The 72,089-nt window shown below is 42.5% G+C and overlaps 1 protein-coding gene and 1 long non-coding RNA gene across 2 annotated transcripts; both read right to left on the reverse strand.

The window, feature by feature from the left end:
* Positions 1–30,690: 30,690 nt before the first annotated feature.
* On the reverse strand, positions 30,691–38,940 carry LOC123070091 (uncharacterized). The gene is made up of 2 exons (XR_006433361.1): positions 38,409–38,940; positions 30,691–38,296 (listed from the first exon to the last, which is right to left on the reverse strand). It is a non-coding gene; the product is annotated as an uncharacterized lncRNA (long non-coding RNA).
* A 5,136-nt stretch (positions 38,941–44,076) lies between these two features.
* Positions 44,077–51,221, reverse strand: LOC123070092 (ABC transporter G family member 36). Its single transcript, XM_044493115.1, has 21 exons — positions 50,721–51,221; positions 50,505–50,625; positions 50,335–50,423; positions 49,903–50,147; positions 49,699–49,775; positions 49,528–49,581; positions 49,340–49,430; positions 48,938–49,239; positions 48,574–48,855; positions 48,162–48,478; positions 47,903–48,063; positions 47,552–47,818; positions 47,213–47,463; positions 46,795–47,127; positions 46,430–46,720; positions 46,176–46,259; positions 45,962–46,095; positions 45,187–45,414; positions 44,933–45,104; positions 44,569–44,823; positions 44,077–44,474 (listed from the first exon to the last, which is right to left on the reverse strand). Exons 1-21 carry the CDS (start codon positions 51,071–51,073, stop codon positions 44,217–44,219), a joined length of 4,365 nt encoding a protein of 1,454 aa, XP_044349050.1. The 5' UTR covers positions 51,074–51,221; the 3' UTR covers positions 44,077–44,216.
* Between the last annotated feature and the right edge of the window lie 20,868 nt (positions 51,222–72,089).

Genomic DNA, 72,089 nt, shown 5'->3' on the forward strand with positions numbered 1-72,089 from the left:
ACCACGGTTTTTTTCGTCATGGACGGCCCAAAGAATGTCATGCAGCTACGTCTCCGGCCCGCCCAGGACGAAAAGCCCATTTTCTGTCATGATTTTTTGTCATAGAAGTAGGAGCCCACCACATCTATGATGATACCGAGTTTTGTCACAATTATCGTCATAGAAGTGTCATAAGTATGACAGAAAAAAATTGTTATGCCCAAAATGTCACGGATGTGTCTTTTTTTGTAGTGGATGGAGGCACATTCCAGCGCCTCCCGCATAGTATCAGCGGCCTCCGGATTGACAGAGGTCACCGACGGAGCTCCTGCTCCTCCCCCCCTCTTTCGAAGGGGGATGTTGGTCCGAACCTGGAGTTGTACTATGCTCCGGGACAATGTTCGATGGAGGCCCGTACTGTTGAAGCCCCCCACCCTTGATGGTCATGGGGGTCACCGTGCCCCGCTCTACAACGTCTGAGGTGTTGTACTCGGGCGCCTTCTGGATGGTCTCGTCCGCCCCTCCCGAGCCAAGGGATGGTCTTTGGGATGACACCTCGGTGTCCTCCATGGCAGGGGGTGAAAGGGCGCGGCATGGGCCGTCACTCTTCGCCTCCCCAGGGGCTAGAGAGTTCCCCGTCGAAGAAGAGGGGGTCGGGATCTCGCGCGGAGGGCTAACAATCATAAAATAAGTTGAGCATGACAAAGGCAGATCAAAGCGATAATCGAATGAGTAAGTTTCTAATACTTACATTCCGGCCAGGGGCTTCTCCCTTTGGACCCGCCCCGGGCTGTGTTCGGACTCCGTGTCTGAACTGTCCAAGAGGATCACTCACCCTTTCTTCAGCGTCGGCCCCTCCAGGTTCTCAGAAGCTATCCTTTTTCCCCTCCTCGTCTCGAGGGGGGGTCGCTCTCTACCTCCTCATCATCATCATCCTCTTCTTCATCCTCGTCTTCCTCGCGGGAGGAGAGCTCGGCCTCTCCGGACACTGCTTCCGGAGGGCCTTTGCGGCGGGGCCCATTCTTGAGCCCCTTGCTCTTTTTCTTGGCCTTCTTCTCCGACGACTGATAAGGCACTGGGAACAACATCTCCTCCAGCTAAGGAGTGACTGGGTTTTCGGGCAGTGGAGTCGGACACTTAATCCGCTCCGACTTCTTGGTCCAGCCCTGTAACGAAAGATGAGTTGATGAGTTCGGCATAGATTGAATATATATATATATATATATATTGTTGGAAATATGCCCTAGAGGCAATAATAAATTAGTTATTATTATATTTCCTTGTTCATGATAATTGTTTATTATCCATGCTATGTATTGATAGGAAACTCAGATACATGTGTGGATACATAGACAACACCATGTCCCTAGCAAGCCTCTATTGACTAGCTCGTTGATCAATAGATGGTTACGGTTTCCTAACCATGGACATTGGATGTCGTTGATAACGGGATCACATCATTAGAAGAATGATGTGATGGACAAGACCCAACCCTTAGCCTAGCACAAAGATCGTAGTTCGTATGCTAAAGCTTTTCTAATGTCAGGTATCTTTTCCTTAGACCATGAAATTGTGCAACTCCCGGATACCGTAGGAATGCTTTGGGTGTACCAAACGTCACAACGTAACTGGGTGGCTATAAAGGTGCACTACAGGTATCTCCGAAAATGTCTGTTGGGTTGGCACGAATCGAGACTAGGATTTGTCACTCCGGTTGACGGAGAGGTATCTCTGGGCCCACTCGGTAGGACATCATCATAATGTGCACAATGTGACCAAGGGGTTGATCACGGGATGATGTGTTACGGAACAAGTAAAGAGACTTGCCGGTAACGAGATTGAACAAGGTATCGGGATACCGACGATCGAATCTAGGGCAAGTACAATACCGCTAGACAAAGGGAATTGTATACGGGATCGATTGAGTCCTTGACATCGTGGTTCATGCGATGAGATCATCGTGGAACATGTGGGAGCCAACATGGGTATCCAGATCCCGTTGTTTGTTATTGACCGGAGAACGTCTCGGTCATGTCTGCATGGTTCCCGAACCCGTAGGGTCTACACACTTAAGGTTCGATGACGCTAGGGTTATAAAGGAAGTTTGTATGTGGTTACCAAATGTTGTTCGGAGTCCCGGATGAGATCCTGGACGTCAGAGGAGTTCCGGAATGGTCTGGAGGTAAAGATTTATATATGGGAAGTCCTGTTTTGGTCACCGGAAAAGTTTCGGGTTTTTCCGGTAACGTACCAGGACCACCGGGAGGGTCCCGGGGGTCCACCGGGAGGGGCCACCAGCCCCGGAGGCTTGCATGGGCCTAGAGTGGAAAGGGACCAGCCCCAGAGTGGGCTGGTGCGCCTCCCACCCTTGCCCAAGGCGCATCTAGGAGGGGAGAGGGGAAACCCTAGGCGCAGATGGGCCTATAGGCCCACCCTAGGGCGCGCCCCCTCTCTCCCCCTCTTGGCCGCCCCCTCCAAGTCCCATCTAGGGCTGGCCGCCGCCCCCTAGGGGTGGAAACCTAGGTGGGGGCGCAGCCCCCTCTTCCCCTATATATAGTGGAGGCATTGGAGCAGCCCAACACACGAGAACCTCTCCCTCTTGGCGCAGCCCTACCTCTCTTACTCCTCCTCTCCCGCGGTGCTTGGCGAAGCCCTGCTGGACTACCACGCTCCTCCATCACCACCACGCCGTTGTGCTGCTGCTGGATGGAGTCTTCCTCAACCTCTCCCTCTCACCTTGCTGGATCAAGGCATGGGAGACGTCACCGGGTTGTACTTGTGTTGAACGCGGAGGTGCCGTCCGTTCGGCACTAGGATCTCCGGTGATTTGGATCACGACGAGTACGACTCCTTCAACCCCATTCTCTTGAACGCTTCCGCTTATCGATCTACAAGGGTACGTAGATGCACTCTCCTTCCCCTCGTTGCTGGTTTCTCCATAGATAGATCTTGGTGACACGTAGGAAAATTTTGAATTTCTGCTACGTTCCCCAACAGTGGTATCAGAGCTAGGTTTATTGCGTAGATTCTTTGCACGAGTAGAACACAAAGTAGTTGTGGGCGTTGATTTTGTACAATATGCTTACCGTTACTAGTCCAATCTTGTTTCGACGGTATTGTGGGATGAAGCGGCCCGGACCGACCTTACACGTACTCTTACGTGAGACAGGTTCCACCGACTGACATGCACTTGGTGCATAAGGTGGCTAGCGGGTGCCAGTCTCTCCCACTTTAGTCGGAACGGATTCGATGAAAAGGGTCCTTATGAAGGGTAAATAGCAATTGGCATATCACATTGTGGTTTTGCGTAGGTAAGAAACGTTCTTGCTAGAAACCCATAGCAGCCACGTAAAACATGCAAACAACAATTAGAGGACGTCTAACTTGTTTTTGCAGGGTATGCTATGTGATGTGATATGGCCAAGAAGAATGTGATGAATGATATGTGATGTATGAGATTGATCATGTTCTTGTAATAGGAATCACGACTTGCATGTCGATGAGTATGACAACCGGCAGGAGCCATAGGAGTTGTCTTTATTTATTGTATGACCTGCGTGTCATTGAACAATGCCATGTAATTACTTTACTTTATTGCTAACCGGTAGCCATAGTAGTAGAAGTAATAAGTTGGCGAGACAACTTCATGGAGACACGATGATGGAGATCATGATGATGGAGATCATGGTGTCATGCCGGTGACGATGATGATCATGGAGCCCCGAAGATGGAGATCAAAAGGAGCAAAATGATATTGGCCATATCATGTCACTATTTTATTGCATGTGATGTTTATCATGTTTATACATCTTATTTGCTTAGAACGATGGTAGTAAATAAGATGATCCCTCATTAAAATTTCAAGAAAGTGTTTCCCCTAACTGTGCACCGTTGCAAAAGTTCGTCGTTTCGAAGCACCACGTGATGATTGGGTGTGATAGATTCTTACGTTCACATACAACGGGTGTAAGCCAGATTTACACACGCGAAACACTTAGGTTAACTTGACGAGCCTAGCATGTACAGACATGGCCTCGAAACACAAGAGACCGAAAGGTCGAGCATGAGTCGTATAGTAGATACGATCAACATGAAGATGTTCACCGATGATGACTAGTCTGTCTCACGTGATGATCGGACACGGCCTAGTTGACTCGGATCATGTAATCACTTAGATGACTAGAGGGATGTCTATCTGAGTGGGAGTTCATAAGATGAACTTAATTATCCTAAACATAGTCAAAAGATCTTTGCAAATTATGTCGTAAGCTCGCGCTTTAGTTCCACTGTTTAGATATGTTCCTAGAGAAAAATATAGTTGAAAGTTGACAGTAGCGATTATGCGGACAGAAGAAAGCTTATGTCCTTATTGCACCGCTTAGTGTGCTGAACCCCAAACATCGTCTGTGGATGTTGCGAACATCGGACATACATGTTTTCATAACTACGTGATAGTTCAGTTAACCGGTTTAGAGTTGAGGCACCAAAGACTTTTTCGAAACGTCGCGAAACATATGAGGTGTTTCAAGGGCTGAAATTGGGATTTCAGTCCCGTGCCCACGTCAAGAGGTATAAGACCTCCGACGATTTTCTTAGCCTGCAAACTAAGAGAGAAAAGCTCAATCGTTGAGCTTGTGCTCAGATTGTCTGAGTGCAACAATCACTTGAATCGAAAGGGAGTTGATCTTCCAGATGAGATAGTGATGTTTCTCCAAAGTCATTGCCACCAAGCTGCTAGAGCTTCGTGATGAACTATAACATATCAGGGATAGATATGATGATCCTTGAGGTATTCGCGATGTTTGACACCGCGAAAGTAGAAATCAAGAAGGAGCATCAATTGTTGATGGTTGGTGAAACCACTAGTTTCAAGAAGGGCAAGGGCAAGAAGGGACACTTCATGAAACGGCAAATCAGTTGCTGCTCCAGTGAAGAAACCCAAGGTTGAACCCAAACCCGAGACTAAGTGCTTCTGTAATAAGGGGAACAGCCACTGGAGCAAAATTACCCTAGATACTTGGTAGATAAGAAGGCTGGCAAGGTCGATAGAAGTATATTGGATACACATTATGTTAATGTGTACTTTACTAGTACTCCTAGTAGCCCTAGGGTATTAGATACCGGTTCAGTTGCTAAGTGTTAGTAACTCGAAATAAAAGCTACGGAATAAACGGAGACTAGCTAAAGGTGAGCTGACGATATGTGTTGGAAGTGTTTCCAAGGTTGATGTGATCAAGCATCGCACGCTCCCTCTACCATCGAGATTGGTGTTAAACCTAAATAATTGTTATTTGGTGTTTGCGTTGAGCATAGACATGATTGGATTATGTCTATTGCAATACGGTTATTCATTTAAGGAGAATAATGGTTACTTTGTTTATTTGAATAATACCTTCAATGGTCTTGCACCTAAAGGAATGGTTTATTGATTCTCGATCGTAGTGATACACATTTTCATGCCAAAGATATAAGATAGTAATGATAGTACCACTTACTTGTGGCACTGCCATGTAAGTCATACTGGTATAAAACGCATGAAGAAGCTCCATGTTGATGGATCGTTTGGACTCACTTGATTTTGAATCACTTGAGATATACAAATCATACCACATAGGCAAGATGACTAAAAAGCCTCGTTTTCAGTAAGATGGAACAAGATAGCAACTTGTTGGAAGTAACACATTTTGATGTGAGCAGTCCAATGAGTGCTGAGGCATGCAGTGAATATCGTTATGTTCTTACTTCACAGATGATTCGAGTAGATGTTGAGTATATTTACTTGATGAAACACAAGTCTGAATTATTGAATGGTTCAAGTAATTTCAGAGTGAAGTTGAAGATCATTGTGACAAGAGGATAAAATATCTATGATATGATCATAGAGATAAGTATCTGAGTTACAAGATTTGGCACGCAATTAAGACATTGTGGAAATTGTTTCACAATTAATACCGCCTGGAACACCATAGTGTGATGGTGTGTCCGAACATCATAGTTGCACCCTATTGGATATGGTGCGTACCATGATGTCTCTTATCGAATTACCACTATCGTTCATGGGTTAGGCATTAGAGACAACCGCACTCACTTTAATAGGGTACCACGTAATTCCGTTGAGACGACACCGTTTGGAGAAACCCAAGTTGTCGTTTCTTAAAAGTTTGGGGATGCGACGCTTATGTGAAAAAGTTTCAGGTTGATAAGCTCGAACCCAAAGCGGATAAAATGCATCTTCATAGGACACCCAAAACAGTTGGGTATACCTCTTAATTCAGATCCGAAAACAATAGGGATTGTTTCTTGAATCGGGTCCTTTCTCGAGGAAAAGTTTGTCTCAAAAAGTTGAGTGGGAGGATGGTGGAGACTTGATATGGTTATTGAACCGTCACTACAACTAGTGTGTAGCAGGGCACAGGAAGTTGTTCCTGTGGCACCTACACCAATTGAAGTGGAAGCTTGTGATAGTGATCATGAAACTTCGGATCAAGTCACTACCGTACCTCATAGGGTGACAAGGATGCGTACTGCTTCAGAGTGGTATAGTAATCCTGTCTTGAAGGTCATGTTGCTAGACAACAATGAACCTACGAGCTATGGAGAAGCGATGGTGGGCCCAAATTCTGACAAATGGTTAGAAGCCATGAAATCTGAGATAGGATCCATGTATCAAAACAAAGCATGGACTTTGGTGGACTTGCCCGATGATCGGCAAGCATTGAGATAAATGGATCTTTAAGAAGAAGACGGACGTGGACGGTAATGTCACCGTCTATGAAGCTCGACTTGTGGCGAAGAGTTTTTCACAAGTTCAAGGAGTTGACTAGGATGAGATTTTCTCATCCGTAGCGATGCTTAAGTCCGTCGGAATCATGTTAGCATTAGCTGCATTTATGAAATCTGGCAGATGGATGTCAAAACGAGTTTCCTTACCACTTTTCGTAAGGAAAGGTTGTATGTAATACAATCAGAAAGGTTTTGTCGATCCTAAGGATGCTAAAAGGTATGCTAGCTCCAGTGATCCTTCCATGGACTGGAGTACGCATCTCGGAGTTGGAATGTACACTTTGATAAGATGATCAAAGATTTTGGGTTTATACAAAAGTTTATGAGAAACTTGTATTTCCAAAGAAGTGAGTGGGAGCACTATAGAATTTCTGATGAGTATATGTGGTTGACATATTGTTGATCAGAAATGATGTAGAATTTCTGGAATGCATATAGGGTTATTTGAAAAGTGTTTTTCAAGTGAAAACCTGGATTAAGCTACTTGAACATTGAGCATCAAGATCTATGAGGATGGATCAAAACGCTTAATGGTACTTTCAAATGAGCACATACCTTGACGTGATCTTGAAGGAGTTCAAGATGGATTAGTCAAAGAAGGAGTTCTTGCCTGAGTTTTAAGGTATGAAGTTAAGAGTTAAAGCTCGACCATGGCAGAAAAGAGAGAAAGGACGAAGGTCGTCCCCTATGCTTCAGACATAGGCTCTATAGTATGCTATGTTGTGTACCGCACTGGAAGTGTGCCTTGCCATGAGTCAGTCAAGGGGTACAAGAATGATCCAGGAATAGGATCATTGGACATCGGTCAAAATTGTCCTTGGAGTAAATAAAGACATGTTTCTCGATTATGGAGGTGATAAAGAGTTCGGCGTAAAGGGTTACGTTGATGCAAGCTTTAACACCTATCCGAGTGACTCTGAGTAGCAAACCGGATAGGTATAGTGGAGCAACCATTTGGAATAGCTTCAAGTGGAGCGTGGAAGCAACATTTACAATATGACATAGAGAATTGCGAAGTACATACGGATCTGAATGTTACAGACCCGTTGACTAAAACCTCTCTCACAAGCAAAACATGATCAAACCCCAGAACTCATTGAGTCCTAATCACATGATGATGTGAACTAGTTTAATGACACTAGTAAACTCTTTAGATATTGGTCACATGGCGATGTGACCTGTGAGTGTTAATCACATGGCGATGTGAACTAGATTATTGACTCTAGTGCAAGTGGGAGACTGTTGGAAATATGCCCTAGAGGCAATAATAAATTAGTTATTATTATATTTCCTTGTTCATGATAATCGTTTATTATCCATGCTATAACTGTATTGATAGGAAACTCAGATACATGTGTGGATACATAGACAACACCATGTCCCCAGCAAGCCTCTATTGACTAGCTCGTTGATCAATAGATGGTTACGGTTTCCTAACCATGGACATTGGATGTCGTTGATAACGGGATCACATCATTAGAAGAATGATGTGATGGACAAGACCCAATCCTTAGCCTAGCACAAAGATCGTAGTTCGTATGCTAAAGCTTTTCTAATGTCAAGTATCTTTTCCTTAGACCATGAGATTGTGCAACTCCCGGATACCGTAGGAATGCTTTGGGTGTACCAAACGTCACAACGTAACTGGGTGGCTATAAAGGTGCACTACAGGTATCTCCGAAAGTGTCTGTTGGGTTGGCACGAATCGAGACTGGGATTTGTCACTCCGGTTGATGGAGAGGTATCTCTGGGCCCACTCGGTAGGACATCATCATAATGTGCACAATGTGACCAAGGGGTTGATCACGGGATGATGTGTTACGGAATGAGTAAAGAGACTTGCCGGTAACGAGATTGAACAAGGTATCGGGATACCGACGATCGGATCTCGGGCAAGTACAATACCGCTAGACAAAGGGAATTGTATACGGGATCGATTGAGTCCTTGACATCATGGTTCATCCGATGAGATCATCGTGGAGCATGTGGGAGCCAACATGGGTATCCAGATCCCGCTGTTTGTTATTGACCGGAGAACGTCTCGGTCATGTCTGCATGGTTCCCGAACCCGTAGGGTCTACACACTTAAGGTTCGATGACGCTAGGGTTATAAAGGAAGTTTGTATGTGGTTACCGAATGTTGTTCGGAGTCTCGGATGAGATCCCGGACGTCACAAGGAGTTCCGGAATGGTCCGGAGGTAAAGATTTATATATGGGAAGTCCTGTTTTGGTCACCAGAAAAGTTTCGGGTTTTTCCGGTAACGTACCGGGACCACCGGGAGGGTCCCGGGGGTCCACCGGGAGGGGCCACCAGCCCCGGAGGCTTGCATGGGCCTAGAGTGGAAAGGGACCAGCCCCAGAGTGGGATGGTGCGCCTCCCACCCTTGCCCAAGGCGCATCTAGGAGGGGAGAGGGGAAACCCTAGGCGCAGATGGGCCTATAGGCCCACCCTAGGGCGCGCCCCCTCTCTCCCCCTCTTGGCCGCCCCCTCCAAGTCCCATCTAGGGCTGGCCACCACCCCCTAGGGGTGGAAACCTAGGTGGGGCGCAGCCCCCTCTTCCCCTATATATAGTGGAGGCATTGGAGCAGCCCAACACACGAGAACCTCTCCCTCTTGGCGCAGCCCTACCTCTCTTACTCCTCCTCTCCCGCGGTGCTTGGCGAAGCCCTGCTGGACTACCACGCTCCTCCATCACCACCACGCCGTTGTGCTGCTGCTGGATGGAGTCTTCCTCAACCTCTCCCTCTCACCTTGCTGGATCAAGGCATGGGAGACGTCACCGGGCTGTAAGTGTGTTGAACACGGAGGTGCCGTCCATTCGGCACTAGGATCTCCGGTGATTTGGATCACGACGAGTACGACTCCTTCAACCCCGTTCTCTTGAACGCTTACGCTTATCGATCTACAAGGGTACGTAGATGCACTCTCCTTCCCCTCGTTGCTGGTTTCTCCATAGATAGATCTTGGTGACACGTAGGAAAATTTTGAATTTCTGCTACGTTCCCCAACAGATATATATATATATATATATATACTAGGTATGTCTTCGGAGGTATCGAATACCTACTGGAGAGGCCGGATACGCGCCGTTGAGGCCGATGTCTTCGGTCTCCATAGGCCAGCTGCTCTTCTGCACCTTGAAAAGCACTTTCCACATTCCCTCGTGCGTGGTGCCGAGGAAGTGTTGTAGCATCTGTGGATCCTCCAGCTCGAATTCCCACATGGGGGAAGCCCCGCGCTGGCAAGGGAGAATGGGTCTGAAGAGCATGATTTGAACCATGTTGGTGAGACCAACGTTCTTCCCCAACACGTTGGTAATGCGCGTCTACAGCGCCAGCACCTCCGTTTGGGACCCCCAGTCGAGGCCCTTCGTGTTACAGGAGGTGAGCCTCATGGGGGGTCCGGATCTAAACTCCGGAATGCCCACCCAATTAGTATGGCGCGGCTCGGTGATATAGAACCACTCCTGTTACCAGATTTTCACGGTCTCCACAAAGGCCCCCTTTGGCCAAGTGGTGTTTGGCAGATTACTAATCATAGCACCGCCGCAATCCGCGTGTTGCCCATCGACCACCTTCGGCTTCACGTTGAAGACCTCAAGCCATAGGCTGAAGTGTGGGCAGACGCGGAGGAGAGCCTCACACATGACTATGAACGACGATATGTGGAGGAATGAGTTCGGTGCTAGATCATGGAAATCTATCCCGTAGTAGTACATGAGCCCGCGGATGAACGGGTGGAGTGGAAAATCTAAACCTCCAAGGAAGTGGGGAAGGAAGACGACCCGTTAGCCAGGCTCCGGAGTGGTAATGACTTGACCTTCAGGGGGAAGCCAGTGCTTGATGTCTGCGGTGAGGTATCCCGCACTCCGGAGATCTTTTATATCCTTCTTCGTCAAGGAGGAGGCCTCCCACTTGCCTTTGGAGCCAGCTCCGGCCATGGTCGGAGTAGGTGGTGCTGGTGGTGAGAAAGACGGAGACTTTGCGGGTGCAGAGAGCTTGGGAGATTGGGAGGCTGAGGAGATGTGAAGGCGTGGGGAGGAAAGTGGGGGTCCCTTTCCCTCTTATAAGCAGTAACAATACCAACCGCCCCCCACTCGTGCCTTGAATCTCGCCTATTCCCAATGAAGGCGTGCGCCACAAACGGTTGGATTACCCAGATATCGTTGATATGCAATCCCGTATTAAGTGAGCACGATCTCTGTTTTGACAGGACGTGCCAATGAGGCGTGGCCTCAAAATGCGGAACGTGCGGTGTGAAAACGGTTCAAAATGCTGAAGGGTCAAGTCTGACGCTTCGTCGTAAAAGTTGTCAGTAAAAGGCACTATTCTTATTTATATATATATCCTACCTTCGCGGCTAAGGGTTGTGTTTATTATGAAAAACTGGATACAATTCTTTTACAGAGGAAAGCCGATGTGTATTCTTTAAGGAACCTGCCTTGTAATGTCGAAGACAATCTGAGCGTCGAATATATCATCATTGAAGACTGGTCAAGGGGCTACTGTGGGAGTCGTGGACTAGGGGGTCCTCGGGCGTCCGGTCTATTGATGTGGGCCGGACTGATGGGCCGTCAAGATACAAGACAGAAGATTATCTGTTGTGTCTGGTGGGGACTCTCACATGCGTGGATGGCAAGTATACGTGTGCGGATATATTATTCCTTTCTGTAAAACCGACTTTGTACAACCCTAAGACCCTCCGATGTCTATATAAACCGAAGGGTTAGATTGGAGGCAGGATCACAACATTGCTAGGCTAGCTATCTAGGATTAGCCAAATCGATCTCGAGGTAGATCAACTCTTGTAACTTTTATACCCTCGAATATAATCAAGAGGGAGTAGGGTTTTACCTCCATTAAGAGGGCCCGAACCTGGGTAAACACTGTGTCCCTTCTCCATAGTTACCATTGATCCTCAGACGCATAGCTTGGGCCCCCCTACCCGAGATTTGCCAGTTTTGACACCAATAGCAACCCATAGAGAATAAATGGATCTTCAAGAGGAACACGGACGGTGATGGTAGTGTTACTATCTACAAAGCTTGAATTGTCGCAAAAGGTTTTCGACAAGTTCAAGGAGTTGACTACGATGAGACTTTCTCACCTGTAGCGATGCTTAAGTCTATCCGAATCATGTTAGCAATTGCCACATTTTATGAAATCTGGCAAATGGATGTCAAAATTGCATTCCTTAATGGATTTCTTAAAGAAGAGTTGTATATGATGTAACCAGAAGGTTTTGTCGATCCTAAAGGTGCTAACAAAGTGGGCAAGCTCCAGCGATCCATCTATGGACTGGTGTAAGCATCTCGGAGTTGGAATATACGCTTTGATGAGGTGATCAAAGAAGATGGTTGTATACAACTTTTGGTGAAGCATGTATTTACAAGAAAGTGAGTGGGAGCTCTGTAGCATTTCTAATACTATATGTAGATGACATATTGTTGATTGGAAATGATATAGAATTTCTGGATAGCATAAAAGGATACTTGAATAAGAGTTTTTTAATAAAACACGTCGGTAAAGCTGCTTATGTATTAGGCATCAAGATCTATAGAGATAGATTGATACGCTTAATAGGACTTTCACAAAGCACACACCCTGAAAAGATTTTGAAGGAGTTGAAAATGGATTAGTCAAAGAAGGAGTTCTAGCCTGTATTATAAAGTGTGAAGCTGAGTAAACTCAAAGCCCGACCACGGCAGAAGATAGAAAGAGAATGAAAGTCATTCCCTATGCCTCAGCCATAGGTTCTATAAAGTATGTCATGCTTTGTACCAGACATGTTGTGTGCCTTGCTATGAGTTTGGCAAGGGGGTACAATAGTGATCCAGGAGTAGATCACTGGGCAGCGTTCAAAATTATCCTTAGAGGACTAAGGAAATGTTTCTCGGTTATGGAGGTGATAAAGGGTTCGTCGTAAAGGGTTACAACGATGCAAGCTTCGACACTAATCTAGATGACTCTGAGTCTCAATCTGGATACATATTGAAAGTGGGAGCAATTAGCTAGAGTAGCAACTTGCAGAGCATTGTAGACATAGAAATTTGCAAATATACATATGGATCTGAATGTGTCAGACTCGTTGACTAAACTTCTCTCACAAGCAAAACATGATCACACCTTAGTACTATTTGGGTGTTAATCACATGGCAATGTGAAATAGATTATTGACTCTAGTAAACCCTTTGGTGTTGGTCACACGGTGATGTGAACTATGGGTGTTAATAACATGACGATGTGAACTATTGGTGTTAAATCACATGGCGATGTGAACTAGATTATTGACTCTAGTGCAAGTGCGAGACTGAAGTAAATATGCCCTAGCGACAATAATAAAGTTGTTATTTTATATTTCCTTATTCATGATAAAGGTTTATTATTCATGCTAGAATTGTATTGATCGGAAACATTAATACATGTGTGAATACATAAACAAACACCGTGTCCCTAGTAAGCCTCTACTAGAGTAGCTTGTTGATCAAACATGGTTAAGGTTTCCTAACCATTGACATGAGTTGTCATTTGATAACGGGATCACATCATTGGGAGAATGATGTGATGGAAAAGACCCATCCGTTAGCTTAGCATAATGATCGTTCAGTTTTATTGCTATTGCTTTCTTCATGTAATATACATATTCCTTTGACTATGAGATTATGCAACTCCCGGATACTGGAGGAATGCCTTATGTGCTATCAAACGTCGCAACATAACTGGGTGATTATAAAGATGCTCTACAAGTATCCCTGAAGGTGTTTGTTGAGTTGGCATAGATCGAGATTAAGATTTGTCAGTCCGGGTATCGAAGAGGTATCTCTGAGCCCTCTCGGTAATACACATCATAAGCTTGCAAGCAAATGACTAAGGAGTTAGTCATGAGGTGATGTATTACGGAACGAGTAAAGAGACTTGCCGGTAATGAGATTGAACTAGGTATGAAGATACCGGCGATCGAATCTCAGGCAAGTAACATACTGATGGACAAAGGGAATTACGTATGTTGTCATAATGGTTCGACCGATAAAGATCTTTGTAGAATATGTAGGAGCCGGTATGGGCATCCAGGTTCCGCTATTAGTTATTGACCGAAGAGGTGTCTCAGTCATGTCTACATAGTTGTCGAACCCGTAGGGTCCGCACGCTTAACGTTTGATGACGATATAGTATTATATGAGTTATGTGATTTGGTGACCGAATGTTGTTCGTAGTCCCGGATGAGATCACGGACATGACGAGGAGTCTCGAAATGGTCAAGAGGTAAAGATTGATATATAGGACGATGGTATTCGGACACTGGAAGTGTTTCGGGGGGTACCGGGTACTTATCGGGTCACCGGAAGGGGTTCCGGGCACCCCCGGCAAAAGATATGGGCCTTATGGGCCAAGAGGGGAAACGCACCAGCCACAAGGGGCTGGTGCGCCCCCCATATGGGTCGTCCTAAGAGGAGAAGGAAAGAGGGGAAGGGAAAGGAAAGAGTGGAATAGGATTTCCCCTTCCTTCCCTCTCCCCCCTCTTTCCTTCCCCTTCCGACAAATATGGCAGGGGGGTGCGCGGCTTGGGAGGAGCCTGATACGTCTCCAACGTATCTATAATTTTAGATTGTTCCATGCTATTATATTACCTGTTTTGGATGTTTATGGGCTTTACTTTACACTTTTATATCATTTTTGGGACTAACCTACTAACCAGAGGCCCAACCCGAATTGTTGTTTTTTGCCTATTTCAGTGTTTAGAAGAAAAGGAATATCAAAGGAGTCCAAACGGGATGAAACCTTCGGGAGCGATCTTTTTGGAACAAATGCAAACCAAGAGACTTGGAGTGGACGTCAAGCAACAAATAAGGCGGCCACGAGGGTGCCCGGCGCGCCCCCTGGGGGTGGGCGCGCCCCCCACCCTCGTGGGCCCATCGAGTGTCAACCGACATACTTCTTCCTCCTATATATACTCCCATACCCTAAAACCATCGAGGAGCACCACGAAAACCTAATTCCACCACCGCAACCTTCTGTATCCGTGAGGTCCCATCTTGGAGTCTTCGTCGGTGCTCCGCCGGAGGGGGAATCGACCATGGAGGGCCTCTACATCATCTCCAAGGCCTCTCCGATGAGTTGTGAGTAGTTTACCACAGACATTCGGGTCCATAGTTATTAGCTAGATGGCTTCTTCTCTCTCTTTGAATCTCAATACAAATTTCTCCTCGATCTTCTTGGAGATCTATTCGATGTAACTCTTTTTGCGGTGTGTTTGTCGAGATCCGATGAATTGTGGGTTTATGATCAAGTTTATCTATGAGAAATAATTGAATCTTCTCTGAATTCTTTTATGTGTGATTGGTTATCTTTGCAAGTCTCTTCGAATTATCAGTTCGGTTTGGCCTACTGAATTGATCTTTCTTACAATGGGAGAAGTGCTTAGCTTTGGGTTCAATCTTGCGGTGTCCTTTCCCAGTGATAGCAGGGGCAGCAAGGCATGTATTGTATTGTTGCCATCGAGGATAAAAAGATGGGGTTTATATCATATTGCTTGAGTTTATCCCTCTACATCATGTCATCTTTCTTAATGCATTACTATGTTCTTTATGAACTTAATACTCTAGATGCAGGTAGGAGTCAGTCGATGTGTGGAGTAATAGTAGTAGATGCAGGCAGGAGTCGGTCTACTTGTCACGGACGTGATGCCTATATAGATTACCATGCCTAGATATTCTCATAACTATGCACTTTTCTATCAATTGCTCGACAGTAATTTGTTCACCCACCGTAATACTTATGCTATCTTGAGAGAATCCACTAGTGAAACCTATGGCCCCCGGGTCTATCTTTTATCATATAAGTTTTCCATCTACTTTTATTTGCATCTTTTACTTTTCAATCTATATCATAAAAATACCAAAAGTATTTATCTTATCTTATTATCTCTATCATATCTCACTTTCGCAAGTTACCGTGAAGGGATTGACAACCCCTTTATCGCGTTGGTTGTGAGGTTCTTATTTGTTTGTGTAGGTGCGTGGGACTTTTGAGGAGCCTCCTACTGGATTGATACCTTGGTTCTCAAAAACTGAGGGAAATACTTACGCTACTTTGCTGCATCATCCTTTCCTCTTCAAGGGAAAACCAACGCAGTGCTGAAGAGGTAGCAAGAAGGATTTCTGGCGCCGTTGCCGGGGAGGTCTTCGCTCAAGTCAAGACATACCAAGTACCCATCACAAACTCATCTCCATCTCATTACATTATTTGCCATTTGCCTCTCGTTTTCCTCTCCCCCACTTCACCCTTGCCGTTTTATTCGCCCTCTCTTTTCCATTCGCCCTCTCTTTCCCAATATCCTCTCTCTTTTGCTTGCCTCTTGTGTGCTTGTGTGCCAGTTTATCTTTGTTGTCATGGCTAGTCCTCCTATCATTGTTAGTACTCCCGATCATGAAGTTCTTAATTTTAAACAAAGGGAGGGACAAAATCTAAAAGATGCTTGGCATAGAATTTGCAATGCTCAAAATAGATCTGCTAGGAAGCAATCTACTTCCGTTCTTCTTCGCAATTTTTATGTAGGCATTACTCCTTGGAATAGATATATTCTTGATACCATTACCGAAGGAAATTTCTTGGGTAGCCATACTTTTGATGCTTATAATGCCATGTTAGATTTGTTAGGTCCACCCCCTCTTTTGGTTAATGGAACTGTTTTAACTTTGGAACATGTGATGCAAAGGCTTGAAATTATTGAAAATAAAGTTGCCACTGTTGAGTTAATATAAAATTTGGATAAAAAGATCCACAATCAAATTACCCAATATGGATCTAGGGTTGGAGTTACTTTGATTTTTTTTAAAGAAAAAGAACCTATAGTTAATGAAAGAATAGATCTAGATTCTACAAGATTTGGTAAACTAGAGGACACTATTACCAACTTAGGGTCTGCATTTTCATATGTGAAAAATACCCCAACTCCTCCTACCAAAATTGCCAAGGTTATGTATGTTCCTTAAAATAAGGGTGAATCTTCTAGTAAGGAAAGTGTCGATCTCAAATCAATAAGTGTTCATCCCAATTTTCTCGTTATCATCAAGGAACCTTTTGCTACAAATGAACTTCTTGATTTCTTGCCTAGGAGCTTCATCATTGCTAAAAAGAAAGAAACTCCTAAGGATGATAAGTGCTCTATTGATGAATTGAATGCCAAAGATGGCACTACTTAGATCTATTCTCGCTTTTATGCCTATCTAGGGGCATTAAACAATAGCGCTTGTTGGGAGGCAACCCAATTTTATTTTAGTTCCTTGCTTTTTGCTTCTGTTTAGTAATAAATATTTCATCTACTCCCTCCGTCTAGGTGAGTAAGTCATCTTAGGTTGTGCACCGCGAACAAGGAGGAGGGGAAAACAAGAGACGTTAATGTTTATTTGCTAATTAATAGTATTACATGTAATGAACTAACCACTCCATGTCGTGTTTGATAGTCTCAAGTCATTAAAAGCATGCACACCCCTTATCTCTTATTGGTTGATATGTCAAGAAACAAGAAACGAGGTAGAAGTTAATGCACCATGCCTAAGTGTTTTGGGATTATTTGGTTTTCGTAAGATGACTTACACACCTAGAAGGAGGGAGTAGCTTCTGTTTAGATGTAGTTTCATGTTTTAATTAGTGTTTGTGCCAAATAGAACCTATAGGATAACCTACGGTGATAGTTAATTTGATTCTGCTGAAAACAGAAACTTTTGCGTGCACGAGAATAATTTTAGTAAATCACAGAAACATGTTTTGCGTTGATTATTTTTTATGTAGATAAATAGACAAATTTACCAGGACTCCCTATTTTGGTAGGATTTTTAGAGGTCCAGAAGTATTCGAAAGTTACAGATTGCTACAGACTGTTATGTTTTCGACAGATTCTGTTTTTCGTGTGTTGTTTGCTTATTTTGATGCATGTATGGCTAGTATCAGGGGGTATGAACCATCGAGAAGTTGGAATACAGTAGGTTTAACACCAATATAAATAAAGAATGAGTTCATTACAGTACCTTATGTGGTGGTTTTTCTTTCTTGCACTAACGGAGCTTATGAGATTTCCTGTTGAGTTTTGTGTTGTGAAGTTTTCAAGTTTTGGGTAAAGATTTGATGGACTATGGAATAAGGAGTGGGAAGATCCTAAGCTTTGGGATGCTCATGGAACCCCAAGATATTTAGGTATAACCAAAAGCCTAAGCTTGGGGATGCCCCGAAAGGCATCCCCTCTTTTGTATTCGTCTATCGGTAACTTTACTTGGAGCTATATTTTTATTCACCACATGATATGTGTTTTGCTTGGAGCATCTTGTACGATATGAGCCTTTGCTTTTTAGTTTACCACAATCATCTTTGCTGTACACACCTTTTGGGAGAGACCCACTTGATTTAGAATTTATTAGAATACTCTATGTGCTTCACTTATATCTTTTGAGCTAGATAGTTTTGCTCTAGTACTTCACTTATATATTTTAGAGCACGGCGGTGGCTTGATTTTGTAGAAATTGTTGATCTCTCATGCTTCACTTATATTATTTTGAGAGTCTTTTAGAACAGCATGGTATTTGCTATGGTTATAAAATTGGTCCTAGAATGGTGGGCATCCAAGTTGGGTATAATAAAAACTATCATAGGAAGTGAATTGGAGGCTATGATCAATTTGATGCTTGATAATTGTTTTGAGATATGAGGATGGTGATATTAGAGTCATGCTAGTGGGATTATTATGAATTTAAAGAATACTTGTCTTGAAGTTTGTGATTCCCGTAGCATGCACGTATGGTGAACCGCTTTTTGATGAAGTTGGAGCATAATTTATTTATTGATTGTCTTCCTTATGAGTGGCAGTCGGGGACGAGCGATGGTCTTTTCCTACCAATCTATCCCCCTAGGAGCATGCGTGTAGTACTTTGTTTTCAATGGCTTGTAGATTTTTGCAATAAGTGTATGAATTCTTTATGACTAATGTTGAGTCCATGGATTATACGCACTCTCACCCTTCCACCATTGCTAGCCTCTCTTGTGTCACGCAACTTTCGCCGGTAACATACACCCACCATATACCTTCCTCAAAACAGCCACCATACCTACCTATTATGGCATTTCCATATCCATTCCGAGATATATTGTCATGCAATTTTCCACCGTTCCGTTTATTATGACACGCATCATCATTGTCATATTGCTCTTTGCATGACCATGTAGTTGACATCGTATTTGTGGAAAAGCCACCTTCATAATTCCATACATGTCGCTCTTGATTCATTGCATATCCCGGTACACCACCGGAGGCATTCATATAGAGTCATATCTTGTTCTAAGTATCAAGTTGTAATCTTGAGTTGTAAGTAAATAAAAGCGTGATGATCTTCATTATTAGAGCATTGTCCCAAGTGAGGAAAGGATGATGGAGACTATGATTCCCCCACAAGTCGGGATGAGACTTCAGACTTTATAAAAAAAAGAGAAAGGCCAAATAAAAAAATGAGAGAAAAAGAGAGAAGGGACAATGCTACTATCCTTTTACCACACTTGTGCTTGAAAGTAGCACCATGATCTTCATGATAGAGAGTCTCCTATGTTGTCACTTTCATATACTAGTGGGAATTTTTCATTATAGAACTTGGCTTGTATATTCCAATGATGGGCTTCCTCAAAATGCCCTAGGTCTTCGTGAGCAAGCAAGTTGGATGCACACCCACTTAGTCTCCTCTATTGAGCTTTCATACATTTATAGCTCTAGTGCATCCGTTGCATGGCAATCCCTACTCACTCACATTGATATCTATTAATGGGCATCTCCATAGCCCGTTGATACGCCTAGTTGATGTGAGACTATCTTCTCCTTTTTTGTCCTCTCCACAACCACCATTCTATTCCACATATAGTGTTATGTCTGTGGCTCACGCTCATGTATTGCATGAAAGTTGAAAAAGTTTGAGAATACTAAAGTATGAAACAATTTCTTGGCTTGTCATCGGGGTTGTGCATGATTAAATACTTTGTGTGATGAAGAGAGAGCATAACCAGACTATATGATTTTGTAGGGATAACTTTTTTTAGCCATGTTATTTTGAGAAGACATGATTACTTTGTTAGTATGCTTGAAGTATTATTGTTTTCATGTCAATATGAACTTTTATTTTGAATCATTTGGATCTGAACATTCATGCCACAATAAAGAAAATTACATTGAGAAATATGCTAGGTAGCATTCGACATCAAAAATTCTGTTTTTATCATTTACCTACTCGAGGACGAGCAGGAATTAAGCTTGGGGGTGCTTGATACATCTCCAACGTATCTATAATTTTTGATTGTTCCATGCTATTATATTACCTGTTTTGGATGTTTATGGGCTTTACTTTACACTTTTATATCATTTTTGGGACTAACCTACTAACCGGAGGCCCAGCCCGAATTGTTGTTTTTTTGCCTATTTTAGTGTTTCGAAGAAAAGGAATATCAAACGGAGTCCAAACGGGATGAAACCTTCGGGAGCGAACTTTTTGGAACAAATGCAAACCACGAGACTTGGAGTGGACGTCAAGCAACAAACGAGGCGGCCACGAGGGTGCTCGACGCGCCCCCAGGGGGTGGGCGCGCCCCCACCCTTGTGGGCCCCTCGAGCGTCAACCAACATACTTCTTCCTCCTATATATACTCTCGTACCCTGAAACCATCGAGGAGCACCACAAAAACCTAATTCCACCACCGCAACCTTCTGTATCCGCGAGATCCCATCTTGGAGCCTTCGCCGGCGCTCCACCGAAGGGGGAATCGACCATGGAGGGCCTCTACATCATCTCCAAGGCCTCTCCGATGAGTTGTGAGTAGTTTACCACAAACCTTCGGGTCCCTAGTTATTAGCTAGATGGCTTCTGCTCTCTCTTTGAATCTCAATACAAAGTTCTCCTCGATCTTCTTGGAGATCTATTTGATGTGACTCTTTTTGCGGTGTGTTTGTCGAGATCCGATGAATTGTGGGTTTATGATTAAGTTTATCTATGAGAAATATTTGAATCTTCTCTGAATTCTTTTATGTGTGATTGGTTATCTTTGCAAGTCTCTTCGAATTATCAATTTGGTTTGGCCTACTAGATTGATCTTTCTTGCAATGGGAGAAGTGCTTAGCTTTGGGTTCAATCTTGCGGTGTCCTTTCCCAGTGACAGCAAGGGCAGCAAGGCACGTATTGTATTGTTGCCATCAAGGATAAAAATATGGTACTTATATCATATTGCTTGAGTTTATCCCTCTACGTCATGTCATCTTTCTTAATGCATTACTCTGTTCTTTATGAACTTAATACTCTAGATGCAGGCAGGAGTCAGTCGATGTGTGGAGTAATAGTAGTAGATGCAGGTAGGAGTCGGTCTACTTGTCACGGACGTGATGCCTATATAGATTACCATGCCTAGATATTCTCATAACTATGCACTTTTCTATCAATTGCTCGACAGTAATTTGTTCACCCATCGTAATACTTATGCTATCTTGAGAGAAGCCACCAGTGAAACCTATGGCCCCCGGGTCTATCTTTTATCATATAAGTTTTCCATCTACTTTTATTTGCATCTTTTGCTTTTCAATCTATATCATAAAAATACCAAAAATATTTATCATATCTTATTATCTCTATCAGATCTCACTTTCGCAAGTTACCGTGAAGGGATTGACAACCCCTTTATCGCGTTGGTTGCGAGGTTCTTGTTTGTTTGTGTAGGTGCGTGGGACTTTTGAGGAGCCTCCTACTGGATTGATACCTTGGTTCTCAAAAACTGAGGGAAATACATACGCTACTTTGCTGCATCACCCTTTCCTCTTCAAGGGAAAACCAACGCAGTGCTCAAGAGGTAGCAGAGCCCAAGTAGGATTTGGTCCTACTTGGGGCACCTCCTTGCCTCCCCCCTCCCCCTCCCACCTATATATATGTGGGGGCGCCTAGCACACCCAGATCAATTGTTACCCGTGTGCGGCGCCCCCTTCCACCGTTTACACCCCCGGTCATATTTTCGTATTGCTTAGGCGAAGCCCTGCGGAGATCACTTCACTATCACCGTCACCACGCCGTTGTGCTGACGGAACTCATCTACTACCTCGACATCTTGCTGGATCAAGAAGGTGAGGGACGTCACCGAGCTAAACGTGTGCAGAACGCGGAGGTGTCATGCGTTCGGTACTTGATCGGTTGAAGCACGAAGAAGTTTGACTACATCAACCGCGTTGTGAAACCCTTCCGCTCATGGTCTACGAGGGTACATAGACACACTCTCCCCCTTGTTGCTATGTATCTCCATGGATAGATCATTGCATGTGCATAGATTTTTTTTTCCATGCAACGTTTCCCAACAGTTTTCAAGGTGAGAAACCTTGGTTTGACCTTCGTCAGTCATACCTGGCAATGTCGGTGTTTTGACTTTGTTACCTTGTTGAAGGCATTACATGGAATTTTCTCAGTTTTTCTCTCAGGGTGAAAACTCGGGATCTAGTCTTTGACCGAAACTAATGATGGTGACACTTGTGTGTCTTTATCATCCTGAAGGTGTTGCTTTTGGAGTACCTTCTTGCAGCCCATGTGTTGTCACAGAAGTGTTTTTTACCCTGAAACCATAGATTAATCGTTATAAGAAAAATTTCTATTAATATGAGTAGTATTTACAAAAACAAATAATGGCAAAAATAAGGAAAGAGTATATAGCTCAACAGTTTCCTTTTCTAGGGCACATAAGGAATAATATATTATCTAACTGGATTTATCACATATATATTGATCATCAATTCTTGAGCTCGTCAACTTTCTGAGGTTTCATACGCAACAATGTGAACTTGAGCAATTCTTTGAGAGTGGCTCTAGGAGTTCGAGTTCAAGCATTCTTGAAGATTTTATCGTTTCGTTGAGTCCATATGCTCTAGCAGCCCATGATGACAATATCCAAACCAATAGCTATGGGAAGTTCCACAAGAGCAAGATGAACTTCCTCAAAGAATGAGATGCGTATGTGCTTATTGGGCATGCTCTTCTACTAGCAACTTTGAGGAAAAGTACAATCCAGAAGAAGACTTTGTGGCTGAGCATAGCACCACATTTCTAGAGTTTATCGAACATGCTATGAGCCTTATCTGGTCCCTTGAGATGTGTATACATTTTATTGATAAGAGTAAGTATGGCCCCAAGGGTAGATCCATTTGTCATTATGAGCCAAAACCTGTATTTCCTGAAGGAAGGTCTGAAGCAACAAGAATTGGGTGTATGCTTGAGTGGAAAGTGGTCTATTGAATAAATCTTCAAAGTGTTCATGTCCCATGACTTTATGAAGAAAGATCATGTCCTGATAACTGAAGGAGTGCAATTCTGGATATGAGAGTGTCAATTGTTGTTGCCTCCACTGGTATTCCAAAAAAAACAGTTTGCCATTACCAGCATCACAAGAGGCAATTTGTTTATAGAGAGGAGGATCTTAATAATAGATTTCCACCAAATGATCCAGTTTTTCTATCAGTTGGTGGTTCATGTGAGTAGTAAGACTCCCAAATAATACTAACCCAGGGCAGATCTTGTTGGTTCATGAATTTCTGAAGGTGCTTCATCATAAGTGCCTTGTTATGGGTAATCAATTCCGACACACCCAAACCTCCCTAACTTTTAGGTTTTAAACTTTATCCCATGCTACAAGTGCACAACCTTCCATCCCATATGTTCTCCAGAAACAGTGCTTTAGGTATGATCTACTCAATTATTGACATGGGCAATGCAAATCAACACATCATGAAGGTTGGTATACTAGCGAGCACAGCTTTCATAAGTACTCGTTTTTCTCCATAGGATAAAAGTGTGGAGCAGCTAGAGAGCCTTCTCTCAATCCTTTGCAGCATAGGGATTAGGTCTTCAGTGTTGGGCTTTTGGGTATTTAGAGGAAGCGGAAGGTATGTGAATTGAAGTTTTTACCCTTGGTACTCAAACAAAGCAGACAGAAATTGAGTCCTTTGTGTAGAGAGATTGGGCTTTTGGTATTTAGAGGAAGCCCAGGGCATGTGAATGGAAGTTTACTGATAGAGGCAAAGGTGTCCCGTCTTTCGATGAGATGGTGGCTATCGTTTTGGAAAAAGTCGGCTTTGACGATCCGACTATGAACGTGCGAGGACGTCACGCCTTAGCAATCGCTAAACCAACTCCAAGAGGTTATTGACCACGCCGGAGCACGATCAACCTGACCACGAAGGTCTGTTTCCTGCAGGCAAACAAAGAACAAGCAAGAAACTAAGATTGCAATCTGGATATTGCGAATATAAGAGGAAAGCTTTATTGATCAAGGTGGAGTTATGTGACGCCTTTGTCTGGTCGTTGAACACAAACAAAGTACGCGAAGTTGCAGCTATGGCGAACTTTAATCTAAACAAAACCCAAAGTCTAAACGATGCCCTAAGGGTTGTATATATGGAGGAAGAGGGGGGGAATTTTGTGGCCCTTGGTGGAGGGGTCCGGAATCAACCCAATCTCTTGTTTCCCCACACATACGGACTCTAAAAATAGCCTATACTTATGTATTTCGAAATTACATGGGCCTGGCCCAATAATAAGGTGGCACAGCACCTAGAATAGCCTGGGACGAAATTTATGAAGTGGCATCTTGTACATTTCGTCCAAGGCTTCATGCACCCATTATGGTGGCTTCAAAGTCCTGAAATCATCACTTGTAACTCTGTTCTTGTTCCCCTTGCACATGCCATCATATCCATGCTTGTTCTTGCTCCAATGTTCATCCTTCTCCAAGCTAGGCCCTTCATTTGTAAGCAAAACAAATGTATCCAATTTAGGCAGCATCATATTCTCATGAACATTAGAATCATTACCAAGAAACAAAAGTACCTGGTAATTTAGTTGGCGTGCGCGAGCTCTAGTAATTGGTCCAGTATGTATAGCAGCAGGGGTTGTGGGTATAACAATGGTATTGAATGCTCTGATACCACTTGATAGAGGCAAAGGTGTCCCGTCTTTCGATGAGATGGTGGCTATCGTTTTGGAGAAAGTCGACTTTGACGATCCGACTACGAACGTGCGAGGACGTCGCGCCTTAGCAATCGCTAAACCAACTCCAAGAGGTTATTGACCATGCCGGAGCACGATCAACCTAACCACGAAGGTCTATTTTCTGCAGGCAAACGAAGAACAAGCAAGAAACTAAGATTACAATCTGGATATTGCAAATATAAGAGGAAAGTTTTATTGATCAAGGTGGGGTTCTGTGACGCCTTTGTCTGGTCATTGAACACAAACGAAGTACGCGAAGTTGCAGCTATGGCGAACTTTAATCTAAACAAAACCCAAAGTCTAAACGATGCCCTAAGGGCTGTATATATGGAGGAAGAGGGGGGGATTTCATGGCCCTTGGTGGAGGGGTCCGAAATCAACCCAATCTCTTGTTTCCCCACACATACGGACTCTAAAAATAGCCTATACTTATGTATTTCGAAATTACATGGGCCTGGCCCAATAATAAGGTGACGCAGCACCTAGAATAGCCTCGGGACGAAATTTATGAAGTGGCATCTTGTATATTTCGTCCAAGGCTTCATGCACCCATTATGGTGGCTTCAAAGTCCTGAAATCATCATTTGTAACTCCGTTCTTGTTCCCCTTGCGCATGTCATCATCTCCATGCTTGTTCTTGCTCCAATGTTCATCCTTCTCCAAGCTAGGCCCTTCATTTGTAAGCAAAACAAATGTATTCAATTTAGGCAGCATCATATTCTCATGAACATTAGAATCATTACCAAGAAACGAAAGTACCTGGTAATTTAGTTGGCGTGCGCGAGCTCTAGTAATTGGTCCAGTATGTATAGCAGCAGGGGTTGTGGGTGTAACAATGGTATTGATGTCCTCATCATCCTCCCCTTCTTGAAATGAAGTCGTCCTCGACGGAAGTTCATCTTCCTCACCCAAATAAGGCTTCAAATCTGCAATGTTAAAAGTGGTACTAACCCCAAAATCTGCAGGCAGCTCAAGTTTATATGCATTATCATTTATTTTCGCCAACACCTTAAAGGGACCATCAGCACGTGGCATTAGCTTTGATTTGCGCAAATCAGGAAATTTATCCTTACGCAAATGTAACCAAACAAGATCTCCAGGTGCAAACACAACATGTTTTCTACCCTTATCTCCAGCAAGTTTATATTTAACATTCATACGCTCAATGTTTTCCTTAGTTAACTCATGCATTTTTAAAATCAATTCAGCATGTTGTTTAGCATCAAAATTAACCTTCTCCGGAGATGGAAGAGGCAACAAATCAATAGGTGCACGAGGTAGGAAACCATACACAATTTCAAAAGGGCACATCTTAGTAGTAGAATGCAACGAACGATTATAAGCAAATTTAATATGAGGCAAGCATTCTTCCCACATTTTCTTATTATTCTTCAAAACAGCCCTAAGCATAGTAGACAATGTTCTATTGACTACTTCAGTTTGACCATCAGTTTGGGGGTGATAAGTAGTACTAAAAAGTAGTTTAGTCCCCAACTTAGCCCATAAACATCTCCAAAAGTGGCTAAGAAATTTAGTATTACGATCTGAAACAATAGTATTTGGCACACCATGCAAGCGAATAATTTCACGAAAGAACAAATCAGCAACATTAACAGCATCATCGCTTTTATGACATGGTATAAAGTGTGCCATTTTCGAGAATCTATCCACGACAACAAATATGCTATCCCTCCCCTTCTTTGTTCGAGGTAAACCTAAAACAAAGTCCATAGATATATCCTCCCAAGGAACACTAGGAACTGGCAAAGGCATATATAAACCATGAGGATTGAGTCGTGACTTAGCTTTTTGACATGTAGTGCAGCGAGCAACAAAGCGCTCAACATCCCGTCTCATCTTTGGCCAAAAGAAATGTGTAGCAAGTACATCCTCTGTCTTCTTCATGCCAAAGTGTCCCATTAGTCCTCCTCCATGCGCCTCCTGCAACAACAAAAGACGAACGGAACTAGCTGGAATGCATAGCTTGTTAGCACGGAACACAAATCCATCATTAGCGACGAACTTGTTCCATGTTCTTCCTTCTTTACAATTCTGCAATACATCTTTAAAATCAGCATCATGCACATATTGATCTTTGATGGTCTCCAAACCAAATATTTTGAAGTCAAGTTGTGAAAGCATAGTATAGCGATGAGACAATGCATCAGCAATAACATTTTCTTTACCCTTCTTGTGTTTAATGACATAAGGGAAAGTCTCAATGAATTCAACCCATTTAGCATGTCTACGATTCAGTTTAGCTTGACTTTTAATATGTTTCAAAGATTCATGATCAGAATGTATAACAAATTCTTTGGGCCATAAATAATGTTGCCATGTTTCTAAAGTCCGAACAAGAGCATATAATTCTTTATCATAAGTAGAATAATTCAGACTAGGCCCACTCAATTTTTCAGAAAAATATGCAACAGATTTGCCATCTTGTAATAACACACCTCCTAATCCAATTTCACTAGCATCACATTCAAGCTCAAATGTCTTATTAAAATCAGGAAGTTGGAGTAAAGGAGCATGTGTCAACTTATCTTTCAACACCGTGAAGGCTTCTTCCTGTGCGGTACCCCAAACAAAAGGCACATCTGGAGCGATTACCAGGGAGAGTCAAACGCACGACGTAGATGTATGTGGAGCTGGGAAGGCTTATAATATGGTAGCAAAAAAGGGTCAGCAATAATCAATTCAGAGATGCAAAGTTGAATAAATGCTCAATAACGGTATTGTGATGTTCCTAGGCTAGACTGTGCTAGAGACGCGAGCCTAGAACACTAACAAAATCACGACGCTGCACGGAAACAAGGGAGAAGCACACTCTAAAAAAATTCACTCTTTTTTTTTGCGCTCTTTTTTTTTGCGCTAATTTTTTTTTGCGCTCCTTTTTTTGAAAATCACTATAATGGCGAGTGTCTCAAAACTCTTCCCAAGTCAAGATAACAGGATAGGCACGAAATTTTTTCGACCAAATTTTTTTTCGACTGCCCGGACCCAAAAACTGGAAACGGGTCAAAAAAAACTTTCTATAACGGCGACTGTCTCAATACGTTTAGAAACACCTAAAATAGGATAGCCAGAAATTTTTTTGTCAAGTGCATTTTTGGAAATTTTGGGCCTAAATGGAGGGTGGTTTCCAGACTCTTTTTTTTCAAAACCTACTCAGGCAAGGAAACACGAATCGGAAATTAGATGGAACTCGAAAACAAACCTAATATGCAAGGAACTCGGATTGGTGGTGGATATATGGTGGTGGTATATGGCAGCGGTGGTGGTAGCGGTGGTAGTATATGGATCTGGATCGGTGGTGGTATATGGATACGGATTGGTGGTGGTATATGGATACGGATTCGGAGCGGTGGTGGTAGGTGGCAGGGGCGATGATGATGGTGCGGTGGCGGCGTGACAACTTATGACCAGAACTCGAAACTCTAAAAGACTAGACGCTAAGACCAGCAACTTGACACGACGATGCAACCGCAAATTCAACAAAGCAAAACCCTAAAAAGATTATGCAAAGGCTCAGATTGGTTCGGATATGATGAACTAACCCTAATTTTTTTTGTGGATTTTTCGTGGACTGTAGGTATGAAGAACGGACTCGATCTAAACTACGATAAACTGTAAAATCTCACCGAGCAACCTGGAAATCTGATACCACTTGATAGAGGCAAATGTGTCCCGTCTTTCGATGAGATGGTGGCTATCATTTTGGAGAAAGTCGACTTTGACGATCCGACTACGAACGTGCGAGGACGTCGCGCCTTAGCAATCGGTAAACCAACTCCAAGAGGTTATTGACCACGGCGGAGCACGATCAACCTCACCACGAAGGTCTGTTTCCTGCAGGCAAACGAAGAACAAGCAAGAAACTAAGATTGCAATCTGGATATTGCGAATATAAGAGGAAAACTTTATTGATCAAGGTGGGGTTCTGTGACACCTTTGTCTGGTCGTTGAACACAAACGAAGTACGCGAAGTTGCAGCTATGGCGAACTTTAATCTAAACAAAACCCAAAGTCTAAACGATGCCCTAAGGGCTGTATATATGGAGGAAGAGGGGTGGGGGGATTTCGTGGCCCTTGGTGGAGGGGTCCGAAATCAACCCAATCTCTTGTTTCCCCACACATACAGACTCTAAAAATAGCCTATACTTATGTATTTCGAAATTACATGGGCCTGGCCCAATAATAAGGTCACGCATCACCTAGAATAGCCTCGGGACGAAATTTATGAAGTGGCATCTTGTATATTTCGTCCAAGACTTCATGCACCCGTTATGGTGGCTTCAAAGTCCTGAAATCATCACTTGTAACTCCGTTCTTGTTCCCCTTGCGCATGCCATCATCTCCATGCTTGTTCTTGCTCCAATGTTCATCCTTCTCCAAGCTAGGCCCTTCATTTGTAAGCAAAACAAATGTATCCAATTTAGGCAGCATCATATTCTCATGAACATTAGAATCATTACCAAGAAACGAAAGTACCTGGTAATTTAGTTGGCGTGCGCGAGCTCTAGTAATTGGTCCAGTATGTATAGCAGCAAGGGTTGTGGGTGTAACAATGGTATTGATTTCCTCATCATTTACCCCCTTGAAACTCAAGCAAATCGTCCAGAAAGATTAATCAGTATAACTTCTTTGTGCAAAGAGATTAACGGGCACCAACAAAGATTTGTAATAGTTGACCTTCAACCAGTATAATCAGCATAATATTTCAGAAGGTTTTTTCCATGTAAAATGCCCTCATCTTTAGCAGGGAGAATAATCTATGTGTCATATGCATACTGAATAATTGGATGATGACAAGATGTATGTCTTAAAGGGGAGTCTGCCAAATGAGTGTGCATGTGTTCATTCAAAATAGACTGTAGGAGGTGTGAAAGTGGATATCCTTGTCTGACACCTCGCGTGCACAAAAATTGTTTTCCAGGTTTTCCGTTACCATTAGGCAGTACAGAAGAGATACCAGTGTCCGAAATCATACTAATCCATGTCATCCACCTTTGTCCAAATCCTTTGGCGGTAAGTAGTTCCATGGTAGTGTTATGGTCAAGCAGATCAAATGCCTTTTCAAAATCACCATTTCAATCTTTGAGTGATGGCATTGATGCACATATTCAAAAGCCCATGCCAGACAATCTTGGATGCTTTTGCTATGCAGAAATTCATATTGATTTTTATGCACCAATTTAAGAATGGTCCTTTGCACTCTGTTGGCCAGAAGTTTGGTGAGAATTTTCAGTACGCAGTTGAGAAGTGAGATAGGTGTGAAGTCCCCTGGGAGGAGAGGGTTATCTTTCTTAGGGATCATAGTGATTAAGAAATAATTGATGCTCTCCATATTGATATGACCCTGATAGTCCAATGTGCCAACAAGCTTTGATAACTTTTGTGAAACCATCTGGTCCAAGGGCTTCGTCAGCAGGCATCTGTTCAGTAACCAAATCAATCTCCTCTCTGTTGAAAGGAACTTCCAGATCATGTAAATCATCAGTGCTTAAGACCAGGTTGTGAAGTTGCAAAGGATTGCGGGTAGGAGTGATGGATCCAAGTCCGTCTTTAAAGGCTCTGAAGAAAGTAACAGCTTGTGGATCACCGTAGTGGTTGATGTCTTTGGTTACTACATGCCTAAGATCTTGGTTTTTTTGTTCTTTTCTCCTTCTAGTAATAATTTGGATGTGTGCATCATCAATGTCTCAAGTTGGTCGTGGTATTGAGTTGTTGCAACTAAGATCTTGTTTTTTTTTTTTGTTCTTTTCTCCTTCTAGCAACTAGTAAAATATGCCCATGCGTTGCAACGGGAGAAAAATAAAATACATCTCTGTGCCAAACATACACACCCTCATCTCCCACACACAACAACACGTCCATGTACTCTATTTCAACAGAACGTCTAAAAAATGCACATGTTGCAAAAGTATCCTCTTTTATTGGAACATCAGATTATGATTTCAAAAGAAAAGGAGCTTCAAGTAAAACTATTTTGTTTGTCTCCCAAAGTTGTGTCAACTATTTTGGTTACCTCTCAAAATTTGAAGTATGTGCCGAAGTCTATATATTTAATCTACTGGATGTCTGTATCTAAAGACCAGATGGCAAAATAATTTATTTCATGGAAACTAACTGCATTGCAGTCTAAGTCAAGAAAACATGCAAATACATTGGCTATCTTCGCCTGCTTGTATGTTGGCCACGATTTGTCAGTCCGTTGCTTCATGATTTTAGCTGCCAACAACTCTTGCGTGCATACACTGATTGTGTGCCTTTTGATCAGCTAGCTTGGTATACATAGCTAGCTAACTTCCTCGTGAAATCAAGCAAGATGCTTGCTTGGGCTCGTCCTGTGTAGGTCGCCATGTATAATAGGTGATTGATCATCCCAGAAAGTGAGGAGCACCAGGACATACCTTTCAAACTCTAGCTTCTGGAGTACAATACCATTCAGCAAAAGCTCCAAGTCAATATTCCCAAAGCAGCAATGCCAAGAAATTGCAGAATTGATACATAAATTCTAGGGATGGAGATAGCACATAAGAACTTATAAGTATATAAGGTATATGCTGCCAGTGTATTGGTAAATATCATTCTTAATGAACTGTAAACAGATGTTGCATACTTGTTAACAAGAGATTACAAAGGCTCCTTCCAAATTCAAATTTTATTCTTCATCATAGACACTGCTCCTCTCCAACAGTTGACAAGACAGCAAACATACTCAGCATAAAAGCAAGTTAAGAAAATATATAATGATGTCTAGAAGTCCTTGAATTGTATCCATGACAGCCGCGGAAAAAAGTGACAATTATTCAATTTATGGCAACACAAGTGCACATCAAGAAGAAATAACTATGTCAAGAAAATAGAATGTAACACATGTCACAAGAAAATCTTCTAACTAACAGATACAGGGCTGCACTTTAGCTCCATAGCATACTTACTGTACCTCATAGATTCTTTTTAGTATTCGATTCAATCACAAGGTCCCAGAATTTTGGATGTAATTTACATAACTTGAAAATTGAAATCCTTTATTAGCATTGCCACAAACTGCTAAAATATTAGTCACTTGGATAATTCATCGCATCCAAAAATTAAAATATACTCAAAACATTAAATCTCACACTGGAAGACACTTGAGAAGTCAACTGACACTAAGAAATGAACGCAACAAAGGGTATATATATTTTACTACAAACAGAAACTTGATGCAGATCATCACTACCAAAAGAAAATGGACATTGTCATGGATAGAGGTTGGATAACCAATTTCTTTGAAAGAAGGGAGGTAGGATAACCAGTTGCATACCTTCTAGGCTTAGCGTGGTAGAGCCCTAGAAATACAGGTCAAAACAGAGCGGCACAACCCATTCGATGGGAACGCTATTGATGCCTTCCTCATAATATTAGTCTTGTCCAGTGGTTGTGGTCATGATAACGTCAGTATTAAATGGAACATGAAATAAAAAACAGAAAATTACCACCGGTCTGTTGGGTCAATTGGCCGAACAGTTGGCATGCAAACGGATGACGGAGCTCAAGAAAGCTATGATTGTCCTAGATGGAAACTGCAATGGCACGGGGGTGGCCGCAGCTCAGGGAAAGGCCGGAAGTCAGCAAGGAGGGCTGACAGTGCCAAAAGTCAGACGAGGACCGGCTGTGCTGGGTGTCGGGAAAGAGATATGGGGTGGAGCTCCCAATTCAGAAGCGGATTGTTTTTTAGTCACTTACAAACCTGGATTGTGGGTTGATTGTCCGAGAACAAAGACAAAGTAACCAACACCGTCCTACTAAAAGCCCATAACAATGGTTGATTCGACATTGTGATCCTTTTTCAGTAATAACAACAAGTTAAATTAAATCAAACCTCCCATTTTTTTAAACAATAAATCAGACTTTGCGGCAAGAGCCATCATTGTTGACTTCTCTTTGTCCCTTTAAATTCTTCTTCTTTGGTGTCCACTCTCTACCTCCGCCTCCCAATTCAAGCACACCACTGTTGGCAACAGGCAGCAAGCAGGAGGAATTATAGCAAATAGCGCAAAAACGAGCCATCCTAAGGGCAGACGGAGTGGACAAAGATGATAAAAATCCATGAGATAAATCATTGCTAAAGGTATACAAAGAGCCATTCTAGTTGTCGGTAAGATTTTGGAAGACGATGTAATTATTGGCAATCCCAAATTTCCTATATGCCTCCATCTATTATTGTGAGTTAAATGCAATCCAGATGCACGGAACATCATGCAAAAAATTGTGCCTTAGCTCATGCGAAAAATGAAATATCTGAAAATATAAGTTCAAATATTATAGTGTTGATATAAAAGGTAGATCCCAATAATTGTTTGAAATACATATCAGAAAAATCAGATAGTTCCTTATAAAGCAAGCATAAGAAAATTACAGCCATGTATGCACGCTTCAAAAAGGGTTTTTGTAAACCTGTGTTTTCCCTGCAAACACCATACACAGGTTAACAAGTAAAGCTTTTGGAAAATAAATTATTGCGCTTCTAAGAAACAAAACCAGAAAATGCTAGGTACAAATAGTAATGCATAGCCTGGGTTTGCTCCTCTACGGCCATCCATGCACGACTTGTTTTGTCTCCATCTATGAATTCACATGCCAGATTCGAATGCAACCTGCTTAGTAATTTGCATTGGCTATCTAGATAGGTAATTAGTGGATGCATTATAGGCTGACACTACTACTGCTTTTCGACTATAAATACAAAAATATTTTTTTGAGGTAATGGGTTGATCAAACATCAGAGTACTCATTACATACAATGGTCCAGATCACCTCTGTCCACCGGAACCTGTCACCCATACAGAAACTTGCCTGGCTGCCCTCACACTATTACTTCCAATACAGCATATCAGCTATAGGTAAACTTGTATATTAGTTTGCCTTTTATGGGAAAAAAACATACATGTGTAATGCGATAGTGATATCATGTTTGGAGTTAACAATCGAACATTAATTATGGCAGCTAGCACTTTTGCAGATTCATAGATAATCAGAGAGGTATTGCAAAAGCATAAGCATGTCCTAGATAATTTGCAGAATCACAACATCTGGAGGTGTCTTTACAGTTACAGGAATGTTATGTGTCACATAAAAAGTCAAATCGCTATTAGATTAAGGGACTACATTTTTTCTACAAACTTACTAATCAAACAATTTTACTGTCTATACCGAAACAAATCGCTGTTAGATTAAGGGTCTGCATTCCTTCTACAACTACTCGTACAATTTGACTATCCATACCGAGACAAAAAACCAAATTATTACAGTTTGTGACAGAAATAGTGATGTAGCCAGAAGGATTTCTAGCAACCTAAAGGAACAACTACTGGTGTTGATTTTACAAACACGTCCTAATGCAGATTATTGTATGAACAACCTAAACTACGTGCCTGCAGTTTCAGACTTTTAATACCACTTGATACCAATATGATCAGAAGGATAGATGGAAGTGCATACTTTGTGTTTATCCCATCGATTTGTGATAACTGAATGGTTAACCAAGCACAATGTGCACATGAACCACACAGCTAATTCAAGTCCAATTAACCATGTAATATTGCAGGGAAAAGAATGTTATGTGATCCAATTGAAACTGTTATGTAGATATATATAGTGTCGATCGAAACTAACATGTCCTTGAGAGAAGCAGTAGACATCCAGCCAGAAACATATGACAGGTAGATAACATAAGGGCCAGGAATCCAATATTCAGCCAGAACAATTAAGACAGCAAGTTGTCAAATCAAAATCTGCCCATTTGCGTACTTCTAAAGAGTGTGAACATGCTAAAACGCATAGAAAGTAAATATCACATGGGTGGCTGAATATATATTGTGACTGTGCTAACCACCAGTCGACTGGTGGTTAGCGACAGATCCGCACGATCGCTTCTCCCGCTCCCCGGTTCGTTCCCCTCCCTTCCCCCGTTTTTTTTCTGGCGTGGTAAAAAAATGTACAAAATGGGGACTCGAACACAATACCTACGGTTCACCATAGCTGTTCACAACCAACTGAACTAGCTTAAATTCTGGCTATAATTTAGGTTGGATAATATTTATACCGGACTGTGGTAAACAGATCTGAAATCCCGTGCGGTTTTTCTGGCGCACATCCTTCTTTCTCGATCCCATCCCGCTTCTTTTTATTTCCTAGCGTGGTAGAAAAAACATAACATGGTAAAAAGTGGTATGAGGTGGGAGTTGAACTCACTACCTCTTGATTCAAGATCGCTTGTCATATCCATCTGGTCTAGTTTCAAGTTGTGATTACATAGAATGCCAATAAATATTTGTACTTCTACATACACGACCAGAAAAACAAGCTGTTTTTCTTTCTTTCTTTTTTATTTACCAAATTTCCTTTCCTTTTGTACATGGCAATCCAAGCATCACAGACCTGATAACTCGCGCGCCGCTGTAACCTTTTGACCCTAAGTAAAATGTTGTAACAATACACCTCGATAACTTATCTGTAAAAGAGCATGGTAATTATACGCCACGAACCTGATAACTCACTCACAAATCTCTGTGGTAACTGTGAAGAAAAAGTGTTGTTGTAACACACCCCGATAACTTATCTGGAAAAAGAGCATGATAATTTATTACGCCATGAATCTGATAACTCACGCACAACACACTATGGTAAATTTTCTGACCACATGATTTTTTTTTTTTGTAACAAATCCCAATAATTTCTTTATAAAGAGCATGGTAATATATAAGCCACAAACCTGTTAACTCACTCACAAACACTGCTTAACTTTTTGCCCGAAGAAAAAAAGTTGTTGTAACATACCCCGGTAACTTTTTTGTAAAGAGCATGATAATGTATACGCACGAACATGATAACTCACGCACAAACACCATGATAACTCACGCACAACAAATATTTTCGCCCAAATAAAAAGTTACTATGGTGTTTTGTACATAAGTTATCAGAGGTGTGGGCACACAAAAGTTACCGGAGTTACATTTTAAACAACCTTTTTTTCCTCAGATTAAAGTTATCAGGCTATTTGTACCTAAGTTATCAGGTTTGTTGTCATATATTATCATGCTATTTATACAGAAGTTATTGCGGATGTATCTTCAACATTTTTTTCCCGGATAAAAATTACCGTGGTGTTTGGACCTAAGTTATCAGGTAAGCGATGCGTATATTACCATATTATTTTACACATAAGTAATTGAAGATATGATTTAAAGAAAGAAAAATCCCAGGTCAAAGTTATCACATTGTCTGTGCCCCTAAGTTATCTGGTCTATGGTGCGCATATTTCCATGCTATTTATATTGAAGTCATCAAGTTGTGTATTTAACCACTATTTTCTGCCGGGTCAAAAATACCGTGAGTATTACGTACCACTGAAGATGCCGGAGTATATTTAAGCAACTTTTTTCTGGGTCAAAGTTAACATAATATTTGTTCATCAAGTTATGAGATCCATATCTCGCCAAAAACAAGTCGTTTTCGTGGGCCGGACCACTAGCACGCTATAAGGATGTTTGTACAAAAGTTATCACGGTGTTTGTATATAAGTGATCAAGTTTGTTATGCGTGAGTTACCATGCTATTTACACATAAATTATCGTCAAACAACACTCCCCCACTGGACCAAAGTTATCATGTATACGGTACTTATATTATCATGCTATTTTCACACGAGTTATCGGGATGTGTTTCAAAAATGGTTTTTCACCTGATCGAGGTTTCTACAATATTTGTACGTAAGTTATCAAGGTTGCGGTGAATAAATTAACATGTTAAGACCATGAACTCAGCTCATATCTATGTACAAAGAGTACAAGAGTCTAGTCTTATATGTTAAATCGTGAGCTCAACTCACATCTCTAATTTATTTTTGATAAAAATGTATGTTTTGTATATTTTTTGGTAAAAAGTTTGTAAGAAAAACCGAAAACAACAGCAGAATAACACTCGATCAGATCTGTGAGTAGAAAAGTCTACCTCAACATAAAGGTATGAAAAGTACGTAACAAGAATCAAATCACAACATAGAGTTTGCTTAGGTGGTTGCTGCTAGGTTCCTAATATCGCTGGATCTATTAGATCCCAGGTTCGACTCCCCCAGCACTCCTATTTTTTTTACCGAAATTAAAAAAAAAGACAGCCCAAAAAAGGCTCGAGCGGGGACGAGCGAGACATGCGGGGATTGTGGATCGACAGCGGGCGGGAGCGGGAGCGATCGTAAAGAAAGATCGAAGGAAAAAAACAGGCGGAAGCGATCGTATGTGCCTATCGCTAACTGACAGTCGGCAGAAAAATAGCATTCTCCATTGTCTTAAAGTGATCTTGCTCATGTTGAAACCACATAAAAAGTAAATAGCAGATTATATCGTCTTAAGTGATCTGGCTAGAGATGATTATCCAGATAAAGTGGCAAAGAAGAAATATAACTAACCTTGACCTATTTGCAACATCTATCCCCCAAGGCAACTAGGGGGATTCGCAGATCCAGATTTTGCACACCTCATAGAGTCACCAGCAACTTGACCCAGTAGGTCAATACCTAGCCACTCATAGTACCATCATTGTCCATTGTTCTGGCTGCTGCATTCCTGGACTGATGTACATCTGAAATCATAGGAATTTATAACCTGGGAACTACCAAGAAGCTTCAATGATTCAGTAATGTCGTTGATTTTCACCGGCTGCTGTAAGTACTAATCACCCCATTGATCCTACCTCTAATGTCAACAATCTGGAAAGTGGCAACTGGTTTTACGGCTCCTGAAAGCCTAAAATGTTAATGATTATGTACAAAATCAGAACTGGATTTATGCAAGATAGTGTGAAATCTGGATGAAACAAGCAAGTCAAACACCGTGTGAATCGATAGCAGAATCCATAGTGTGAAGATAGCGGAATCCGTGTGAATCTGCGGTCAACATTCAGAGCTGTCCAGCCTAACAATACTGCTAATCTATCTAGAGAGGACTCATTTCTCGATTCTGTGTCTCTCCGTGCCCTCCTAATCTGGAGAGGACACACAGAGAGTTCCTATCAATTTATTTCTCGTTTATTTATCGAAAATATCAATTTATTTCTCCTGTCATGTCTACCATGTAACTCGATGCTAATAAACACTGAGTGTACCTTGAAAAACAGTAGCATATACCCCCAGAATGACCAGCCAATTAGTCCGTGCACAACATGCAATTGCCATCTTCTGTGTTCCAGATTTCTTTGCACAAATGAATCTAGTGGCAACATCAGCAATCCAACTGAAGCTCCCATGGAAGGTAAGCGGGAAATCCCATCAAAAAATCTTCTAGTTTCCCGTTTGCAACATACACAGAATGACAGGATACACCAGCAGTCTACTAAAAACACAAGCATTAGAAAAGCAGGCAGTCAATTACCTATGATGCGACAGTATGGGACCGCGTGGGGAAGAACTTCAGAGCTCACACTTCAGAACCTTCACCTACAGAAACTAAACAAAGACATCAGGCAAGATGCTTCATTCCATCGTGTTAGTGGCAGAGAAGGTGCAGAACTGTGTATATGAGAGAGGAAAAGTAGATCAGAGAAAGAAAGAGATGTACCTGCAGGTTTCATTCATCAACGGCAAAAGGGTGTGGAGCTAGGGTCCCTCACCATCGGATGCAGGCACACCCCTTCAGAGAGGAGACACGCGGTCGGCATCTGCCTCCCCGCCGCGCACAACAGGGCCACCTCCCTCGCCCATGTCCTCGCCGACGCCTACGCGGCGCTTGCCGACTGCGCCGTCCCTGGAGGGACTTCCCCTTCGCGGGGCATCTCTTCCTCGGTGGAGGCGGCAGTGCGTGGAGGAGGGATGGCGGCGACGGCGGACCGGGCGGCACGCCGGCGGCCCTGACGGCTCGGCTGGGCGCGGCGGCCCTGACGGCTCAGCTCTCGTCTGGGCGGGCGCGTTGTGGACGGGGCGGGGAGGGGCCGGACGGGGCGGCGCGTGAACGGGGCGGCCGAGCGGCTGGAGAGTGGGCGTGGCGGTCCGGCGGCGTGCAGACGGAGGCGACGGTGGCTGGCGGGGAGTATGTGGGGGAAGAGGTCGGGCAGGGGCCAAACTGCCCGAGGGCGTGGTCGCGGGAGGGCGCTTTTTTTTGACCGGACGTGTTTGTGATGATTGTAATCCAATGACATGGTGGGTAATTAAAGCATAAAACATGTTTGATGTTTTGAAGCAAGGTAGATCATTAGATTGCAGGTTTGAATGGATAGAAAGAAAAAAGTTCATATAACCCCCACAACTATCAATTTTGGGCCACATTACCCCCCACGTCTAAAACCGGGATCTTAATCCCCTGAACTTTCACAAACAAGTCAAAACACCCCCTGCGGCCCATTTTAGTGGTTTCAGAGGGCGGTTTTGCCAACGTGGCATCTGACGCGTGGTACCAGGATGCCAGGTAGGATCTGGGAGGGCTGGGTGCGTTCTAAATCCCCCCTGCGCCCCCAATGCAGTTGGACAGCATTTCCCCTGAATGTACAATGTTCTGACAGCAATGTACAGTTTGGTAATGACAAAACTATGCAACAAAGATGCATTGCACATGAATATAAATAGTACTTCTCACTATATAGTCTGACATAACAGCAGTTCACAAAATAGCTTAGCTCTGAAGTCTTAACTATCCAGACATGATTTTCTTTTGATGCTTTACATCAACAAAAGCACATACTTAATAGCTGATGTTACACATCAATGCCAATCATTTGTTTCACTTTCTAACAGTTCCAGTTATAAGCCAATAGAGCCTGTCATTCTGTGGCACTTGAGAAGATGCTCCTGATTGTGAAGATGCTCCTGGCTGAGAAGATGTTATTGGTTGACAAGATGTTCTTGGCTGGAAAGATGTTGCTGGATGTGAAGATGCTCCTGGCTGAGATGTTGCTAGATGTGAAGATGCTCTTGGCTGAGATGTTCTTGGCTGAGAAGATGCTCTTGGCTGAGAAGATGTTCCTGGTGTTGTTTTCTTTATACTCTTCTTTCCTTTGCGAACTTGTCTCTGCTGTGCTGGAGCATGTGATGTTTGAGTTGTAGGAGCTGGCTGAGAAGATGTTGCTCCTGGAGGTGGTGCCACTGGACACTGTTGCTTCTTCTTCCTTGATGATTGTTCCTGTGCCATCTAAGAAATGAAAAAGAAAAGTAAATTAGTAAATATTGTGAAGAAAGAAAGAGAAACATGACAAAGAGAAGATACCACCTCAGTGCTTTCCTTTTGCTGCCTTTTCCTTATTCTTTTTGCTGCTCTGGTGTAGCTCCCATTGGCTTTCTTTCCAGCTTCTGGATTCTGAAGACATTTCCTTTTGTTATGATCAAAATTTCCACATAAAGAGCATGTTATTCTACAGCCCTTCTTTGTCAGCTTTCCATTTTTAGTTTCTTCACCCTCCTCTTTTCTTCTTTTTGTCTTCTTTCTTCCTGGCATTACCCTCTGAGGAGGTGGATGTGGCTTTGGATTTTCTGATACTGGCCAATTCTCTTTCCCCTCAACTGGTTGCAAAACATGATCATATATCTTGTTGTACTCACTGATAAGATAGCATGGTGCAATGAAATCATCTATCTTTTTGCCACAAGTGTAGATTGCACTTATGGCATGGCTGCAAGGCAAACCTGATAGTTCCCAGTATCTGCAAGAGCACTGCCACTTTTCCAAGTTGAATGTGTACCTCCTATGTTCTCCTTATTGTACTTCAAAACCTTCTTTTCCATTCCAAAGCACCTGGCAATTAGCTGACCTCTTGATGTTCAACTTCAACTTCTTGAAAATGTTTGGGCAAATGGTTCCACTCCATGTTGCTGATTTGCCCCTGTTTTCTTGTATCCGTGCCATCACCTTCTTTCTAATGATCTCATGTGATGTGATGACAGGGTAAAACCTTGACCTCATAATTGCATTGTTGAATGATTCACACATATTATTCTCAACTGAATCACACCATGAGCCTAGTCTGAAGTATGCTCTACTCCAGTGTTCTGGTGCAGTGTTCATAATATCTCTAGCTCCTTCTGGACTTTTCTGTGCTAATTTGGCTTTGTTGTAGTTGAACTGACTCCTATCAGAGGACTTGGCACATGCCCAAAACATTTTCTGCAATTTCTTCTCCCTATGTTGCTTCCTCCAATTTGCATATATATGTCTGGCACACATTCTGTGCTCCGCTTCAGGAATAATTTCATTAACAGACCTGATAAGACCCTGCAGTTTAATAGCAATGAGAAGACGAACAATGAGTCGACCATAATCGACCATAAAGAGCCCACCTAACATGACTCTACCTGACATGCATGTACAGTCGAGGCCGATGAGTCGACCATAAAGAGCCCAGCTAACATGACTCTACCTACCATGAACATATGAAAACATTCAGCACATACCTTCTGTTGATCAGATAAGAAAACCCATCCATCACCATGATTGCTTATCTGCAGGTCCTTTTGGAGAAGTGAGAGAAACCAATACCATGACTCATAGCTTTCAACCTCAACTGTGGCCCAAGCAAGTGGGTACATCTGATTATTAGCATCTCTGCCAATAGCAGACAAAATTTGCCCTGTTACTGCCCCTTTCAGAAAGCAGCCATCTAATCCCACCACTCTTCTGCATCCAGCTAGAAACCCTTTTTTGCAACCCTCAAGGCACACATACATTCTCTGAAAGACTGGCTTGTCATGAATGTCTGGATCTAAACAAACAGCTACAGTGCTCCCTGGATTGCTTCTAACTAATTCTAGGTGGTAGTCAAACACTCTAGAGTACTCACCATTGGTCATATCAGTGAGCTTTGCCATGACAAGCTTTTTAGCCCTTTTGCACTTTGAGAGATTCACATCAGCTAGCAAATCCTCAAGTACTGCCTCTTGCATTTTCTCCACCCTCCAAGTAGGATTGTCCCTAATCTGCCTGAAATATTTTTTTGCAATAACTGTGCTAGTAACCAGCTTGTTGTCCCTCCTAGGAATGCATGTGTGCTCATTGTTGTACCTCACAACTTGTAGCCAATCAGACCTGCTGCTAATTGATCCATAGATGCTCCAAGGACATCCAGGCCAAGAGCACTGTGCACTGACCCTCTTCTTCTCATCTTTAGGGAATCTTAGGTGGTGGAAATTAACTAGCCCATATTTAACCAAAGCCTGCTTGAATTCCCTACTGTCAGTGAATGCCATTCCAACATCAAATTCAGGTTTCTCACTAGTGCCATCAAACACTCTGTGTGTTGTCTTCCTCCTCCTCACTTCAGTGACCTCTACATCACTGCCCTCATCATATGACAGATCATCATCACTATCAAAATGGGGTGTGCCTTCTCCATCTGAATCATCTAGCTTACCTGTTTTAGGCACAACAAAATCATCAGGCACTTTGCAAGATTTCCCCTCATCTTCTCTCAGCATCTTCTTTCTCACTTTCTGCTTCAACTCTTTTGCATATTTTCTCAACTCCAACACTTCATCATCAGATGCTGAACTATTACTCTCTGCTGGAGGGACAACATAGTCACTATCAGATGTTGAACTATCAATACCACTATCCTCATTTTGAACTGATTTTCCTCTGTCATGATTTTGTATGGGACCTTTGTTAACTGGTAACTTACGATTACTGGCTGACTGGTAGAAATTGTTTGACCACTGCCAATCTGGTTGGTGTTCTTGCCGCTGCTCCTGTTCTGGCACTTGGTGCATCTCCTCCTCCTCTAAATTATATGCCATTTGATGCATCTCCTGTCTTTCCTGTTGTCTATTATCCTCTGAAACTTGCTGCTGCTCCTGTTCTGGCACTTGGTGCATCTCCTCCTCTGAATCAACATCACAACTACCTTCCCCTATATCTACTGCATATTCTTCCTCCCATTCACTAGCTTCTTGTGCTACAAAATCATCAGGAATGTTAGCATAAATGTCCATGACCCCTGCATCAGTGACATGTTTGGCCATCTCCAGGACAGATTTTTTGTCATGCAACATCACCAGGGCACTATTCATTTGGCCATCTCTAATCATCCCAGGGAACTTCCAATGTAAATTTGTTTCCTGCAGTTGCTTATCTGAACAAGGCACATGCTCTGCAAGTTTTTTCTTCAGTTCTTCAAGGCTAATTTTGTGGTGTTGTACTGTTGAAAGGCCTTGACTTCCATTCACATACTGCCACTCTGTTCCATCATGTTCAAACTGTCCTCTGAAATGAAACCTGATGCAGAGATAGTCCAGCGGATCCATGGCTCAAACCTATGAAAAAAAATATCTCTGAATCAAAATCCCCCCTTTCAGTTCAGTTCAAACCGAATCAGCCATAAATCAACGAACCCTAAACCATGGCTATCCAGCACGACCGCACTAACCACATGGACCGCTGAATGCATGAAAACAACAAGAAGACGACCATCTGGGTTGATTTTGAAATCCCCCAAAACCCCCAAAACCCTAACTAGAACAGAGAAATCGAACACATGGTGGTTCACTTCTCAGACAAAATCAGATGCGTTTACAAACCTGCACGTGCCGTCGGCTCGGGGCGCTCAGTTCATGTCGCCGATCGCCGTCCCTCCTGCCGCCGTCGTCGTCGGGGAGAGAGAACTGAGGGGGCGGCGAAGACGAAGAGGCTGGGGGTCGAAGCAGACGAAGAGGCTGGCTGGGTCGAACCGGTTCGAGGCGCAAGGGGGGATTTACACCGCACCCAACCCTCCCAGATCCTACCTGGCATGCCGGTCCCACGCGTCAGGCGCCACGTTGGCAAAACCGCCCTCTGAAACCACTAAAATGGGCCGCAGGGGGTGTTTTGACTTGTTTGTGAAAGCTCAAGGGATTAAGATCCCGGTTCTAGACGTGGGGGGGTAATGTGGCCCAAAATTGATAGTTGTGGGGGTTATATGAACTTTTTTCGAATGGATATGATGATTTGGTTCTCCGCCCTTTCTTCCTTTTATAGGGGTAGTAGATAGATAGAGTAGTAATAATTTGGATGTGTGCATCATCAATGTCTCAAGTTGCTCGTGGTATTGAGTTGTTGCAGAAGCCAGGTGTACTTGATATCGTCTTGATATTAATATATTCTGTTTACTAAAACAAGCATTCGTGCGGTGCAAAATGTTTCCAAAAGATAGACCTCTATGATGTACTCCTTCCGTCCGAAAATACTTGTCATCAAAATGGACGAAAAAGGATGTATTTAGAACTAAAATACATCTAGATACATCCCCTTTTATTCATTTTGATGACAAGTATTTTCGGACGGAGGGAGTACCAGGACAAGATAACTAATGGACCTAAACATTCCATGTGGTCAAATGATATGTACACATCGATTCATATTTGCGGGCAACTAATGCATTTCTTTTTAGAACATGCCTCATATCGTCATCATCTACCTCTTCTGGAAGTTGAGCTTCATGATGGCAAAACCGAACAAGAAGGCAAACAGCACCGCGAACGCCACAACCACCGTAGCAACATAACCTAACCAGCTGTGCTTGAAGTCGAAGTAGCCCTCTATAAAGTCTTTCACGGGAGTGCCGTCCTCCATCGGCGTTGTGACATCGCCGAACTGTGAGACAACCAGCCCGTACAGTGTCCACGCTACGGGGCATACCCAGCAATACCATCTCCACCAGATTGGAACTTTCTGCACATTGTTTCATGGTAAAACGGGGAATAGTTAAGCTACGAAATGCTGAAAAAAGGAGTAGACGTGGACTGCCAAAGGTGATGGCACTTACTGGTCGGGGGATGATGAAACCTGAGAAGAGATTCCAGATGGCGTAGAATGCTGACGAGACGATTGAGGCGATGTGGTAGTTGGGTGTCAAGCCAACAGCCATCATGCCGTAGAATGTGAAGTAGAGCAGCGTGAAGTACATGAAGAAGAGGTACCAGAAGAATTTAGGAGCTGTCCACTCAAACCCAATCATCGAGTAAACTATGACTCCGTATACGGTAGCCTGAGCAAGTGTGTATGGGAGTTCAATGACAACCTGCAATAGAGAAGTTTTAACACTAATCAGACTCTGACTCTCAGTAATGCAACCACCAGCTTAGAGCATGAGCACCTGGAACTTTGAATAATAGGAGAACAACTTTCACCTGGCCAAATGCGTACGGGAATGCTGAGTACATGCCGGCTGCTCTTTCACGGTAAAAGACTGTCCTCTCCACAGCCACCACTGGTTGAACCGAAGTACAGTTCATAATACCGATGAACAGCACTGCAGCATACATTGACCCCATGGCGTTGAACAAGTCTTGTGACTGGCTCCTGGAATAAGAAGCAAGAGATAAATAAAGTTTCAAAGCTTGGCTGCTTGCTTGCTATATAGGATGTGTGTGTCATGACATACATTTTGCCACCAAGGTCCCAGAAGATGGTGCCGAAGAGGAGAGCAATCACAGTAGTGAAAAGGAACCTAACGGCATTGTAAGGAGGGTTCCTCCAGTATGACAGGTTCTGCTTCCACAGGCAAGCCATGCATTGTGTGACCGAAGACTGCGAGTACTGGGTAGGGAAATACAGATCAGTTGAACCCGGCACGGGTTGGCTTAGTTCCTTTATCAATGCCTTGTTTCTCCTGCAAAAGGTAACATACCAATATTACATCTACATCTGCCATAGCAAAAATGCATTGGAGAAAGGAAAGCTGGCCTATTGTCCACTTAGAAGAAGAAAAAACCGTTTCAGAAAAAAAAGCTGGCCTATTGGAAGTCTGCCTTTGCAAATCTAAGTCCAAGTCAAAGAGCATTAGTATGTTACAACCGGGTAGTCCTTCAGTTTGTTATCATATCTTAGTTGTATTAGTATGCTCAGTTACCTGTAGCAAACTTCTAAGGTTTTGACATACCATATAAATAAGGCTGCGTTCGGTTTCTCTCCACTCCTTTAACTCCGCTCCCGGAGCGGACCACACTTTAGCCTAATTTGCCCGAGCTGCCAAAACCCAGCTCCCCCAACTCCGCGGAGTGGGGAAGTTCCGAACAGGGCCTAAATCTAGTACGTACCTATTTATCTGTAGTATGCCAAGTTACTTTATCTGTAGCATACTTAAAGTAACTATGTTTCCTTGACCATCTAATGTGATTCCAAATGACTATGTCTAGGATGGCAAGTAAGTTACTCACTGGTAGAGTTCAGATTTCTTGTATATGTCACTGAAATCAATCCCTAGCATCTGTTCTTGACCGATCGTTGTCACTTCCAACATCCATGTTGCCGGATTGTAGCCATCTTTAATTTTGCTGACCCCATGAATGCCCTGAGCAAAACAAAACCATGGGCTTATCAGTAAGCAAATTAGATTAGGGCAATATTCAAATTCTTGTAACATTGGTTTACCTCGTAGTAATTGATTAAGTCTGCAGAATGATGGCCCAATGGACCAGCATAGATCTCTTCTCCACCTCGCTTCATCAGGAATAGCTGCAAGCATTGATCAGGAAGTTTAGATCTCAGGGCATAATTCAAGGTTTGGACAACCAGCCATAATCAAGCGGTCAAGCCAGGCTAATGAATCGTGCAGATCACACTTCTACAGTACAGAATGTCCACAGGAAAGCTGGTAGAAATCTCCGCTGTGAAATCTCACTCACCTCATCAAATGCTTCAAATATGTCAATGCTAGGTTGATGAATCGTGCAAACCACAGTTCTACCAGTATCAACAGTGTTCCTCACTGTCCTCATCACGATTGCGGCTGCTCGGGCATCAAGTCCGGAGGTTGGCTCATCCATGAAAATGATAGAAGGATTAGCAACGAGCTCTACAGCAATGGTCAGCCTCTTCCTCTGTTCAGTTGACAGACCATTCACTCCCGGTAGACCAACCAATGCATCTTTCAGAGGCTTGAGCTCCACAAGCTCCATCACCTCCTCGATGAACACCTGCATACACAGAGGTAAGAAACAGTCGATCGTGTATTAACTAAAGCTAATAATTGCTATTTCGGTTGACTGACCCTTCTTTTGTTTGAATCAACATCCTCGGGGAGACGGAGCCACGCTGAGAAAAGCAGCGACTCATAGACTGTCACCTGCGGAGAGTGGATATCATTCTGTTCGCAGTATCCTGATACGCGTGCAAAGGTCTCTTGTTTCTTCGGGTATCCTGAAATGCTGATGTTTCCTTGAATGTACCCACCTGTCTTTCTCCCTGCCAACACATCCATCAGAGTAGTCTTGCCAGCACCACTGACACCCATCAGGGCAGTCAGTACCCCTGGCCTGAAAGATCCACTAACACCTTTGAGGAGCTCCAATCGGTCTTCAACTACGCCTTGTGCTTTCATTTCCTGAAACAAATTTCGTACTCATGGTTAGGATCTACGGCAATGACCTACGATGATACTGTAACAGAAGCATTTTTTTATCAATTACCGGTGGCATGTCAACAGAGTATCTGATGTTGTCAAACGTGAGTGAAAGCGGGAGAAATGGAAGCACCATTCCCCTTTGCATGGGGCTAGAATTCTCTTTGACTATTGCTGAGTCATTTCCAGTGTTCATTCGTATCGGCCCATCATTGCTTGGTGATTCCAGGCGATCATTGTCCAGAACCTCACCGTTCAGGTTGGCATGCTTCTCCTTCAGTTCGTCTTCAGATACCGACGAACGGGAGTTACCGTATGCTGGAAAACCCCAAGATGAAACCGTTCTCAGGAATAGATAATAACCAAATCCACGAAAAATGATCAAACTAGTTCTGCATGTACTCACCCTTCAGGTATGTAAGGGCAAGAGTGAAGAGAGCATTGAACAACAAAGTGTACCCGAGCATTGCACCCAAACCGATCCAGTACCACTTTGCTTCTGGAAACACTCCGCGATACTTCAGGACTTGCACTCCAAGGGTCTCGTTTGAGGCCGTGCTATTCAATATTTTATCCCAGCTGTGACCGAAGAACTCATTCACTGAGATGGCATTCTGTGCATACATTAGTGGGGAGATCCAGTAGCCCCAAATCCACCATTTCTTCACTTTTTCTGCAAGTTCAAAAGAAGGAAGGCTTACATATGAAAAAAATCTGTATTGCCAAGGACTATTAGGCAAGAAGGATGAATATTTACCTCTTACTAGAATGAATCCGCCCAATACCATAAAAATGAGCAACATGAATGATGCAAAGACATTCGCAACAATCATGTTCCTTGCTGCTCCACCAATGAATCGGAAGAGTGATGCCGCCATCTGATTGATTGCTAACATAAGAAGATATTGCTTGAAGAACCTGGTTGATGGATAGCAGGTACTGTCAGAACATTTCCGAACAGCATCAAAACAAGATGCGCAGTTGTTAACCAAAAAGAGAATCCCCATCAATCTCACCTGCCTACATTTGGGTCGAACCCCATGACATAGTATGTTATGAAAACATAACCGCCAACCTCAATAAATGTTATTGGGATCTTGAGGATCCATGAGGGTATTGTGTAGGCCCATGCTGGGTAGAAAAGGAGGTCCCTCTGCTTGAAGAACACAGGTAGCTTAAAGACGGTGAGTGCAAGCTCAGAGAAGCCATTGAACATGATCATGAGCACACCAAAGAAGAGTGCCCCCATGTAGATGCCCCCATTTGTCACCGAGTCGCGCTTCATCTTTGTACGGAAGAAGAGCGTCATTGCAATAAATGACATGAGGATCAGCTGTAATGCCAGAATATGAGGGAATCCGTCATGCGTATGTTGCTTCTCATTCCATTATACCAACCAATATATTTGTTTGTACTAATGGCAATTACCTGGAAGGTTCTAAACATGTAGACGAAAGAGTTCCTCTTCATGAGGAGGATCTCCCTGTCAATGTTTGCCTTTAGCAGCTCCGTGCCACTCACACCATACCTCGTAGTTGTCAATGCTGCTGGATGGCTCTTGCTCTTGTCGAATGGCACAGCGAGCTCCTTTCTTATAGCTCTCCCGGTGTGGAATGACTGGAATGCACGCACAAAGTCCTTAACCGGCACGAACCGGTAGGACTCATCACCCCGCGCCCAGTATTGCTTTTGATCTTTCTTCGAAGTCACCTATCCATTAATCGCACAGAGACACATCTTTAATAAAAGCACCCATTCAGTACATGGGTGGTGGCAATGGCAATATAAGTACCTCTTGCAAGAAGTCGGCGACGCCCTTCCTTTCAGGACACTTGAACCCCACAGACTCGAAGAATTCAAGCACGTCGTCACGAGGGCCCTGGTACACGACTTGGCCATCAGAGAGGAGGATGATGTCATCGAATAAGTTGTACGTTTCAGGGGCTGGCTGCAGCAGGGAGATGACGGCTGTGCCACCAAGGATGTGCACAGATTGCCTGAGTGAGTTTACAATCTGGAATGTAGTTGAGCTGTCGAGCCCAGTTGAGATCTCGTCCATGAAGAGCGCCTTGGCCGGCCCAACCAGCATCTCACCTACAGGACATATCAACGTAAGCTTATTCATGTAACTGTTTACTTAATAGCTGACGTTGACATACATACTGAAATGGAGCTGGAGTTCTATTTTTTTTACCAGTTGTAACACGCTTCCGTTGTCCACCAGAGATGCCCCTCAGCATCTCGTCCCCAACCATCGTGTCTGCACAAATCTCTAGTCCTAATATCTGTAGAATGTAGCATTGTCCAAACGGTGAGCAAGACAGATTTGGGTAATTCAATCTGAAGTTACTCGTAGCTGTAGCTCAAAGTTTCATGTACTACCTTCAGTACATAGTCTGTGTTCACATTGGCCTCCAGACCTCCCATTGAAGACGCCTAATGAAGATAAACAGAAAAAAAAAACATGAAGTCTTCATTTCAGATTAGATATCATGAAGAACACACAGAAACCACCGAAATATTCTTGGTTTATTTCGGATTTGCAAGTCTTGCCTTCATAAATGCATCAATATCAGCATCTGGCTTGATATTTGCGGCCTTCTCTCGCCTCGACAACTCAGTCAGCATATCTGGCAATGTAACAAAAAGGAAGCTTGATAAGCATATCTCAAGCAAACTAAGCCAATCCCACAGAATATGAAAACAGCAGAAATGAATGCATGAGCAAGTGCATGTGACAGTTGCAGAGAATGGTACCAAAGCGAGTGCCAACACCCTGGCAGCGTGCGGAGAAGGCGAGTGTCTCCCTCACGGTCATCTCCCCTATGTGGAGGTCGTGCTGGCTTATGTACGCCGCCGTCCTCTCCGGCACAAACTCCTCCATCCCGTGCCCGTTATAGGTAACATTGCCTGAGACCTTGAGGTCTTCGTCGAGCCTCCCGGCCAAGGCAAGCAGCAAGGTGGTCTTGCCTGACCCAGGTGGGCCCAACAGGAGTGTCATCCTGCGCGAACGAAAAGAGCGTGAGGTGGAAGGAGCGATGAATGAAACCGAGCTCCAAAAGACCTGGGTCAAAGTCTACAAGTTCAATGTTCAAACAGGTGACAAGTGTACTCCGCAGGCAAGCAGAGCATGAGCATGAGCATCGCATGTTTTCTGTGGCCAAAAGGCAAGAGAGATCTTTTGACTACCTGCGGGGCTTGATGATGCCACTGACGTCGTGGAGGATGGGCATGGTCCGCTTCCTGTTGGGGAGTATGCGCAGCGCGTTCGCCGCTTCCTGCACCAAGCACAACCAAAACAAATCAATGATCTCTTCCACTGACACGCAGAGACACAAACGTGTTGGTGCGATGATCACCTCGAGCGTGTTGGTGATGGAGTTGAGGACGGTGGGGAGGCCGCTGTTGCCGACCCGGACCTCCGCCTCCGCCACCAGGTGCTCGAACCGCACCTCGATCGTCGGCATTTCAATCCCAACCCTGCGCAACCAAACACGCACAAATCATCAAACACCCGGCAGGCATGGCGACGAGCTCCGCCCAGGAAACGGAAACGAGTAGTAGCACGCACGCACCGTTCGAGGCGGTCCTTGAGCTTGAGCAGGAAGCGCTCGTTGTCCTCGTCGGCGACGCGCACGAGGCGCTCGAGGAGAGCCCGGCGCTCGCGCGGCCCGAGGCCGTGCACGTCCACGACCCCCTTCCCCGCCGCCGCTCCGGGGGCCGCGCCCTCGCCGCCGTCGAGAGGCGGGAGGATGGCACGGCGGACGCGGTCGTAGGTGGGCAGCTTCTCGAGCGCGGCCCAGCGCAGCGCCTCCTCGTCGTCCTCGTCCCTGGACGATCGCGAGAACACGTCGTCGCCGCGCCGCCATATGGAGCCGCTGTCGCGCCGCATGCTGGCGACCTTGTGGATTTCCGCCGTCGCGTCCATCTCCCCTAGCCCCCCACCGTCGGCGTGATTTCCAAGGGCTTTTCGGTTGTGTTTCAAGCCTTTCAGGCGCGTTTATGCTTATTCGGGTGAGGTGGGACTGCTGCTGGTGCTGGGAGGGAAGCTGGGAGGACGGGGGTTTTGTAGGGCGTGGGAGTCCCTTGGGACGGAACGGGGGAGGGAAGAAGGTGGTGGCTTGGCTTGCGCTTGCGAGTCAGAGTTGGGAAGCGAGGAAAGTGAGAACACGGGAGACGGCTTGGTTACCACGGAAATCCCCGTCCATTTCTACTGTGCGGCATCTTGTCGCTTCTAGAAGCCTAGTCCGTACTCCGAGGCTGGACTAGGGCCCGCAGTCCTCTAGAAGGGCGTGTCCTTCCGCGGAGGATTGGCGAGCCAGCATTTATTTCGCCAGCATTACCTGCGGGAAGGCGGGCTTGATTAAACTCGCAAGTATTAATTTCCCAGCTTTCCCCCCTCCGTCCACTCTATTTTCGGCCTCCTTTGTTTATAGTAGGAAATTAATAGGAATTCTATAAGGAAGATTTTCTCTGGCGCCCTTTGGTTCGCAGGAATAAATTTCTATTTCTATGTGAGTAGAAACCAATCCTTTACATTTCAAATGAAAAAAACATTAGGCTATACTCAATGGAAAATTCTTACCTATGCATCAAATGAGACCTCTTTCCCTATAAAAATTGAGATACATGTCTTTTTCTTTTTTTTGCGGGGTGAGATACATGTCATTTTTACTTTTTATGATTTTTCTATTACTATCATATGAACCAAAGAGGCCTTCATGTGATATTAGTTATTATTCAATAAAAGCATATCCATGGCGTCATTCACAAATTGTGTGTTGCCTGGAATGTGTGTGTGTGTGGGGGGGGGGGTGCGCTGATCCGGTGATGGCTGGCCGAAATCGAGCGTCAGCGGGGGCTCGACGGGACTGGGCGGTGGCGTCGCAAACTCAGCGGCCGTCGTGGGGGTCGGTGATCGGCTGGCGCTAACGTAGGGTGGGCCGGTACAGTGGCGGTGAAAACGCCGCGATGGTTGGGTTGCGGTACTTTGTTGGTATTTTTGGACGTGTAGTAAGGACTCAAATATTGGTACTGGGTAGAAAAATCTAGATGGCCACCAAAACAATTTTTATCCCCATGCATCACTTTTAGATGCATTGTTGGAGTCGTTTTTTGGGCCAAAAATCCCAAATTTACATTTTAGGTCTTGAGCAAATTTTTAGTTCTAGATGCTCTAAGCGGAAAGAAAAGGAGTTTTCCACAATTTCTTGTAAATAAAACAAGTCAAGGTTAAAACTATTTTTTTCTATTTTCCATATGGGTTACCCACTATCCGAGACTGGTGGGATGTAATAGAACTTTTGTTACATTACTGAAAAATCTCTTCTCAAATTACTCAATACAAAAAGAAGTGTCTGAGCACTCACGTCACCCACAAGGGCGAATCAGGCAAAATCCTAGTTATTGTCATCCCCACAACCTCTTTTTTGCTCCTTCCCCGCCGCCGACAGAGGACGCTAGCGGGCAAGGCCCGCTCGGTCGGCGAAAGCGGCGGGGATGCGTTCTCGTGTCTTGAGCTCTCGTGCGAAGAGCTTTCCATTAACAGGGGCCCGGGCAACATGCCATAATTGATGGAGCTTGAATATAGGGGCATGGTGCCCCGAGGGCCATAGGATGCAGTTAGTCGTGGGTGGTGATATAGGCCTTCAACGCTCAGCTAGCGACTGCGACGCGAAGACGTACATCGGTTGGATGGGAGTGGTTGCCTCTATGGCTTGCGGCAGCTACGGAGTTGTCGTCACATCTCGGCGTCATTGTCGCCGTCGACCTTTATCATAGGATTTTCGAAGCTCATGCGAGTGAGATGGATCCCAGCGATGTTCAGCTCTCCGCGTTATTACGAATGTTATGTGCTTGCATACATAGATTTGATGGTGTGGTGATATCCACGCCAAGGATGTGCAGGCGAGCGGCTACGTTCGGGCATGAATGGGAATGGGACGACTCGTATTTCAATTTTTCATGAGTGGGTGCCTTTTCATAGCTTCATCTTCTTCAGGTGGTGGCGACAGATGGTGTCTTCGGTTTGGTGGTGCTCTTCAAGCTCTAGGTCTCGAGCTCTGGGTGAAAACCTAGGTTCGGCATTCAACTGTTGTACTCGGCAATGGTAGTGTTTCACACGTCATGTCCTTGTTGAGGTATTGCTTTGGAGACTACTCTGGCGTGCTCTCCGGCGTGAAAAGCCAAGATCTGCCCTGTAGTGGTTGAATCCCACGGTGGCAACACTTTAGCGTCATTATCTTCTTGAAGGCGTTATTTTGGGGAACCTTTCTAGTAGCTTATGTGTTGCCAAGGATGCTAGATAGCGTCCTTGCTTATCTGTTGCAAGGCATTGGTTGTGTCGGCTTTATTTGTTTCTCCTTCTCTTTTTATTTTTATTTTTTTGGTTGCGTGCATTTTCAATGTCTTAACGTGGTCTTCTTTAGAGAAATGGCCCAACCAGATTTTGATGTTGTGTCATTGCAGAAACCAAGCATAATTGGTATCATCTTGATATTAATATGTTACCTTTTATTGAGAAAAACCTCCCTATGTATAGGGATGGCACCCACCGGGTTAGGATACAAGTTGATCCACCCCATACCCTTACATGTTCCCTTTGAGCCTACCCATCACCGTACCCATACCAATCAATGGGTACATTTTTTGCCGTACCTGTCACTGGACAAGGTAAACGGGCACCTGCGGGTAAAAATACACATGTTTGCAAAGCATCAATTTGAGCAGTACATAATCATGAACAACAACATATGATCATAATGTATAAACAACAACGCATCATAACAACAACACATACTTATAAACAACAACACATCATAAACGACACCTTCTATAAACAACAACACATTCTCGTAAACAACAACACATCAAAACAACCACACATTGTCATAAACAGTAGCACATAATCGTACATTTTAAGTTCATAAACTCACAGCAAAGCATAGAGGTAATTTGTCTGCGCTTGTTAGATTCTATAGAGATATATGAGTATGAGGTTAAGAATCATATGATCTCATACCCGTACCCACTCTGTGCGGTGGGCTTGAGATTTCCTATTTATATACCATGATGACTTTTTGTCCCATACCGTTGCTTTTTACCCATCGGGTACGTGGATAATGGGTACACATTGTCATCCCTGCGTATCTAGGAATAGTCAATACCTATTTCAAAGAGCAAGTTAGGGCATCTCCAACATCAACCCGCAAAAAACGTCCCGCATCCGTCCGTGGACAGGGGGACCAGTGCGCGGACACGGATGCGGGAGGACGCCATCCAACCGTAGCCGCATTTTGTCCACTAGCAAATTCAAATTCAAATCTACACTCATCCACACAACGCGCCGGATCACACCCGCGCCGGATCGCATCCCCGATCAGAACCAAAAGGAGCAAATATGCTTAGTTTCTAAATGCCCGAATTCAAAAGAAAACCAGTCCGGCAGTCCGTGCATTTCTGCCCTGCCGGATCGGCCATCCCGGCAAGATACTTCCTGATCAAGGAAGAGTCACCGTCACCATGTAGGCAGCCTCCGCGTCCGCGTCCGCCTTCGCCATGTCCTCATCTTGCACCGTTGCCAACTGATCTTTCTGCCGCTCCAACATCTTGTAGCGGATGGATTGCACAATAATTCTAGCATTGCCATCCGAAGAGTTGATATTCAATGTCAACATCTTGGTGTCCTCCGCATTGGCAGTGATCTTCACCCTCTTTTCCTCGAGTGCGGCCTTCTTCTCCCCGAGCGTCGCCTTTCTCTCCTCGATCATGGTCCTCCTCTCTTTGAGCTTGATATTCTTCCTGTCGCATCCATCAACTTCTTGAACCTCTCTGCCTTCCGCTCCTCCTTGATGTCTGAGCGCCTCACGCATGCCTCTTCCTTCTTCGCCAAGATCTCCTCAAACCCTCCGTCAACTTGGGCGCTGCACCTTCTCGCTTCGCCCTCTCCTCCTCCCACTTCTTGCCCCGCGGATTTCTTCTAACCTTCTTCGACGATTCTTGGGCTGGGTCGGTAGGTTCACGGTTTCTTCCTCGTTGGCTTAGGCGGTGGTCTTGGCAATGAAAAGGTTCCACTTCGGTTGCCCCATTCAACTTTAACCAACAATGCATGACGGTGAAGGACTTCTTCTCCAACTTGTTTTACACCACACAAGCATGAGTATGCAACAAAAGTGAAACAATTCATATCCGTCTAGTGAGCAACAAAATAATACATGTCCGGCTAGTGATCAACAAAACTAGAGCATATTCGACTGGTGATCAACAAAAGTAGAGCATATCCGGCTAGTGATCGACTTGCTCGGTGATTTGTGCACCTCTAGGCCACCGCGCGGTGAGATGCTTCAAGTGCCCGCAATACTTGGAGACGACCTCTTGGATGGTGTACAATCGAAGGGCGAGGGACTTCCACTCACGGTTGCGGATCAACGCGTTGGAGTAGGGCATGAAATGCTTATTCTCATGGAACCATATATGAATGTTCCTCCAAAAGGTTGTGCCCTTTTGCTCCGTGCCATGGACAGGATCGAGGCTAGTGGTCAACCATGCGTCGCAAAGCAGCTCGTCCTCCCGCATGTTGAAGCTTTCTCCTCTACCCTTCTTCGTCAGATCGTCGGCTGTATGATGACCCACAAGTATAGTGGATCTATCGTAGTCCTTTCGATAAGTAAGAGTGTCGAACCCAACAAGGAGCAGAAGGAAATGACAAGCGGTTTTCAGTAAGGTATTCTCTGCAAGCACTAAAATTATCGGTAACAGATAGTTTTGTGATAAGGCAATTTATAATGAGTGACAAGTAACAAAATTAACTAAGGTGCAGCAAGGTGGCCCAATCCTTTTTGTAGCAAAGGACAAGCCTGGACAAACTCTTATATAAAGCAAAGCGCTCCCGGGGACACATGGGAATTTCTGTCAAGCTAGTTTTCATCATGCTCCTATGATTCGCGTTCGTTACTTTGATAATTTGATATGTGGGTGGAACGGTGCTTGGGTACTGCACTTCCTTGGACAAGCATCCCACTTATGATTAATCCCTCTCGCAAGCATCCGCAACTACGAAAGAAGAATTAAGGTAAACCTAACCATAGCATGAAACATATGGATCCAAATCAGCCCCTTATGAAGCAACGCATAAACTAGGGTTTAAGCTTCTGTCACCCTAGCAACCCATCATCTATTTATTACTTCCCAATGCCTTCCCCTAGGCCCAAACAATGGTGAAGTGTCATGTAGTTGACGTTCACATAAAACCACTAGAGGAGAGACAACAGACATCTCATCAAAATATCGAACGAATACCAAATTCACATGATTACTTATAACAAGACTTCTCCCATGTCCTCAGGAACAAACATAACTACTCACAAAGCATATTCATGTTCATAATCAAAGGGGTATTAATATGCATTAAGGATCTGAACATATGATCTTCCATCGAATAAACCAACTAGCATCAAGTACAAGGAGTAATCAACACTACTAGCAATCCACAGGTACCAATATGAGGTTTTGAGACAAAGATCGGATACAAGAGATGAACTAGGGTTTGAGAGGAGATGGTGCTGGTGAAGATGTTGATGAAGATTGACCCCCTCTCGATGAAAGGATCGATGTTGATGATGATGGCGGTGATTTCCCCCTCCCGGAGGGATGCTTCCCCAGCAGAACAGCTCCGCCGAAGCCCTAGATTGGTCCTGCCCAGGTTCCGCCTCGAGACGGCGGCGCTTCGTCCCGAAAGCTTCCTTATGATTTTTTCCAGGGCAAAAGACACCATATAGCAGAAGATGGACGTTGGGGCCTGCCAGGTGGCCCACGAGGCAGGGGGCGCGCCCAGGGGTAGGGTGCGCCCTCCACCCTCGTGGATGACTGGTGGCCCCCTCTGGTGCTTTCTTTACCCAATATTTTTAATATATTCCAAAACTGATCTTCGTGGAGTTTCAGTACTTTTGGAGTTGTGCAGAATAGGTCTCTAATATTTTCTCCTTTTCTAGTCCAGAATTCTAGCTGCCGGCATTCTCCCTCTTCATGTAAACCTTATAAAATAAGAGAGAAAAGACATAAGTATTATGATATAATGTGTAGTAACAGCCCATAATGCAATAAATATTGATTTAAAAGCATGATGCAAAATGGACGTATCAACTCCCCAAAGCTTAGACCTCGCTTGTCATCAAGCAAAGCCGATATCGAAAAATATGTCCACATGTTTAGAGATAGAGGTCTTGATAAAATAAAATATGGACATGAGGGCATCATGATCATATTTAGAACAGCAACATATATTGTCATATGATTTCTTATGCTAAAGTAACAATATATTCACAATGTAAAGTATGAATCAGAAACTTCATTGAAAACTAACAAACTATAATCTTAGTCATTGAAGCAATTGTAATTTATCATAACATTGGAAAGAGTCAATATAAGAGCTTTTCAGCAAGTCCACATACTCAACTATCATTTAGTCTTTCACAATTGCTAACACTCATGCAATACTTATGGGTACAAAGTTTCAATCGGACACAGAGAAAGATAGGGGCTTATAGTTTCGCCTCCCAACCTTTTACCTCAAGGGTAATATCAACAATAATACTTTATGAAAACCTACATCCAAGTGGATATATATATCAGGATCTTTCCAACACATAGTGCTTTCCAAAGGATAAAGTGTAAAAAGGAAAGGTGAAGATCACCATGACTCTTGTATGAGGGTACAAGGTAAAAATAAAAGATAGGCCCTTCGCAGAGGGAAGCAGAGGTTGTCATGCACTTTTATGGTTGGATACACAAAATCTTAATGCAAAAGAACGTCACTTTATATTGCCGCTTGTGATAGGTACCTTTATTATGCAGTCCGTCACTTTTATTTCTTCCATATCACAAGCTCATATAAAGCTTATTTTCTTCACACTAATAGATCATACATATTTAGAGAGCAATTTTTATTGCTTGCATCGATGACAACTTACTTGAAGGATCTTACTCAATCCATAGGTAGGTATGGTGGACTCTCCTGGCAAAACTGGGTTTGGGGATGTTTGGAAGCACAAGTAATATCTCTACTTGGTGCAAAGAATTTGGCTAGCATGAGGGGGAAAGGCAAGCTCAACATGTTGGATGATCCATGACAATATAACTTTTTCGGATATAAGAAAACATAACCCATTACGTTGTCTTCCTTGTCCAACATCAACTTTTTAGCATGTCATATTTTAATGAGTGCTCACAATTATAAAAGATGTCCAAGATAGTATATTTATATGTGAAAACCACTCTTTCTTTATTACTTCCTATTAATTGCAATGATGACCGAAACTATGTTTGTCAACTCTCAACAACTTTTATTCATCATACTCTTTATATGTGAAGTCATTAATCTCCATAAGATCGATATGATCTTTTTATTCTTTCTTTAATTCCCTCAAGATCATAGCAAGATATCAAAGCCCTCAACTCAAAACATCTCTTTATTATATAACTCACGGACTCGATTACATAGATAGAGATCAAAACAAAACTCAAAGCTAGATTGTACTAAAACTTTATTCTACTAGATCAGGATATAACCAAAAGGACCGAACTAAGAAAAACGATAAAGATAGAAGTGTGATGGTGATACAATACCGGGGCACCTCCCCCAAGCTTGGCAGTTGCCAAGGGGAGTGCCCATACCCATGTGTTTATGTCTCTTTCTTCGGAGGTGGTGATGATGGAGTTGTTGATGGCGTCGGCTTGTCTTCCATCTTCCAAGGCATAGGCTCACCATCGTAGAAGGATGAGCGAGTCTCCGGGATCCTCAAATCTGCAGCCAAACTCATCCTCTTGAATCTATATTCATACTCACAGTTTTGATTTTGCAGGTCATAGATCTGGGCCTGGAGGTGCTCGATTTTCTCGTGAAGCTTGAAGATGGCCTCCCCGACGTTCTTGGCATCCAGCTTGTGGTTGTTGGTGAACTCCATGATCATCATGTGCTTGGCGTTGAGTCCACGTTCCGCCATCCCTTGGCGCTTGAAAACTTGTTGATCCATTGCTTCGACTCTTGTCTCCATGCTTCCGGTCCTCTTCGGTCCCTCAACATCGCGGATGTGCAGCACCCCCTCACGCATCTCAATGGTTTGAGGGTGTTGCAGCACCTCCGCAAGGTAAGGGTTGATGACCTTCTCGAAAAACTTGTCCTTGGGGGCGCTTGGAGATGTCATGGTGATCTAGATCTGTCAGAAAAACATCTCGAAACAAAAACAGAGGATTTCGTCGTGGTACGGTGATCAAAACCTTCGGGAGATTATATAATGAATTTTTACCGACCAAAAGAAGTATCGTGCAAGAAAACGGAGTCCTGAGGGCACACGAGGTGGCCATGAGGCAGGGGGCGCACCCAAGGGGGTAGGGCGCGCCCTCCACCCTCGTGGATGCCTCGTGTCTCTTTCGGGCTACTTTTAATTTTCCTAATTTTCTAAATATTACAAAACGGAGAAAAATTGTTATTTGAACAGTTTTGGAGTCGGTTTACTTACCGTACCACATACCTATTCCTTTTCGGAGTCTAAAACATCCTGGAAAATGTCCCTTATGTACTCCTCTGGGGTCGGTGTCAATAACATTGGTTTGAACATTTATGGGGTTACCTGAGATATAATGTTTGATTCTTTGGCAGTTTACCACCTTCGGATTTATGCCTTCGGCGTTGTTGATTTTGATGGCACCGGAACGATAGACTTCCTCGATAATGTAAGGACCTTCCCATTTAGAGAGAAGTTTTCCTGCAAAAAATCTTAAACGAGAGTTGTATAGCAAAACATAATCACCTGCACTTTTGTATCATTTTGTCATGCCATCTTTTAACTTTTTCTTTAAACAACTTGCCATTCTCATAGGCTTGGGTTCTCCATTCATCAAGCGAGCTAATGTCAAATAGTCTCTTCTCACCGGCAAGTTTGAAATCATAATTGAGCTCTTTAATAGCCCAATATGCCTTATGTTCTAGTTCGAGAGGTAAGTGACATGCTTTTCCATAAGCCATTTTATACGGAGACATGCCCATATGATTTTTATATGCAGTTCTATAAGCCCATAATGCATCATCAAGTTTCTTGGACCAATTCTTTCTAGATCTGTTAATAGTCTTTTGTAAAATCAGTTTAATTTCTCTATTACTCAATTCTACTTGACCACTAGACTGAGGATGGTATGGGGATGCAATTCTATGATTAACATCATACTTACCAAGCATTTTACGAAAAGCACCATCAATAAAATGTGAACCACCATCAGTCATTAAGTATCTAGGGACTCCAAACCTTGAAAAAAAATAACTTCTTTAAGCATTTTAATAGAAGTGTTATGCTCAGCACTACTAGTTGGAATAACTTCTACCCACTTAGTAACGTAATCAACAACAACTAAAATATGTGTATACCCATTAGAGGAAGGAAAAGGTCCCATATAATCAAAGCACCAAACATCAAATGGTTCAATAACAAGTGAATAATTCATAGGCATTTCGTGACGTCTACTAATATTATCAATTCTTTGACATTCATCGCAAGACAAGACAAACTTACAGGCATCTTTGAAAAGAGTAGGCCAATAAAAACCGGATCACAATACCTTATGTGTAGTTCTATCTCCAGCATGGTGTCCTCCATAAGCCTCGGAGTGACACTTGCGTAGGATCTGTTCCTGTTCATGCTCAGGTACACAACGCCTAGTAACACCATCTACTCCTTTATAAAGGTGTGGGTCATCCCAAAAGTAATGTCTTAAATCATAGAAAAACTTTTTTTGCTGGTATGTGAAACTAGGTGATATAAATTTAGCAACAATGTAATTAGCATAATCAGTATACCATGGAGCAGTACGAGAAGCATTTATGACAGCTAGTTGTTCATCAGGAAAGCTACCATCAATAGATAGTGGGTTATCAAGAACATTTTGTAACCTAGACAAGTTGTCTGCAACGGGGTTCTCGGTTCCCTTTCTATCAATAATATGCAAATCAAATTCTTGTAGCAAGAGAACCCATCTAATAAGTCTAGGTTTAGCATCTTTCTTTTCCATAAGATATTTAATAGCAGCATGATCAGTGTGAACAGTTACTTTGGAATCAATAATATAAGGTCTGAACTTATCACAAGCAAATACGACTGCTAAAAATTCCTTTTCAGTAGTAGCATAATTTCTCTGGGCACTGTCTAGAGTTTTACTAGCATATTGGATAACATTTAATTTCTTATCAACTCTTTGTCCTAGAACGGCACCTACATCATAATCACTAGGATCACACATAATTTCAAAGGGTAAATTCCAATCGGGTGGCTGAACAATAGGTGTAGAAATCAAGGCTTTCTTAAGTATTTCAAATGCTTCTACACAATCATCATCAAAAACAAAAGAAACATCTTTTTGCAAGAGATTAGTGAGAGGCCTAGAAATTTTAGAGAAGTCTTTAATAAACCTCCTATAGAAACTAGAATGACTAAGGAAACTTCTTATACCTTTGATATCTTTAGGACATGGCATCTTTTCAATAGCATCTACTTTAGCTTTATTAACTTCAATACCTCTTTCAGAAATTTTATGTCCCAAGACAATACCTTCATTAACCATAAAGTGGCACTTCTCCCAATTCAAGACAAAGTTAGTTTCTTCGCATCTCTACAAAACTCGATCAAGGTTGCTTAAGCAATCATCAGAAAAAGTTCCGTAAATGGAGAAATCATCCGTGAAAACCTCAACAATCTTTTCATAAAAGTGAGAGAATATAGTAGTCATACATATTGAAAGGTAGCAGGTGCATTACATAAACCAAAAGGCATACGTCTATAAGAAAAAGTACCGTAAGGGCACATAAAAGTGGTTTTTTTCTGATCCTCTTGTGACACAGGTATTTGAGAGAAATCAGAATAACCATCTAGAAAAAAAATGTGTATGTTTGGATAGTCTTTCTAGCATTTGATCAATGAAAGGTAAGCATATTTAAGAGTATCAGGTAATTGTTTAAGCTCAAACACGGGATCACCCTTGGGTGGAGGAGGATCCCCAAGGATTTCAACAGGCAAGTTGTGTTTCAACATAGGTCCTTGCTTAAAGAATACTTCATCTATTTCCCTTCTCTCATTCATAAACATATCATTTTCATGATCGAGCAAATATTGTCCTAAAGGATCATTAGGAGGCATGACAATAGAAGCAAGACCAATAATGTTATCTTTACTAGGCAATTCTTTATCATGGGGTTGTCTACAAAATTTAGCAAAATTAAAATCATGAGCCATATCCCCTAAACCAATAGTAACAATATCCTTTTTCGCAGTCTATCTTAGCACTAATAGTATGCAAGAAGGGTCTACCAAATATAATGGGACAAAAGTCATCTTGTGGGGAACCAAGAACAAGAAAATCAGTAGGGTATTTAATTTTCCCACACAAGACTTCAACATCTCTAACAATCCCAATTGGTGAAATAGTGTCTCTATTGGCAAGCTTAATAGTAACATCAATATCTTCTATCTTAGCAGGTGCAATATCATCCATAATTTCTTTGTATAAGGAATAAGGTATTGCACTCACACTAGCACCCATATCACATAAGCCATGATAACAATGATCTCCTATTTTAACAAAAATAATAGGCATGCCAACAACCGGTCTATGTTTATTTTTAGTATCGGGTTTAGCAATTCTAGCAGCTTCATCATAGAAATAAATAACATGCCCATCAATATTATCGACCAAGAGATCTTTGACCATAGCAATACTAGGTTCAACTTTAATTTGCTCAGGGGGTGTAGGTGTTCTAGCATTACTCTTATGAACCACAACTGAAGCTTTAGCATGATCCTTTATTCTAATAGGAAAAGGTGGTTTCTCAATATAAGCGGTAGGAACAATAGAATCAACATTATAAGTAATAGTTTTTTCTTCAACTTTAATAGGTTCTACTACCTTTACTTCAATAGGAGGATGATATTTAAACCACTTCTCCTTAGGGAGATAAACATGAGTAGCAAATGATTCACAGAAAGAAGCTACTATCTCAGAGTCAAGTCCATATTTAGTGCTAAATTCACGAAAAGCATCGGTATCCATAAAAGATTTAACACAATCAAACTTAGGGGTTATACTTGACTCCTTACCTTCGTCGAGTTCCCAATCTTCAGAGTTGCATTTAATTCTTTCCAATAAATCTCATTTGAATTCAATAGTCTTCATCATAAAAGAACCAATACAAGAAGTATCGAGCATGGAGTGATCATTATTAGAAAGCCGAGCATAAAATTTTTGAATAATAATTTCTCTTGAGAGCTCATGATTGGGGCATGAATATAACATTGACTTAAGCCTCCCCCAAGCTTGAGCGATACTTTCTCCTTCACGAGGCAAAAAATTATATATATAATTTCGATCATGATGAACCAGATGCATAGGATAAAACTTTTGATGAAATTCCAATTTCAATCGGTTGTAGTTCCATGATCCAATATCATCACATAGCCTATACCATGTCAATGCCTTTCCCTTCAAAGATAAAGGGAAGAAATTCTCCTTGACAACATCCTCGGGCATACCTGCAAGCTTAAATAATCCACAAACTTCATCCACATAGATTAGGTGCATATCGGGATGTAATGTTCCATCTCCTGTATAGGGATTAGCTAGCAGTTTCTCGATCATACCTGAAGGAATTTCAAAGTAAATATTTTCAGTAGGTTCAGTAGGTTGAGGAGCAACTCTTTGCGCTTCTGGTCGGGGTAAAGATGTTGGAAATATGCCCTAGAGGCAATAATAAAATGGTTATTATTATATTTCCTTGTTCATGATAATTATCTATCGTTCATGCTATAATTGTGTTATCCGGAAATCGTTAATACATGTGTGAATGCATAGACCACACCATGTCCCTAGTGAGCCTCTAGTTGACTAGCTCGTTGAACAATAGATGGTCATGGTTTCCTGACTATGGACATTGGATGTCATTGATAACGGGATCACATCATTAGGAGAATGATGTGATGGACAAGACCCAATCCTAAGCATAGCACAAGATCGTGTAGTTTGTTTGCTAGAGCTTTTCTAAATGTCAAGTATCATGTCCTTAGACCATGAGATTGTGTAACTCCCGGATACCGTAGGAGTGCTTTGGGTGTACCAAACATCACAACATAACTGGGTGACTATAAAGGTGCACTACAAGTATCTTCGAAAGTGTCTGTTGGGTTGGCACGAATCGAGACTGGGATTTGTCACTCCGTATGACGGAGAGGTATCTCTAGGCCCACTCTGTAATGCATCATCATAATGAGATCAATGTGACTAAGTAGTTGATCACGAGATCATGCGTTATGGAACGAGTAAAGTGACTTGCCGGTAACGAGATTGAACGAGGTATTGGGATACCGATGATTGAATCTCGGGCAAGTAACGTACCGATTGACAAAGGGAATTGTATACAGGATTGCTTGAATCCTTGACATCATGGTTTATCCAATGAGATCATCATGGAACATGTGGGAGCCAACATGGGTATCTAGATCCCGATGTTATTTATTGGCCGGAGAGCTGTCTCGGTCATGTCTGCGTGATTCCCGAACCCGTAGGGTCTACACACTTAAGGTTCGATGACACTAGGGTTATAAGGAAGATTTGTATGTGATTACCGAATGTTGTTCGGAGTCCCGGATGAGATCCCGAACGTCACGAGGAGTTCCGGAATGGTCCGGAGGTGAAGATTTATATATGGGAAGTTGTCATACGGTCATCGGAAATATTCGGGGGCATACTTGTGATGTCTACTACACAACCTTCTTCTTGTAGACATTGTTGGGCCTACAAGTGCACAGGTTTGTAGGACAGTAGAAAATTTCCCTTAAGTGGATGACCTAAGGTTTATCAATCCGTAGGAGGCATAGGATGAAAATGGTCTCTCTCAAACAACCCTGCAACCAAATAACAAAGAGTCTCTTGTGTCCCCAACACACCCAATACAATGGTAAATTGTATAGGTGCACTAGTTCGGCGAAGAGATGAAGATACAAGTGCAATATAGATGGTAGATATAGGTTTTTGTAATCTGAAATTATAAAAACAGCAAGGTAGCGAGTGATAAAAGTGAGCGTAAATAGTATTGCAATGGTAGGAAACAAGGCCTAGGGTTCATACTTTCACTAGTGCAAGTTCTCTCAACAATAATAACATAGATAGATCATATAACAAGCCCTCAACATGCAACAAAGAGTCACTCCAAAGTCACTAATAGCGGAGAACAAACTTAGAGATTATGGTAGGGTAAGGAACCACCTCAAAGTTATTCTTTCGGATCGATCTATTAAAGAGTTCGTACTAGAATAACACCTTAAGACACAAATCAACCAAAACCCTAATGTCACCTAGATACTCCATTGTTACCTCAAGTATTCGTGGGCATGATTATACGATATGCATCACACAATATCAGATTCATCCAACCAACACAAAGTACTTCAAAGAGTGCCCCAAAGTTTCTACCGGAGAGTCAAGAACGTGTGCCAACCCCTATGCATAGGTTCATGGGCGGAACCCGCAAGTTGGTCACCAAAACATACATCAAGAGGCACATGATATCCCATTGTCACCACAGATAAACACGACAAGACATACATCAAGTGTTCTCATAAAAGACTCAATCCGATAAGATAACTTCAAAGGGGAAACTCAATTCATCACAAGAGAGTAGAGGGGGAGAAACATCATAAGATCCAACTACAATAGAAAAGCTCGGGATACATCAAGATCGTGCCATAGAGGGAACGCGAGAGAGAACACGACAGAGAGAGATCAAACACATAGCTACTGGTAGATACCCTCAGCCCCGAGGGTGAACTACTCCCTCCTCATCATGGATAGCGCCGGGATGATGAAGATGGCCACCGGTGAAGGATCCCCCCTCCGGCAGGGTGCCGGAACGGGCTCCCGAGAGGTTTTTGGTGGCTACAGAGGCTTGCAGCGGCGGAACTCCTGATCTATCTTGATATTTTATGTTTTTAGGGTACGAGGGAATATATAGGCGAAAGAAGTCGGTCGGGGGGTGCTCGAGGGGTCCACGAGACAGGGGGCCGCGCCCTGTAGGGGGGGGGGGCGCCCCCTATCTCCTGGGCTCCTCGAGGATCTTCTGACTTGATCTCCAAGCCTCCAGGATGATATTATTCCAAAAAATCATGATGCCTAAGGTTTCATTCCGTTTGGACTCCGTTTGATAATCCTTTTCTTCGAAATACTAAAATAGGCAATAAAACAACAATATGGGCTGGGCCTCCGGTTAATAGGTTAGTCCCAAAAGTCATATAAAAGTGTATAATAAAGCCCATAATCATTCAAAAGGGGTAATATAATAGCATGAATGCTTCATAAATTATACATACGTTGGAGACGTATCAAGCATCCCCAAGCTTAATTCCTACTCGTCCTCGAGTAGGTAAATGATAAAGAAAGAATTTATGAAGTGTGAATGCTAGAAGGTGCACAAGTTTGATCAATGATAATTTCAATCACCTTTACTAGCATATTTATATGTCATAACAGTAGTTCATCTCATAAAACTTTTAATGATCAAGTAACAAGCAATTCACATGTTAAAGCATAGACCATAAACTTTCTTGAAAACTAGCAAACTTCATTCTTAGTCATCAAACAATTGCAATTCATCTTACTTTCAGGAAGAGTCTATGTCAGAGCTTTGATTTAGCAAACTTCACATACTCAACTATCATATAGTCTTCTACAATTGCTAACACTCACGCAATACTTGTGGTTATGAAGTTTTAATCAGACACAGAGAAAGATTGGGGCTTATAATGTTGCCTCCAAACGTATTCACCTTTGGGTGATGTCAACAATAATAGTTCATGCTAACGTACATCCAATTGGATATATATATCAGGATCACCCTAACACAAAGTGCTTGCCAAAGGATAAAATGAAAAAGGGAAAGGTGAAGATCACCTTGACTCTTGCATAAAGTAAAAGACATAAAGTAAAAGATAGGCCCTTCGCAGAGGGAAGCAGAGGTTGTCATGCGCTTTTAGGGTTGGATACACAAAATCTTAATGCGAAAGAACGTCACTTTATATTGCCCCTTGTATATGGACCTTTATTATGCAGTCCGTCGCTTTTATTGCTTCCATAACAAGTTCGTACAAAGCTTATTTTCTCCACACTAATAAGTCATGCATATTTAGAGAGCAATTTTTATTGCTTGCACCGATGACAACTTACTTGAAGGATCTTACTCAATCCATAGGTAGGTATGGTGGACTCTCATGGCAAAAACTGGGTTTAAGGATATTTGGAAGCACAAGTAGTATCTCTACTTGGTGCTAGGAATTTTTGGCTAGCATGAGGGGGAAAGGCAAGCTCAACATGTTTGAATGATCCATGACAATATACTTTAACTGAGATGTGAGAAAACATAACCCATTACATTGTCTTCCTTGTCCAACATCAACTCTTTAGCATGTCATACATAATGAGTGCTCACAATTATAAAAGATGTCTATGATAATATATTTATATGTTAAATCTCTCTTCCTTCAATATTCTTTCATGAATTGTTCAAATGACTAATACAATGCTTGCTAACCGTCAATAAATTTACAACCTCTACTTCTTAGATGTGAAGTCATTACTCCCCATGGGATAAGCAAATGAGGCATATATAATTTCAGATTTATGATATTAAACTCATTCAACCATTTACTCAAAGGATATAAGTGAAATACACGAGTAAATGAAAAACTACTCCAAAAAGATATAAGTGAAGATCAATGAGTAGCTAAATAATTATGTAACTCTATGAAGACTCTCTCTCATTTAAGAATTTCAGATCTTGGTATCTTATTCAAACAGCAAGCAAAACAAAATAAAATGACATTGCAAGGATAGCACAACTCATGTGAAGAAGCAAAAACTTAGGCTCAACTGATACTAACCGATAATTGTTGAAGAAGAAAGGTGGGATGCCTACCGGGGCATCCCCAAGCTTAGATGCTTGAGACTTCTTGAAATATTATCTTGGGGTGCCTTGGGCATCCCCAAGCTTGAACTTTTGTGTCTCCTTAATTCCTCTCATATCATGGTTTCTCTTCTTTTTATCAAAAGCTTCATTCACAACAAACTCAACAAGAACTCGTGAGATAGGTTAGTATAAACCAATGCAAAACCTTATCATTTTCTACTGTAAAAAATCACTTAAATTATTATTCAACATTGCATACTAAAAGCCTCTGCATATTTAATACTCCTATCCTCAAATAGAACCATTAAACAAGCAAACATATGCAAACAATGCAAACATAACAGCAATCTGCCAAAACAGTACAGTCTGTAAAGAATGCAAGAGTATCAATACTTACCTGACTCCAAAAATTATGAACTAAAATTCCCACTGTAATAGATTTATCAGAGCTTAATATGCAAAAAGATTCAATGTTATACCATTCTCTGACTTTTCTAGGGAATTTTTGTAACAGCGGTAAACTTTCTGTTTTCAAACAGCAACATGCATACTAGTAAAACAAGCATGGCAGAGGCTATCCTTCACACTTTTATTGAAACTAAAGATGCAAAATATTATTATAACTAACAGCAAGCAAAAACTAACAAAAGAAAATGACACTCCAAGCAAAACACATATCATGTGGCGAATAAAAATATAGCTCCAAGTAAAGTTACCGATGAACGAAGACGAAAGAGGGGATGCCTTCCGGGGCATCCCCAAGCTTAGGCTCTTGGTTGTCCCTGAATATTACCTTGGGGTGCCTTGGGAATCCCCAATCTTAGGCTCTTTCCACTCCTTATTCCATAGTCCATCGAATCTCTACCCAAAACTTGAAAACTTCAACCACACAAAACTCAAGATAAAACTCGTAAGCTCCGTTAGTATAAGAAAATAAATCACCACTTAGGTATTGTAATGAACTCATTATAAATTCATATTGGTGTAATATCTAATGCATTCCAACTTCTCTAAGGTTCATACCACTTAATACTATCCATAGATGCATCAAAATAAGCAAACAACACATAGAAAACAGAATCTGTCAAAAACAGAACAGTCTGTAGTAATCTGTATCAAACGTATACCTCTGGAACCCCAAAAATTATGAAATAGATTTCTGGACCTGAGTAATTTGTATATTAATCATCTGCAAAAAGAATCAACCTAAAATAACTCTCCAGTAAACAATGGCAGCTATTGTCGTGAGCGCAAAAGTTTCTGTTTTTACAGCAAGATCACATAAACTTCACCCAAGTCTTCCCAAAGGTAAAACATGATCACTACAGTAGCATAATCATGTGGACACACAAAAACAGTAAGGGTAAATATTGGGTTGTCTCCCAACAAGCGCTTTTCTTTAATGCCTTTCTAGCTAGGCATGATGATGGCAATGATGCTCACAAAAAAGATATGAATTGAAACATAACGGGAGCATCATGAAGCATATGACTAGAACATTTAAGTCTAATCCACTTCCTATGCATAGGGATTTTGCGAGCAAACAACTTATGGGAACAATAATCAACTAGCATAGGGAGGCAAAACAAGCATAACTTCAAAAGTTTTAGCACATAGAGAGGAAACTTGACATTATTGCAATTCCTACAAGCATATGTTCCTCCCTCATAATAATTTTCAGTAGCATCATGAATTAATTCAACAATATAACCAGAACCTAAAGCATTCTTTTCATGATCTACAAGCATAGAATTTTTACTACTCTCCGCATAAGCAAAATTCTTCTCATTCGGAATAGTGGGAGTATCATAAAAGACTTGAACACTAAAAATTGTTTCCACATTAAAAGAGTAATGTTCAGAAAAAGGGTAATCATAATCATGACAAGTTTTATAAATATAATCATCACTACTTCTTATAGCATAAGTTTCATCACAATAATCATCATAAGTAGCAACTTCGTTCTCATCATAATCGATTGAAACCTCTCCCAAGATAGTGGAATCATCACTAAATAAAGTTGACACTCTTCCAAATCCACTTTCATAATCATCACAATAAAATTCAACATCCTCCAAAATAGTGGGATCACTATTTCCTAAAGTTGACACTCTTCCGAACCCACTTTCATCAATAGAATCATCATAGGTAGGAGGCATGCTATCATCATAACAACTTTGCATATCAAAACTTGGGATGCTAAAAATATCATCTTCACTAAACGTAGCATCCCCAAACTTGGGACAAATATTAATTTCAGCAAATATATTCTCAAATATTTCATACTCATCAAACGTAGCTTCCCCAAGCTTGGGCCCTTTCATATCATAATCACTCTCATCATTAAAAATATGGATAACACCAATAGTAAAGCAATTATCATTATCACAATGAGTAGTAGGAGCAACATCATTTGGGAGGGATACCTTTCTACCTTTGTTGCTCCTTCTTTTCTTTTTCTTCTTCACATTATGTGTAGGTTCAACCTTCCTCTTTGAGCTCCTTATTGATGAGATTGGTTGAATAGAAAACTCCTCCTCGTTGCCCGATTCATCATAAGAAATAATAGGAGGATATTGGGAAGTCTCTTCCCTTTCATTAGTATTCTCATCATCTTCCATTTGCTTTCTTTTCTTTATGTAATTGGCAATATAAGGATTTTCAATGCAATTCTCCTCACAAAACATGTAAATCTTTTCTAGATCAATATCAAGGAAATGCTTAAGATTAAATTCTGGAATAGGCTTAGTTAAACGTTTCAGCTCTTCACAACCCAAAAGCAATCTAAGTTCATTGTAATGAGAAAGGGAGATCAAATCATCACAATTTTTGGACATGATCCGATCATGAAACAATTTGCATTGGAGATGTAAATGATCTTGTTTATTGCAAAATTCACAACGGGAAAGATATCTTAAATTCTCCTCACTATTATCTAGCCTTTCTTGCAACTTCTTAGTTTCTAAATACTTATGCCTCTTGCAATATATATCTTCTCTATTTGGTGTGTTCATGCAAACATGCACTCCACAAAAGTTGACATGCTCATAAGATATATTTTCATCATGACTAGAGCAATCATCATTAGTACTATGGATATTCAAGGAGTTCATACTAACAACATTGCAATCATGCTCATCGTTCAAAGATTCAGTACCAAGCATTCTATGTAATTCTTCTTCTATCACTTGAGCACAATTTTCCTTTCCATCAAACTCACGAAAGATATTAAAAAGACGAAGCGTACGAGACAAACTTAACTCTATTTTTTTATAGTTTTCTTTTATAAACTAAACTAGTGATAAAACAAGAAACTAAAAGACTCAATTGCAAGATCTAAAGATATACCTTCAAGCACTCACCTCCCCGGCAACGGCGCCAGCAATGAGCTTGATGTCTACTACACAACCTTCTTCTTGTAGACATTGTTGGGCCTGCAAGTGCACAGGTTTGTAGGACAGTAGCAAATTTCCCTCAAGTGGATGACCTAAGGTTTATCAATCCATAGGAGGCGTAGGATGAAGATGGTCTCTCTCAAACAACCCTGCAACCAAATAACAAAGAGTCTCTTGTGTCCCCAACACACCCAATACAATGGTAAATTATATAGGTGCACTAGTTCGACGAAGAGATGAAGATACAAGTGCAATATAGATGGTAGATATAGGTTTTTGTAATCTGAAATTATAAAAACAGCAAGGTAGCGAGTGATAAAAGTGAGCGTAAACAGTATTGCAATGGTAGGAAACAAGGCCTAGGGTTCATACTTTCACTAGTGCAAGTTCTCAACAATAATAACATAGATAGATCATATAACAAGCCCTCAACATGCAACAAAGAGTCACTCCAAAGCCACTAATAGCGGAGAACAAACTTAGAGATTATGGTAGGGTAAGGAACCACCTCAAAGTTATTCTTTCGGATCGATCTATTAAAGAGTTCGTACTAGAATAAC

Source organism: Triticum aestivum, chromosome 3B (assembly GCF_018294505.1).
Source record: "Triticum aestivum cultivar Chinese Spring chromosome 3B, IWGSC CS RefSeq v2.1, whole genome shotgun sequence".
Lineage (NCBI taxonomy): Eukaryota > Viridiplantae > Streptophyta > Magnoliopsida > Poales > Poaceae > Triticum > Triticum aestivum.

Bases quoted from the DNA above. Each gene is read 5' to 3' on its own strand.
- LOC123070092 (XM_044493115.1), bottom strand. From the start codon at position 51,073: ATGGACGCGACGGCGGAAATCCACAAGGTCGCCAGCATGCGGCGCGAC. The intron at 49,240-49,339 runs GTAAAAAAAATA...TATGTCCTGTAG, and splicing joins ACGGAAGCGTGTTACAACTG to GTGAGATGCTGGTTGGGCCG. The intron at 48,856-48,937 runs GTACTTATATTG...ATTAATGGATAG, and splicing joins TCGCCGACTTCTTGCAAGAG to GTGACTTCGAAGAAAGATCA.